General features: G+C 43.3%; 1 protein-coding gene across 1 annotated transcript; it reads right to left on the reverse strand.

Annotated features, from left to right (window-relative positions):
• Positions 1 to 515: 515 nt before the first annotated feature.
• TNFSF8 (TNF superfamily member 8) lies at positions 516 to 43,676 on the reverse strand. Its single transcript, XM_054998091.1, has 4 exons — positions 43,366 to 43,676; positions 26,630 to 26,675; positions 11,199 to 11,261; positions 516 to 1,662 (listed from the first exon to the last, which is right to left on the reverse strand). The coding sequence occupies exons 1-4, from the start codon at positions 43,558 to 43,560 to the stop codon at positions 1,223 to 1,225; spliced, it is 744 nt and encodes a 247-aa protein (XP_054854066.1). The 5' UTR covers positions 43,561 to 43,676; the 3' UTR covers positions 516 to 1,222.
• Between the last annotated feature and the right edge of the window lie 28,413 nt (positions 43,677 to 72,089).

Below are 72,089 nucleotides of genomic sequence, written 5' to 3' on the forward strand. Positions count from 1 at the left end.
TAAAAACTGTGCCCAGGTCCTTTTAAAGACTACAAACTGAACATTGCAGTTTCCTGTGAGTTATGCCTGGGTATTGCTTGAAAGGTCCATGCTGGGAACTCAATTTACTGGATGCAAGGGTCTGGTTTGTATAGTTATTGGAGTGTGTGGAGAAAAGGGGCTTCTGCCTTCTCACTAGTACCCTGTCAATACACATGCAGCCCCCAATGGGCCATTTTGAGCTGGGAAAATATACAGTGGGGAAAGCAGAAGCCCCCTTTTCCTGCATACCCCAGTCACAATCCAAATAGCATCCCTCCACACTTGGGAATTGAGTTCCCCACAAAGAATCTGCAGCTGACATGTGACTAATTGACAGAAAATCAGGTCAGCGAATGGAGAAACAATCCATGGAAAACCATAGCATGTGGCCCTGATAGGACCAGTGGTGAGGGTCGGGCTGACTGTTTGAATGTCAGTTTTTTTCCTCAATTGAAAAAAAAAATACAAATATGCATATAATTTCCCCCAAACCATATGTATTTAATGCCAGAATTAATACAGCTGAGTATTGAAACTGTATATTTCGAAAACTGAAAGATGAAAAATACTAGTTTTATACAAAATTATAATAAAAGCAATACAAAATGATATCGTATTGATTTGCAAAATGCAGCAAATTGAATCTACCTATTTTCATTATTTTTATATCTTAAATTAGTGGGATTTGGGGGGAAAAATTGGCATCATGGCCTATCAGGAATATGACCTGGTAAGTGTTTCTTGCCGCTCTGGGCTGGGTTCATGGACATACAGTACAGTCTGCCAGCCAAGGTATTTGTTTGCCTGCAGACATGGCCAGAGGAGGTGGAAACGGGCAATACGTTGGTTGCATTTGGAGATGAAACAGGACAATAAAAGCAGGTCCCTCCACTTAAGTCGATGGCCCAAGAAATTGAACGGGGTGGGGATGGGGCAGGACAACCTTAAAGCATAGGGAACTACTTCTGGTTCTCTTCCCTTTCTGACTCTGCTTGTAATGCCAATCCATTCTCTCGTTGAATATATGTTTTGTAATTCCAGATTATGTTTGGTCTGGGATGCCTGCAGCAAAAGCCTAGTCTTTAAAAATAATGGCGACGGAAACAACTTCAACATAATAAGAACTGAGTATTTGGCTTTCCCTTAACAAGTGGGGCTGGATGTGGTGCACCTAAAACACAAGATGTTGGTTATCGTTTAGCTAACGACCATTCCAAACAACTGTATTGAACAAAGGGTGTCTCCAGTCTTCACGGTCGTACAAGAAGACTCCTAGAACATTGTTTGAGGAAAGAACAACTGTGTCCACGTATTTAAACGGTGTGACTTTCACTGCTATCCGATACCCCTTCTTCAGCTCCATCAGAAGTACCTGGAAGAGGTTGTGGTATGTCCCATTGGATGTCTTCTCACAGCTGCACAAAGTGAGCAGAGTTTGTTTCTTCGAAGTCTCATTCACAAGAATCTCTAGCTTTAGATCTGATGTCTTGTCTGGGCAGTTATTGATAAAAAAGTGTAAATGGCAATAGATGAAATACAGTCCGGGCTGTTGGATCACGAGGTTTCCGTCATTATACTCTATGTTGTGTAGAATGCCGTCTTTGATCCACCTCAGCTGTGACTGGTTGATTGGCTTTAAGACTGGGAGAGGCAGGGAAGAGAGAAAACTATTATCATTGAAAAGGATCTCAACAAGCTTATCCATGCCTTCCAAAATTTCCAAAAACAGACACACGCTTGAGCCATCCCTATTTTCATACCAAGGGCCCCTGCTTGAACCCCACAAATGAAGAGGGAGTGTGCCTGGCCCAAGGTTACCCCAGGGAGCTGAATGGCAATTTGAACCAAGTCATGTCCTAATGACCACTATGAGCAGAACCACAAGTGACAAAAGGCACAGATTGGACACTTGTCTGCTTCCCTCAAGTTTTGATGGGAAATGTAGGCGTCCTGGTCTTGCGGCTTGGCTCTCTGACTGCTGTCCAATGGACTTCTCAACTGTCACTTGTCCAGCATTCCACCAAGCTGCCTACATTTCCCATCAAAACTTGAGGGAAGCTGACAAGTGTCCAATCTGTGCCTTTTGTCACTTGTGGTTCTGCTCTATATTACACAGGAACTGTCATACATTAAGAGCAGAACGCTGCATTCCATATGATTAGCTTGTACGACATCTTTGCGGCCACCAGATTTGCATTCATTTTGCACAGACCACAGATAGAAAGGTGCATCACACTCTGTTCTGCAGTTTCAGTGGCAACTGTTTATAATGGCATGACCTGAATTGCATAGACAGTTGTTTGATGGATCATTCAGAACAGATTTAGCTTCATTTAGCACCCCCTGGGATTCACTATCATGAAATTCTTGGGGAGAAGGGCGGGGATGTGTTGGCTCTACTGTAAGCTTCCCTTAGTCCTTGACAGTTCTGGGATGTTGTTCTGCGTTTCATTCCTCCATCCTCCCATCATGCAGCAAGTGCAATTTGCCATACCATAAAATATCTGACTGTCTGTCTTGGTTCAAGCACATGTATGAGCGCATGGATATTGCCATTTTGCGTTTTCAATCAATGCACATTTGCATATTGGAAAAGGAATGGGAGGGAGGTACAAATGAACTAGAGGGCCTGCGAATTTGTGGCTAATGACACCTAAGCAGAAATATTAATGGTGAAACCATGGAGGACCTCTAATGCATCAGTTTGACATCGCTGACAAGGCCAGGTCATTTGGAAATCCAAAGATGAGTGAGAAAATAGGATGAGGAGAATTTCAGAAACATCTTACAGAAGCACACAAAATATGAGATCTCAATCATAGTCAAGTTCATGAAAGGGTTATAAAGAATATTGCAGTTACATCAAGAAGCATAAAACATTGAACATGGATATATGCTGAAAATACTCTGCAACTCATTAACTCTCATAACCCCATTTGCAGGACTTACAGACGTAAATCCAAAGTCTACGCAAACAAGTGTAAATAAAACCCTGCAATTATATCTGGAAGTATATCTAATTGATAAGGCATTCAGGAAATCAACTCAGATCCTATTGGTTATCATGTCTAATCAGACTATAGGCATCACCCATCTATGTAATTTCTAGAGAATTTGCATTAGAGGGTGAAGAAAATTAGAATTGCATCAGGGAGTATAAACAATTGGTGAAGCATATCTCCCTAAAAGTGAGTCAAATCCTGAAGTGTATTTGCATTAATAATACGGTGCCTATTATGCTCACATAGAATATTTAATTTGTAGAGCCTTTGTAATAATTATTTCCATGCTCATGCAAGCAGTTCTACTGAGCCCATCCATATAGCAGTTGAAAAAATTGAAAAGAAAACTTTGTTTTTATTGCTCTGGATCTTTTTCCTTAGGGATCCTTCCAAAATCCTAATCTAAATTTCTCTTGGATTTTGGACTACCAAATTAACTATTTTTGCATACAAAGCAGAACTATTGCTTTAAGAATCCTCCATTCTTATTGCCAAATCTCGCACAAAGCTCTGTGCATTTGCTATAGCATTTCTGTTCCTTCCATGCATTCTCACTCCCTCCGGATTACTGATGTGCATGTGTGCATTGATAGAACATCACCCCACAAAGCCATTTTAATTCAATTGTTTAGGATTTTTGTGAGTGGTCTTTTAAAGTAACTTAGAAAGTAAAAGTTTTTTAATGAACTGAAGGAATAGACAACAAATTGCATATGGTCTATTTCAGGATTTTTTTTTAGCAATTCTCCTAGGTAAAGTGGAAATGAAGAGGTGTGGCATACAGCAAATAGCAAAATTGAGCAGTAGGGGTGTGCACCCCCAAAAGATCCAGGTTTCCTGCTTCTGGTTTACCCAGAGCAGGAAAAAAATCTGGGTAAATCTGAAACGTGAATCAGCAAGCTGCTTCGGGTTCAGGTATTTAAGCAGATTCGGGTTTATTAAGAAAGATTTGGCCATTGTTTCCAATGGGAAACACTGCTCCTGACTATCCGGAGCATTTTCTTCCCTAATTGCACCAAATTTTCAGGGGACCCTCTCCCCACCTCCTCTCACAGCCACCCAAGTTTCAGGGAGATTGGACTGGGGGGGGCAAGTTATGGTCCCCCAAACAAGGTCCCCCCCAGCCACCTATCTCTTTTGTTTCCTATGTGAAAAAACATGGGGAAGGTTCCCAGGAGGCTGGGGGTGGCATTTTGGAAGCAAAATGCACCAAACCTTCAGGGGACCCTCTCCCAACCCTCCTCTCATGGCCACCCAAGTTTCATTAAAAACATCACATCAATGTTTAATCACCATCTACAGTCCTAGATTAAATCAACCCCCACCATCACACCAGAGAATCAAAAACACACCAAAAACACAACCAAAAACACACCAAAAATAATTTTTGAAAATTTTATTTCTCAGATTTCTGCCCCACCCTCCCCACAAGTGAGCTGAGGGTGGCTTACAGCACACAACAACAGGATACAACAACATTACACCCTCGCCTAACAGAACTGAAATGTCTCAACAGGAACTGCACCATATTAACTGCATTAACTAACCTTATTAAGCAGGCCCACAGAGTGAAGCACCTATTCACAAATGGAGTTTATTCTTAAAAACTAACTGCCTGCCTACTCTGAAAACTTGCTTTTTTTGTAGCTCTGTTCCTGGAGATGGACACAGAAATGTCTTTTCAAGGCCCTATTTAGTTTCGTGGCACTACACTAGCAAACAGCTGAATTCCTCTTCAGGAATCAAGCTGGCCTTGAACCCCAAAGATCTATAGGGAAGCCTATAACAGGAAGCCTTCTTCTACACATGCCAGCTCTGGTTCCAAGGGAGCCAGAGATGGGCAGGAATACCCTAGTTAAAAGCACAAACGGACCTCCTATTTATCAACACTACTTGAGAACCTGAACTCTTGCTAATTCCTACGCAAGAAGAAGAGGCCTTGAATCCCTAGCTAACAATTTAATTCAGTGGGCAAAAGTATAAAGAGACCTACAACTGTGGTTGTTGTGGATTTTCTGGGCTGTATTGCCATGGTCTTCCTGACGTTTCGCCAGCAGCTGTGACTGGCATCTTCAGAGGTGTAGCACCGAAAGACAGGGATCTCTCAGTGTCAAACTGTGTAGGAGATGTTTGCAGGTGATTTATATCTACTCATGTCCAACTACTTTGTCAGATTGCACAGGGAAGCCATTGAAATTCACAAGTATAAGCAAAACTTCAACAGGAAAGAAGAGACTTTAAGAATGAACAGAGCATGGTTTCCAGTTCTGAAAAACACCAGGCTAACAAAAGACTCTACAACCCACAATAGCCCTGCAGAGAAGACTAGCATATCAAGCACCAATCCATATGCAAAAGGACCTCCTCAGGATACAGTGAAGCATTAGCACTCCATTAGCATTCCACACCCTGGGAAATCCTTACAGGATGACACAACCCAACCCACCTTTCTGAGTAGATATAAATCACCTGCAAACATCTCCTCCACAGTTTGACACTGAGAGATCCCTGTCTTTCGGTGCTACACCTCTGAAGATGCCAGTCACAGCTGCTGGCGAAACGTCAGGAACTACAATGCCAAGACCATGGCAATACAGCCTGGAAAATCCACAACAACCATCATTCTCTGGCCGTGAAAGCGTTTGACAATACATCGAAAATGCATTTGTTGGAATCGCTGTCCAGTAGGCCCTAAACTGTTTGCAGCCTGAGAATACTGCAATGAGCAAAGCTGAATTTCTTGGTTTCAGCCTGCTCTAACAGCTCTTAAAGGCACCACATTTCCGTGCGCAATAAACTTGGCCACCCTATTGAAGGTGCATTTTTAAAACCACGGTGAGTCACTCAGAGCAGCCCTATTCAATTACATACACACAACTTCACCTTGTTTTATCTGCAGTTGCAGCACAACAGGGAGTCAAGGGTTGGTCGGCAACCTGTTCCTCATTTTTCTTTTCATTTGAGTAAGAACAATCACACTGTTTGTGCTCTCTATAAATTCATCTGTACTACAGGCTGTCCTCGGGATCAATCCCTTGCAACTCTACATAAAAGGGGCTTGGGTAGCAGTTGTTGGGAGAGGTCCTTTCTCTGTCAGAGACCTCAGAGAGTCACTGCCAGTTGGAACAAATACCAAGAAGGCTTGATATAAGGCAGATTCGTTCGTCCGAAAAACATAACCGTGTTAGAACTGACCAAATGGACGCTGGCTCACAAAAGCTTCTGCCCCAATAAATCTGTTAGACTTCCAATTGCCACAAGACTGGTTTGTCTGCCTCAGGCTACCTCTCTGACCTTTTGCCTAAGGGTGCACTGAAAAAGTTAAATCCAAATGCCTCACCCATGCCCCCCCCCAAACTGCTTACATGGCTGATGGGGTTGCCCCTGGAATTTACGGGCCCCAAGCAGCTGCCTAGCTTACCTTTAACTACCAAAAACTTTTTAAAAGCCTCTTTTTTAGAACACTCTCAGAAACCTCCCCAAATATGCAAGCCCCCCTCTCCAGTCAACAGCACCCAGCAACGCAATGCAGTAAACAGGAAGCAAATGAATCAGTGGACCCCCAGAAGCAAAACTGTACCAAAGAAGCCCACACACAGCAAAGCCAGCACCAAATTCCTCACAGCAGCAGTAAAAGAAGTGTTCTCTCCTCTCAGTTGCCCAACAAAGCTGGATTAAAATGCAGCAACAGGAGAATCAAGGCACAGAACAAGGTCAAAACTCATCCCCCTCTCTCCAGCCCCCACACAGCAATGATTACACAGAAGCAATATTTAAGAAGCAATAATCAAACAGAAGATTTACCCACAATTTCCCCCTTCTTCAAGCCACCAAGGCTAGAGAATCAACCACCACCCTCTCCCCCCAAATAGAAACAAAAAGTGAGTCAGTGAAAGTGACTCACCAAATAGAAACAAAAAGTGAGTCTCAAACCTGTTGCAGACAGTCCAGTCTAGGTCCACCAGGTAGCCAGTCCAGTCTAGGTAGCCCAGTAAAATCCAGTTGGTCCAGCAGCAGCAGCAGCAGCAGGTCACTCAGCAGCAGGAGCAATCGCGCAGCAGCAGCACAGCCAGCCCAGAGAGTGGCAAGCACATGGCTTAAGCAGGGCAAGTTTGCCAATTTATGGCTTAAGTTGCAGAAGCCCCCAATTGAAACCAGCCGCTCACTGCAGCAGCATTTAAAACAAATTCAAAAAAACAATATCCTCCCAGAGAATCACAATGTACTCCCGGAGAATCACCAATAGGGAAATGAAGAGCTGCTGGCTGCTGTGGTGATTGGCTTGTTATGTCAGCCAATCTCAAGTCCCTTCCCTGATGCCCCCCCTCTCCCCCTCCTGCTCCTGAACACAAGGGAGGGAAGAGGGAATGGAAGAGCCGTTTAAAGCCTTTTTCCTTGCCATGGCAAGCAGAAAAGGCTACACAGAGCAACCCGAATCAACCTGAATTGCTTTAGGTTGGTCTGCTTCAGGTTTCCAGAATTGGGGCAGCTCTGCTGGGGCCAATTCAGGAAACACAGGTCAACCTGAATCAGGATTGATCTGTGTTTGCTTCAGGTTGCTGAAACCCGAAGCGCACATCCCTATTGAGCAGTCCTGACAGTTCGAGCAGTCCCTCAGTGGAACAGGCTTCCTCTGGATGTGGTGGGCTCTCCTTCTTTGAAGGTTATTAAGTAGAAGCTAGATAGCCATCTGACAGCAATGCTTATTCTGTGAACTTAGGCAGATCATGAGAGGGAGGACAAGAAGGGCTACATCAGTGCTTAGTTTTCATGGCCCCTTCTTACATGCCCAGAGTAAGGTTGATCACCACTTTGAGGTCAGGTAGCAATTTCCCCCAGGCCTGATGATGTTTTGCCATCTTCTGAGCATGGTCTGAGCATGGAGTAAGGGTTACTGGGTGTGTGTGGAGGGGAGGTATTTGTGAATTTCCTGCATTTTGCAGGGGGTTGGACTAGATGACCCCTAGAGATACCTTCCAACCCTATGATTCGATGATTCAAAGTTCCAAAATAACAAAGAATGGTATCAGGGAAATCTCTTCATCCCTACATTTTCCAGGACAGACTCCACCCATGGAGATTCTTCCAGGCAGTTGCCAGAAGGGACATAAGAGGCTACATAGGCAGCACTGCTTTAAGTAGAATGATACCTTTCTAAAACCACTGAGCTCAATGACCTCGAATGAGTACAACTCTGGGTAGGACTAGAGATGGGCACAAACCAAAATACGAACCAAAGTTCATGATGAACCGGGCCGGTTCATGGTTCACGAACCAGTGGTTCGTCAGAGCTCATTTCTGATGAACCACCACGAACTTTCGGCTGGTTTGTTTGGTTTATTTTTTGGTTCGTCGCTGCAGGCAGCCTGGCACCGATCAATCAATTTCCTAGGCAACAGGAGATGAACTTCCTGTAGACCTTCTGCTGACCCTGAAGTGGCCTTCTGCTGGCTCGGAAGTGACCTTCTGCTGACCCGGAAGTGATAATTTGCTGACTTGGATGTGATGTTTTCATGAACCAAACGAACCGGTTTGTGAACCAGGGAAGGTTTGTGAAAGTTTATGGTTCATGAAATGCGACGAACCATGAACCACATGGTTCATTTTTTTTCTGGTTCATGCCCATCTCTAGTTAGGACTGTATTGTCAATCTTCTTGTTGATTCAGCAATTTGTCACATGACAAGTTCACATAGTGAGGCCAACTTCCAAATGTTCCAACCATGATTGAAGTTCACCACGTCTAATGCGTTTCCAGAGTGAGATCACTGGTCCATCTGTCACAGTATTCTCTTCTCTGACTGGCAGCTCTTCTAGGTCTTAGGCAAACAAGGCCAAATGCTTGCAACCTGAAATTTTTTAACTAGTCATGGCAGAGATTGAACCTAAGACTTTTTGCATGCTCTGCCATCAAACTAAAATTCACTTAACTATAATAAAAATAATAACTGCACTTATATACTGCTCTTCTAGACAGATTAGTGCCTCATCCAGAGCAGTGAACAAGTTAGTGTTATTATTATTCCCACAATGCAGCTGGGGAACTGGGGCTGAGAGGAGTGGCTTACCCAAGGCCACCTACTGAGCTCATGGCAGTAGTGGGATTTGAACCAGTAGAGTGCTGATTTGCAGCCCAAAACAGAGCTCCCGCTTTGCCTGCAGAAGGTGTCAGGTCCAATTAGTTAAAGAAACTGAGCTAGGAGGTAATGCTCTTCTTTTCCTGAGACCCTAGAGAGCTGCTGCTGGTCACAGCAAATAATAGTGAGCTAGATATGTAAGCAGTCGGCCCGGCCTCCGCCATCTTTAATAGCCATTTTAACATGGCTGCCTGTGATATTAAATGGCGCCAGGTCTCTGGATTTAAAATGGCAGTTTGTATTGCAGCCAGAGGACCTCCAGTGAACAGCTGCTGAGTCCCGCCCGGGAGACCCAGGCATGAATGGAATGCCACATAGGAATGTGGGGTGATCAGTGGTGATTGGATTTGTAGTCTCCCCAGCCCCTTAGGAATCCAGCGCAACAAAGGTCTCGCAGAGTCATCCCCACTTGGCATATTCCTTTCCCTTCTTCCATGATGAGATCTCCTGTCCTTGATTGAGGAGCTAATCAAACGACATTTATAAGTATTTACAGTGTTCCTGGGAAGGTACATTCCCCCAACTAAATTCATCAGTTTAGCTCCAGTGGACTTCATTAACAAACTATTCCTTTGTGTAGCGCTAGAACAAATTTTGCATTTGCTTTCACACACCCTAGCAGCTACCAATCAAGGCAATAAAAAACTTTTGTCAGTTCCAGGAACTGACCGTTGGAGTCTTTGTTCTAACAGCTAGGTGGGTTCTACCACCTCAGGGCACATTTTACCTATAAAGGTAGGGCCCTGGCCCATTCAAATTGTGCACGCTTCCTGGCTGCTCCCTTAGGGTCACTTCCTTCTCTTTCTGTACATGCTTACCAGATCCAAAGCGCTGTTCCCTTGAGGTTTTCCCTAAGTCTCTTGCTCTCTTGGCCGAGAACGCTGGCATTTGAAGTGCTCCCTCCGTGGACTTTCCTGCTCTTCAGATAGGTAATTATCACCTTGCAATCCCTCAAATCTATTCCACCTTCACCACTGCTTTCCTTAGGCCTCTTGTGTGTTTGCATGTGTATGCATTTACCCTTTGAATAAAAGTTACCTTTTAATTGAGAACACCGTTTTCCTGTGTGTATATCCTTGGGAAAGGACTCCATAAATTATTGGTGATAAGATCCCGCGGTTACTGGCCTCTCGCATAGCTGACTTCCTTGCTTGCTAATTCCCCCCCCAAATTCTATTTACTCTCAAGGAGACCAATTCAGGTAACAGATGGACCAAAGGCCTGACTTGGTATAAGGCAAGCTGCATACGCTGAAGTTACAACTTTTTACCATGCCCAAAGGATGACTAAATAAATCACATCACAAGGTTGGATCTCTTTCCACATGTGGAGAACTGTTTGATTGTGGGACAAAGTAAGCCTTATCCCCACAATACAGCTGGGGAACTGGAACTGAGAGGAATGGTTTACCCAGGGCCATGTGGTAAGTTCATGGCAGTAGCAACTAGTGAGATTTGAAGCAGCAGAGTACTGCAACACAGTTCAGTTACTTAACCACTATACTACAAGTGGGTTCTCGAAAGGACTCCCCTTATTAAAAAAAGACTGTCTAGATTAACCCCAGGATGGTCACTTGGAATCCTATTTGGACCTTAGTAGAGTGAGTTGTGAATAAAATGGCTGAGGGCCAAGGGATCACGTCTCATATTGTTTGAATGCTGTTGGCAACACTTTCTTTTGTCCTGGGTCTCAACCCAGATCTTTCCAGGGCATCCCCAAATAGCTTGTCTCTCTAAAAGTGCTAAACTAGGATGATATTTTTAGAGTGTAAATCTGCTGGCCATGCCCTTAGTCAAGGCAAGCAACGTACGCTGAAGTTATAACTTTTCACCATGCCCAAAGAATGACTAAGCAAATCACATTAGATAGTGCAGAGAAAGCTCAAGTCCCCAGCACATGTGGCTCAGAAGTTCATGGGACAGACAAGAAGGATGACAGAATGGAAAGAACTACAGGTATTCAACAAAGATGAACTGGAGCTTTAACCAACAAGACATTGCAAATCCATTTTTTTTAATGTCTTAAATGCCCGCACTGACCTTGAAGATATGCAGCAGCTTTCATAGACGACATATTCGGTGGGTGTCTTGTGGCAGCTTCTGCTGAAATTGTCCATGCAAAAAAAATCGTATTAGATTGAAAGCTCCTCAGGGCAGGAGCCATCTTCATGCTGTCACTCTGTAAAGGCACTGAACTCATCAAGAGCATCATACATAGAAAGGTTCTAGCCTAGCTTACAGTACTGTCCATTCCTCCATCTCATTACATCTCATACTGCTGCACATGTAGAATATATATTTCAGTGACTCATAACGAGTCACCACCACCACGGCAAGATTAGATGACCATTACCCCTCCCTTCTTCTTCTTAGCTGAGCATTACCCTGCTGGCACATCCAGAGATTTCCCTTCTCTTTCCTTTTCCCGAGACCCAAGAGAACTATTGCTGGTCAGAATAACAACTACTGGGCTAGATGGACCAGCATCCGGAATTTTAGAACATCCCCTTCTGGTTTCCTCTTAGTGATGCTGCAGACAAAATTTGCTAATGATGGGCTTGTCATATGTTTTGTGCTCATAATGCTCCTTTTGTGTTAGGAACTGGACATCATCCTTAACCTGTTGTTCACTGAAGATGTAGCTACATTGTATGTGTTTGCTGGCACGGTGTAGGGCATAGATAGTGCAGGAAACAAGACATAACATTAATTGCTCAAGAAAGGCCACCTCTTTTCGTGGGGGGTTTATCCCATGTTTCCGATTTATTTGGTTTTGGTTGTTGCTTCAGTGTCTGAAAACTGGGCAGAAGAGATTTCAAGCAGGTGTTTTGCTTTTGCATCTGCACACATGCAATATTTATTAATCAGACCCGGAAGTGGAGGCTGATAGCAGCTGTTGATGCATGCTCAGACTTTGATCTCTCTCTTTCTCTCTCTCTCATACATTTTATTAAGACCCACCCAAATGACATAAAGCATTGTGTAGCTTTAAAGTTTTATAAACCTTTTTGAGTCTCATGTGAGCTCTCAAACAAGAGAAATCAGAGCCCTCTACTGGCCCCAAGCTGAAACTTCAAGCTTCACCTGGAACAATAAATACGGAAGATATATCACAACTTTCAACAGATCACAAACCATGCTTGTAAGTTACAGCCTAGCTTGTCATCAAGGAAGTAACTGATTTATATATCATAAAACTTCAAACGCATCTTTCTGACCAAGGGAGCTCAACAAAAATTGCTTTGTTGTGCACTGCATAAAGAGGAGCCACTTGGAATGTTTTATGTGAAAGAGCGGTACTCCAGTCAGCCAGTAATCCTTACTCCTGACCAGAAGCCATGCACTAGAAATTGAGCGAAAGTCGCTGCCAAGTTCTTCCTAAGAAGGAACTTGGCTTAGTTCAAGAAATAGACTGTAGCTCATTGGTGGAGCATATGAAGAAGGGATGTTTTGGCTGTGGCAACCCATGGGGAGGTTTGCTGGAGGGCTACCAGCTGCCTGTGCTGAACGGGGATCCTGTTCACTGGAGGATGCCAGGAAATGGCACACAAAGGCACTGGTACAGAAACATGAGCATCAGGAGTTATCTACAGTACAGTTACCGGGGTTCCATCATCAACCAACAGTCAACTGCTGCCAGGCCATTATAAGCTCAATGTCCGCTTAAAGGACCACAAATAGGAGGAAACATCTTTTCTGCCTGGGACAGTGGAGAATGGCTGCCAGTCAAATTAGGTCTTCCTGAGCAGACTGTGGAGTTCAGCAACATTCCTAATTTCAGGTAGATTTGGGAGACTTGGTCTCCTTTTATGACAATGCAATTTCCCGCACTTTTCCAAAAAGTCACCAAAAAAATGTAAGCTGAAGAGCCTGCTACTGCTTTGAAACTGGAGATGTGTGGAGTTAAGGAGGAAAGCTACCAGTGTTCAGTGAGTAGGCTGTCCCATTTAACATTTTGCTGTGTTAAATCCTGATGTCAAATGTTTTGGAAGAGGTTATAGGCATATCTGGAGTTTTTCCCCAAGTGAGAAAAAATTACATTGATGCACTACTCTTTGAGAAAGAAGGGGGGCATCAAATGGAGATTAACCTCCTAGGCAATCTAACAGAGGCTGCTATCCCATTTCAATTATCTTTATAGCATCTGCCCTGTTTTCAGCCACTGAAGCAACAACCAAAGCCAAATAAATAGGAAACATACATGTAAAGAGGTGGCCTTTCTTGAGCAATTAATGTTATGTCTTGTTTTCCGCACTATCTGTTCCCTACACCATGCCAGCAAACACATACCAGGTAGATCCATCTTCAGTGAACATTCAATTATCCCACAGCGTATTAATCTCAATTAGGGACTGGTGGATTGTTTCCAATTTGTGCCTTGAGGATTGATAGCTGAATAATGAATATGTGTGCATGTATGAATCAAATTGCCTTTAAGTACCAGTTGCCGTTTAGTTAATAGCACCTAGCGCTCAGTAAAATCTGATAGAAATATGGAACAAAGATTTATTGGTTGGCTCTAATAGTACTGATTCTACTCAGCAAAGCAGGCCTGTCATGAAAGGCTTTGTTAATTTGATGGCATAATCTTTTCATTTCTGTATTTCAGCTTCTATTCACTGGCAAAATATCCTCACCACCAAGGCAAGAGTTTGCACACTGAATATAGGTCTAGTTATTCCCCCTCTGTACATTTTAACAGAAGACATTAATGCACAGAAGACAGCTTAACCTAGGTTTTGGGTTGACCATTATTTCCATATGGTGGCTGTCCATATCATTGCCATTATTGTGATTTCCAGGATGGCTAGTTTTTGAGCCAATATGCATGTAGAAATTGCTATGGCATTTATAAACATTGTGGCAGTGCTGATATATACAAATGACATTTCTCCGTGAACGCAAATAGACACTGTGACTGCTCTTTGATTGTTCATCTTTGAGCAGGTAATTGTCTGTTTGCATATGGTTGGCAGGGCCGGATTGGGGGGGGCAGGGGGGGTAGTCTGCCCCTGGCGCCGCCAGGGAGGGGGCGCCGAGAGCAGCTGCCAGCTGCCAGGAGTGCATGGGTGGCAGCATGGGCAGCCTTCCAACCCCCCATGCTGCCTTTCGCCTGCCCTGCAGGACAGGTGGCGGTCAGCTTGCCGCACGTCCCCTGTCCTGCAGGGCAGGCAGAAGGCAGCATGCGGGGCTGCGAGGCTGCCCGCACCATTCGCCTCTGCACAGGACAGGGGGCAGCCAGCCGCACCCTGTCCTGTGGGGAGGCGAATGGTGTGGGCGGTTTCCCAGCCCCACATGCTGCCTCCACTGGCACACCACGCAGGCGGCACGCTCCTCCCTGCGTGATGATGTCACAGAAGTGACATCATCACGCAGCACCGGGAATGCGCGTGTAGTGAGGGGTCAGACTAGGGTTGCCCTGGGCACCAGCAACCCTAGATCTGGCCCTGATGGTTGGCAGCCAGCAAAATAATGGCATGGATCTAGTCAAGTTTTTCATTCAATCTTGCCCAATTGGCCTCTGTTGGAGCCCCTGTCACTCATGACTTTTGTCCATACAGCTGCCATAATCCCCAGGCTTGCCTTTTTGGTGGTCAAAGATGACTCCTTCCTACCCTTTGCATTAATAGAAAAGCTAGTTGAATCCAGCCACAATTTTCAATTAGATACCAAAATTTTCCTCATTCAAATTTCTTTCCAGATTTTGGAGTTCCAGATTAACTTGTCTCTTGTATATGCATGCATTGACAGAATATTGTACAAGAGCAATTTTGATGTGATTGTACACCGGCCTGATTTGGTATTTTATGAATGCACAGAGATCCACACATGTACATCAAAGGCCAACAAAGAGGATGAAATCATAACTTCAATCACATCATTTTTTGAACCATTTTATCAATGCACATGTATGTGTTGGTAACAGAGGAAGAGGGAAATACAAATTAAATAAAGGAACTGAAAGAGGTTATAATTCTAGAATTTATTTTTAAAATGTTCCTGGTTGAATCAGATTTCAGGAGAATCAGAGCACAAGGGTAGTGAAATTTCAGATCAAGAAAGAATTGGAACAAGGAAAATTTCTTTGTCCCTATTTAATAGTTCAGCTAGTAGAACAGCCTTCTGAAAAAACTTGGCTTTGAAAGCCAGTAAATGCCAGCTAATACCAAATTCTGGTTCTGATTAGAGATGGGCATGAACAGAAAAAAAATGAACATGATGTTCGTTGTTCGTTGCCATCCACGAACAGGGACTCACGAACAACCACAAACATGGCCCTGTTCATGAACATGTTCATGGTTGGCTGTTCGTGGGGGCCAGCAGGCTCTCCTCCATGTTGGAATAGGCGACTCAGCCTGCCTTTGGACACTGGGGGGCGCTGCATGTCTCTTTTGAATGTAATGTATAAGTCTAGCAATCTGCCACTCTCTTGTCTAAGGTGGGAACGCCTACTGACTCCTCCTCTCTTGCCTCTGTGCTTCTTGGGAGATTTCACACCTTCCCTCATGCTCTTCCAAGAGAAAGATGTAAAGCCACCATGCTCCTCATGGAGCCCTTCTCTTTGTCCACAAGCCCTGCACCTACAGCCTCGCTGCCTATATTTTCAGGCCGTGGTATTAGCTTAGAGAATGTAACTCTATAGATAGGTTCTTTCCCTTGATATTACCAGAAGATATTGCTATGGAGAAATCTGCTACAATAAACTGTAAGTTCTATCTTTCTATGAATTTTGTCTGAGGATTAATTAATGCACGTTTGAGAGGGTTTAAACGCTTCTGACTAAAATTACTCTGCTATATGTTACTCTGCTAAGTTACTAAACTAAAATATATAAAATACCATAAATCTCTAACAGGGTTAATGGTAGCCCAGTCTTGAATAAGTTCCTCAGGGCCAAAGAAAAGCCCATAGCTGAATCTAGAAGTAAAGAGTTTCAAACTGCAAAGTTTTTTCCTTGACTGCTGGTCTAACAGCCAGGCAGAACAAAAGGACTTAATTAGCACGTGAATGCCCTCACAGGCAACCTCATGAGGAACAAAGAAAGAAATTAGGTGAAAAGTCTAACAGCTTTTTCCCTACCCTCAAGCGTGCACAGAAAAAGCAGAGAAACCTCCTTTTAAAACGTTTTGGCTAACTTGAGCCAGGAAACTAAAAGTTAAAGAGGGAAAAGTAAAGTTTTCTAGAGAAGTACTTTGAGATTTCTTGAAAATGTCAGACCAGTTACTACAAATTGATTTATTCAGACAGCTATTTTCGACTAAAATGGAAGATAATGGAGATGTGAATGCTCATATTGAATCTTTGTTGAATCAAATAGATAAACTAGCTACTGTTGGTCAGATTCTAGATGAAGATTTGAAAATTGCTCTGGTTTTAAGCTCACTACCAAAGAGTTATTCCAGTTTAGCAAAGTCTCTTACTGAAAAAGGGGCTACATTGGAGGAAGTACTAGATCAGATAAGATCACAGTACAATGAACAGAGATCTTATCCTCAGGAAAAGAAATGCAAGACTGACTCATGTTACATGGTCAGAGAGGTCAGACCCAGAGGGGCAGGACCTAGGCAAATTGATTACTGGCAAAGAGCCAATCCTAGAGAAAGGCAGACTCCTCCCTTCTGCCACAAATGCAATAAGCCCGGTCACCTCCAGAGGGAGTGTTTTAGCAACAGAAGCTACAGCCACAAGGGCAGAAACAATTATGCTGCTGCAAGCAGGAACCAACAGGCAGAGAGAAACAGAGAAGATTTTTCAACAGCAAGAGCTAGTAATTTTAGAGGTTTTCCTCAAACAAGGGCTGATAGTAATTATCATGTGTCTCATATTGCTCGAATAAATGATAGCCCACAGTGCCCTTGGGTCCTCGACAGTGGCGCCTCAGCGCACATGGTTTCAGATATTAATCTGTTTTATGAATTAGATACCAGTGCATCTAAGAACGTTATGATGGCTAACGGGACGAATGTGGAAATTAGTGGGAAAGGCTCCATTATGCTTCATAGCAATAATGATTTCTCTAAAAAGATAATTAAAGTAGAAGAAGTTTTATACATTCCTGATTTAAAGGCAAACCTACTAAGCGTACCTGTACTATCACAAAAAGGATTTTCTATACACTTTGAGAATAACAAATGTACAGTTTCTCGCGAAGGAGAGATATATTCCACAGGTAGTCTCAGAAATGGAGTCTTTGAACTGGACTGCCAAGGAGAAAAGGCCTACAAGGCAACAACAGCTACCACAAAAGGAGAACCAATTGAACTTTGGCATAGAAGATTTGCACATCGCGATATGCAAGCCATAAAGGAGCTGCAGTCTAAGGACTTGGTAACAGGTATTAATATAAGTGCATGTGGCAATGATGATGAATTATGTGTTTGTTGTATAAAGGGAAAGGCAACTCGACCTTCAATTCCCAAACAAAGCCAAAGGTGCTCAAGGCAACCACTTGAACTAATCCATACTGATTTATGTGGTCCTATTAAACCAGCATCAACAGGAAATAACCTTTATATATTGTCTTTCATTGATGACTTCTCGAGATATACAGTGTGCTATTTGCTGAAAGAAAAATCGCAGACTGAGCAGAAACTGCGTGATTATGTTTCCATGGTGTCTAACAAGTTCAACAGGAAACCTCAAGCCTTTCAAAGCGACAATGGCGGTGAGTACGTTTCCCATGCTACACAGAGATTTCTCAGGGAAAATGGAATCCAACATAGATTCACTGTTCCCTATAACCCCGAACAGAATGGGGTCGCCGAGCGCAAAAATCGTTCTATCATGAATATGGTCAGATGTATGTTAATAGATTCAGGACTTCCCTACAGACACTGGGGAGAAGCGGCCATGACTGCAATCTACTTACAAAACAGATTGCCCACTAAAGCTACAAACAAAACTCCTTATGAGTTATGGCATAATAGGAAGCCAAGCATAGAACATCTTAGAGTATTTGGATGCAAAGCATATGCGCATATACCAGAGGAAAAGAGATCCAAACTAGAACCCAGAGCCTTAGAAGGCATCTTTGTAGGATATGCTCCAGGATGTAAGGGATATAGGATTTTTAACCCAGAAACTAACAGTGTTACTACAAGCAGAGTTGTGCAATTTGATGAGCGACAAAGGAGCAACCAGAATGCTGCTACACGTGACCCTTCAGAGGGAGAGAATGATGACAGCCAGCTGCTGCTGTATCGGCCAGATGACATCGCTACGCAAATGCGACCAGATATCCAACCCGGTGATGAGGCAATGGGTGCAGCCACTGAGCAGATGCAACCAGAAGCCCGACCAGGTGAGAGAATAAAGGCGGAAATTCCCAGGCCAGTAGATGTGCCTGAGGAGCCAGAGCCCACTGCGGAGGCAGAGGTGACTCAGGACCTTAGGCGCTCTCAGCGCGTCAACAGAGGAGTTCCAGCCGAGAGACTGACCTACCTTGCAAGGTCATCGCCACCACAAGAACCAACTTCATGGGCCGAAGCTCAACAAATGCCTGAACCAGAAGCAAAGAAATGGAAGGAAGCAGCACAAGAAGAAATAGATGCTCTGCACAAGAATAAAACATGAACTCTCACAAAACTACCTAAGGGTAAGAATGTTATTGGATGTAAATGGGTTTTTAAAGCTAAGAAAAATGAGAATGGTGCAGTTGAGAGATACAAAGCTAGATTAGTAGCCAAAGGATATTCTCAGATTTATGGAACTGATTATGATCAAACTTTTGCACCAGTTGTAAAATATTCCACAATCAGGATGCTCTTAAGCATAGCAGCTTCTAGAAACATGCAAACAGAACACCTGGATATAAAGACTGCATTTTTACATGGTGAAATTGAGGAAGAATTGTATATGAGTCAACCTCCAGGGTTCATAGATGAACAGAATAAACACTTAGTATGCAAACTTCAGAAAGGACTTTATGGTCTTAAGCAAGCTGCCAAATCTTGGAATGATAAACTGACCAAAATGTTACTTGATCTAGATTTTAAACGAGGCAAAGCTGACCTCTGTCTTTACAGTAGATACAAGAATGAGAGATGGACTTTTATTTTGTCTTATGTTGATGATCTTATCCTTTGTTATGAAAATTCAAGTGATTGTGCTGAAATTATATCGCATCTAAACAAGGAAGTTGAAATGAAACGCTTGGGCAATGCTAATTTTTATTTGGGGATCCAGATCGAGAGAGAACCAGATGGCAGTTACCTTCTCAGCCAAAGACAAAAGATACTAGAACTACTGGAAAGTTTTGGACTAGAAAATGCCAATCCAATGCCTACACCAATGGAAGTAGGTTTTCTAAAAGAAAAGGAACCAAATGAGCCTCTACCAGAGAACAATGGGTACAGAACTGCCATAGGCAAGCTTCTTTACCTAGCAATGACAACAAGACCTGACATTGCAACAGCTGTAGGTATTCTATCCAGGAGGGTAAGTAAACCCACTGTGAATGATTGGACCGGAGTAAAAAGAGTAATGAGATATTTAAAGGGTACTGCAGATTCTAAACTAAGGCTGCCAGCTAGTAAAAATCCCACACTATTGGGATATGCTGATGCAGATTGGGCTAAAGATAATTCAGACTGGAAATCCACTACTGGTTATGTGTTTTTCTATGGGAATGGACCTGTAACTTGGGCCAGTCGTAAACAAGAAATTGTGGCCCTTTCGTCCACTGAAGCAGAACTTGTGTCAGCTTCAGAAGCATGCAAAGATTTACAAATGCTTTTAATGTTACTTAAAGATTTTGGCATTACAGAACCTTTACCAGTTAACATGCTAGAAGATAACCAGAGTTGTATAGCCCTTTCTCTTTTAGAAGGAAATACTCCGCGCACAAGACATATTGGGACACGACAGCAGTTCGTGAAGGAACTTCAAGCACAAGGAATTGTGAAGCTGCACTACTGTCCCACTGAAGAAATGACAGCGGACATCTTTACCAAGCCGCTGCCCAGAGACAAGTACCAAGGTCTACGAAGTGACCTGAACGTTGTGAATGCTGACGACACTCTGAGTCGAGAGGGAGTGTTGGAATAGGCGACTCAGCCTGCCTTTGGACACTGGGGGGCGCTGCATGTCTCTTTTGAATGTAATGTATAAGTCTAGCAATCTGCCACTCTCTTGTCTAAGGTGGGAACGCCTACTGACTCCTCCTCTCTTGCCTCTGTGCCTCTTGGGAGATTTCACACCTTCCCTCATGCTCTTCCAAGAGAAAGATGTAAAGCCACCATGCTCCTCATGGAGCCCTTCTCTTTGTCCACAAACCCTCTTCCAGCCTCGCTGCCTATATTTTCAGGCCGTGGTATTAGCTTAGAGAATGTAACTCTATAGATAGGTTCTTTCCCTTGATATTACCAGAAGATATTGCTATGGAGAAATCTGCTACAATAAACTGTAAGTTCTATCTTTCTATGAATTTTGTCTGAGGATTAATTAATGCACGTTTGTGAGGGTTTAAACGCTTCTGACTAAATTACTCTGCTATGTTACTCTGCTAAGTTACTAAACTAAATATATAAAATACCATAAATCTCTAACACTCCAGCCATCATCCAAGTCAAGATCCCCACTGCACCACTCCCAGAGACCTGACCTGAGCAGGCACCAGGAAAGGTACCAATAATAAATAATAGCTTGGCCCAGAGTCTTGCAGCAGCCCTGGAACTTGAAGGGTAGATCCCTATTCCACCACACACAAAGAAAATTCAAGCTCCAATGCACTCTCTCTATCAAAATGCCAACAGCAACTGTCTCTTTCCCTCTCCACTGCCTGCAAAGTCAGAGCTGGGAGCCCCCTCCCCCCTGCTCTTTGCTCCCTTGTTGTAACAAATTTGGAGCTCCACACTTGAAGGGAAGACCTGCCTATCAAGCTAAATTGGGCTTAGATTGGGGTTTCAGACAATCCCTACCTAAGTTGCCAAGGGAATTGATTGCAGGTGCCAGACTGTCTGGCTTGACGAAAAGCAAGGAACGAGGCTTGTAATGACCACCTGTTCGTTTAGAATGGGGCCTCACAAAAAGCTTGTTCGCAAACTGCAGATTGGGTGCCCGTGCCTTTTTTTTGTTCGTATTGCTGTTCGTGCCCATCTCTAGTTCTGATCCTCCAGGATTTACCTTGGGTTTGCCGCCAAGAAGATTGTTACAAACATAAGGAAGAGTCTTGTTGGATCAACCCAAGGACCCTCTAGAGTGGCCAGCCAGATGCTTCTGAGAAGCCGAGAGCAGATTACGAACCTAACATTCCTCTCCCACAATTTGCCTTTCAGCCACTGGTATTCAGAGGTATACTGAGTCTGAATCTGGAGGTTCCATTTAGCTATTATTTCTAACTTGCCGTTTATTAACAGGCATGCCTTTATACATTCATCTATAAGCAAATCAACATAGACTAAAGAGCTATTCTCTGGTTTCTCCATGCTCAAAACTGAGGGCCATTCTTGTTGCCGACTGCATTCACAAAATTCAGTGGTGGAACCGACATTCAGTCCTTGGCATCTTGTGTAACAGCTATTGACAAATGACCTTTCTCTGCCTAAGGCCCTAGAGAAGTGCTGCCACCTAGTGTAGATAAATAGAAGTATCAGTGGTCTGACTTGGTATACGGCAGCTCAATATGTTCACCCTGTAAACGTGGGCAGAGCACCTGCTTTTCAGGATGAATGACCTGGATCTAATTCCTAGCATAGCCTCCTAAAGAATATGTTAGAATATGCTATCCCAGAGCTGAGGCTGGCCAAAATGCACAATTCTAGGCTAGATAAACTAATACCCTGTGTCCACATAAGGCAGTGTTGTATAGCTTGTATCGAAGGCATCACGATCTAGCATTGGAGAACGTGCTTTCCATGGTAAGGATCCACATTCAATCCCTGGCATCATGTGTTAAAGAATCCCATACAGAAGGAGTCCTTGGAGAGATTTTGCCATTCAGAATAGACGATGATGAACCAAATGGACTAGATCTGACCCAGCATGGGATAACTTCACATATTGACTGAGAAGTCTGCAAAGACCACATTGAAATGATAAAAAGAAGAAAACACAGACCTTCCAATTAATACATGAAGATTGAGACAGAGCTTGGTGCTGTGGTCCCTCTCCCTTTCTATTTACATTAAGCGAACTTTTCTGAATGTGTAAAAAGAGTTTAAATAGGTCAAATAGGTAGTTGTGAGGGGCACCTCTTGTGGCACCCCTTACCCCAGCTCAACTACTCTGGTTGCCTGGTTGCCAGTGGCTCCATGTACACATGCGCCAACTAGCTGGCCAGCCAGTAGCTCAAGGCTGGTCAGCTGGTGGCTCCAGGTGCATGTATACCTACCAGCTGGCACCTGCTGGCTGGTCAACAACTTGGGGCTTGCATGTTGGCCTGTGATTCAGGCTGACCCTGACCATAACTTAGTGGTGTGACATATGCTTTGCAGGAATAAACTAGCAGGCTCATTCCATAGCATCTCCAGTTAAAGGATCTCAGGGAGCAGGTCCTCTGCCTGAGATAATGGGGAGCCAGCTAAAGTGGACTACAGGGAGCTGCATATGTATGGGCCATCAAGTTGCTTCTAACTTATGGAGACCCTATGAATCAACAAACTCCAAAATGTCCTATCATTAACAGACTCGCTCAGATCTTGCAAACTGGAGGATGTGGCTTCTTTTATGGAGTCAAGCCATCTCGTTTTGGTTCTTTTTTTACTGCCTTTCCCTTTCCAAGCATTATTGTCTTTTCCAGTGAGTATTAGCTTCTCATGATAGTAGGGCCAGGCAGGCCCTACTATCTTTTCGCTGGGCCTGCAAGACAGAGTTGTTCCACCAGGCATATGGCTGAGGCTGGGCCTCCGCCGGCCTGGAAAAAAAGGGGTGTATAAATCTTAACCCTCCCTGTGAAGAATGTCCACCATCCTGTTTTAAATGTGTTGTTTTTAATGAATATGATTTTAAATTGTATTTCTAATACCTTGTTATCCACCCTGAGCCTACTCGCGGGGAGGGCGTAATACAAATTTGAAATAAATAAAAAATGGTGGGACTAAAATACAATAGCCTCAGTTTTGTCATTTTAGCTTCTAGGGAGAATTCAGGCTTGATTTGATCTAGAACCCACTTACGGGTCTTTTTGGTCATCCACGAAACCCACAAAACTCTCCTCTGACACCACATTTCAAATGAAATCTTTCTTCCTGTCGGCTTTCTTCATTATCCAAATTTCACATCCATACATAGTGATGGGGAACACGATAATATGAATGATCTTCATCTCGGTCCCTAGCAATACATTCTTATCCTTAAGGATCTTTTCTAGTTCCTTCATGGCTTCCCTTCCAAGTCTCAATCTCCTGATTTCTTGGTTTACATCTCTCTTTTAGTTGATGAATGAGCCAAGGAACAGAAAATTTTCAACAATTTCAATTTCTTTGTTGTCAATTTTACACTTGAGTCATTTTTTGGTAGTCATTACTTTTGTCATCGTAATTTTTTTTTTTTTTTTGCATTCAGCTGTAATCCTGCTTTGGCACTTGCCCCTTTAACCTTCATCAATAGCTGTTTCAAGTCTTCACTATTTTCTGCCAGTAATGTGGGGTCATCTGCATATCTCAAATTGTTAATGTTCCTTCCACTAGTTTTCATTCCATCTTCATATAAATCAAATCCAGCTAAATGGACCAATACAGAGCACTAGTGCACCGATACTCTGACAGTATGTTCAACACAGAGAAGGGAGTAAATAAACCAGAGCTGTCCTGTTGTACTTTTTAGCGTAATAATGGTTTGAACATGATCACAGATAAGTTAGCACATGGCAGTTGATTGAAATCTCCATTTTTAAAAATACACATTTATACAGTAAAAGCGGTAATAGCTTGGATATCTTGCTATATAAAAAGCAAGCTGTATTGGCGATGACTCACTTTTTATCCTCACGTATGCACACTCTGGCCTGTGTGAGGATAAAGAGTCATCACCAATATGGCTTGCTTAGGAGGGAGCAGGGAAGCCAGTGTGCCAGCCTGTCCCTCCCATGGCTCCATAGTGGCCCTGAGGCCTGAAGGGAAGTCTGAAGGGAGGGGAGAGGCAACGAGCGCTGCGGCTGTAGCTGCTCAGAGAGAACTGCGTCCGAGGCCCGGGGGGGGGGGGGGGGAGATTTAATTTGAACTGTAATTTGTATTTTGTAAGATCAACCATTCCATCATTACTTTATTAAGGTTTAATTTTTAATTATGGCAGTATGAAGGGAAAGCATTGAAGTGTAGTGTTTAGTGTTTGTATGTTGCCTTCCCCTTTTTTCCACCCCCTCCTTCCCTTTCTCTTTTTTTCCCTCCCCTTGTACTATTGTAGTTTTTTGTAGTTTACTGTTTTAGATGTTAAAAATAAAAATTAAAAAAAAACACAAAACATAGTGGTCCTGAGAAGGCCTGGTGTAGCCCGGCGCTACTGCCCAGCATGCCGGTGGGGAGGGCTGAGCTCCTGTGCCAGCTTACTCTGTCGCTGCAGCAGCCTCCTTGGGGCCTCCAGAGGGTTGTGCACCAATGGATGCCGAGGGACCGGGGAGGTCTGCCATGCCAGCCTGGCCCTCAGCACACCCTGAGCAGGCCAGAGTGACACGATGGGCTGTGGAGTGCTCCTGCACTCCGCACAGGCCTAATTTCTGCCTGTTTGAGGCTGAATTGGGCTGTTGTGGAGCGCAGGAATGCTGCCAGGGTTGTGCAATGGGCTCTGAAGTGCTCCTGTGCTCTGTACTGGCCTGATTTCTGCCCTTTGGAGGCCAAAATCAGCCTTCTGTGGAGTGCAAGAACACTGCTGGGGTGGTGCATGCCCTCACAAGGCCCCTCTAGAGCCCGTAGTATTGTTAAACACAACAGGGTTTGTTGCAAATTTCATTATCTTATGTTAGTACTTATGAGTGGTGATACACAGACGTGTACATTTTCAGTTCTTTATGGGTTCTTTTAAGATTTGAGGAGTCCTGCTTTGTCCTTTCCAAAGCTCTTTTTCTAAAAGTGAACTTTTAGGTGATGTTCTTTGAGCTAGTATTATGTCAATTGTATGCTTGTTTGTTTAAACCTGTATATTTTTAGCTGCACAATTCACAAAAAGACATTTAGTTTTTTTAAAAAAACATGATATAAAATGAGTTCCTCTATGGGTAGTATGAAAAAAGGTCCTATTTCCCAGGTTCGTGGATGAGCTGACATCCTGTTCTGTTTTGCTTTCTCTCCCTATTGGAAAGTAGACAAAGGAATGTTAATCTCGCCCTTGAAAATCAATGAGTATGCTAGGAGCCAGTGGATATTATATTTTCATGCCATTGTTTTTCTTTTTAAAGAAATCAATCCAGTTCAAGGCACCAACTGTTTGCAATTGATCAGCTTTCAACTGGATTAACTTCATTTTAAACAGTAGTTATTTTGTTCATACAGACAAACAAATATCTTCCCCTTCCCTTCAGCTAGAAGAGGTCATCTCCTCTAAGATGGTACAGATACTTAACAGAATCATTGGAATGGGGGCTTACTCTGAACAATTAACAATTATGAGCCCATAAATTTAAACAAAGACCTGGTCTGCCAGAATTTGCAACAATACTATTCTAGATCATGAGGGCTTTTTTCTGGGAAAAGAGGTGGTGGAACTCAGTGGGTTGCAAGCACAGGGGGCAACTCTTGGTGGGAGGTAGTGCCCCTGGTACCACATGCATGTGCGCAAAGTGCATGCATGCTCCTAGGAACAGGGGGAGTTTTTTTAAGTTTAAATCACCCTCGGCGAAAATGGTCACATGGCTGGTGGCCCTGCCTCCTCCTGATCTCCAGACAGAGAGGAGTTTAGATTGCCCTCCGTGCCCATGTGACCATTTTCAAGAGGTACCAGAACTCCATTCCACTGCATTCCAGCTGAAAAAAGCCCTGTCGATCACAAAGGGGACACTTGGTTATGAACCCCAGAGGGAACACACCCAGAGAGGGACAAAAATAATGCCCTGCATCATAAAAGAAAGCAGCATAGAAAGAAAGCAGCATAGAAAGAAAGAAAGAAAGAAAGAAAGAAAGAAAGAAAGAAAGAAAGAAAGAAAGAAAGAAAGAAAGAAAGAAAGAAAGAAAGAAAGAAAGAAAGAAAGAAAGGATTTTTTCAAAAAGGCAACAGAAATATAGGAGGAAAAAAACAGGTCAATAGAATTACAATTGAAATATGCTTTGTCTTGAACTTTAATAAGCAATCAAACCTGTTTGGTTCTGATTTCTCTGAACAATGGTAGAAAATAAACCATTCACAGTTCAAGAAGAACAGCAGAATCTATTTTGTATCCCAGCTTATGGGGCCTTTGGTAGAGGAGGTAACTTCTTGCACAGCATTCAAAAATTTGTAGAGAAGCAAGAAATAATTTTTAGGCCAAAATTCAATGTTTCCACTTCCCAAATTACACATGCAAACACCATTCCATTTTGCTTTTCCAATTAAGATGATCTTACCTTCTTTCTGTTGGTTACGATGTCCTTCACATTGTGGACAGGATCCCTTCAAGAGAATGCAAAAAAAGATAGTTAGATTATTACTATTCCATATTTTTACTTATATACATTGATTACTGGTGGGTAGTGGCTATTGGCTTTCATCCTCCCCCTTCTCAGAGGGATCTGCATGGAACTCTCCACTGATAAAAATTATAAACAAATATGGTAGTGGAGACTGCCATCAAGACATAGCTGATTTATGATAATCCCTGGTTGGTTTTGCATGGTAAGATCAGGCATGCCTGAACTATCCAGGTTAGGGCATAAGCAAATATAAAAAGAGACTAAACAGAATATATTTTCTCTTCTCTACCTTAGGTTCAGTATATTGGAAATGGGATGGAATGGAAATGTAACCAAAAGGCCCATTCTCTGAAGTAAGCATGCAGCCAATTGTCATTTAGGAGCCAATGGGGTTAATTTCCTTTTGCGTCTGTTTTGTCGTTACTGTGGTTGCATGATATTTTGTTTGTGGATTTCCCAGAAGCATCTGGCTGTCAACTGTATGGAATGGGATGCTGGTCTAGTGGGAGTCTAACTCTGCAAAGTTCTTCTTATGTTCTTATAGAGGATATTTATGCATTGGTACAGTAGGACTGAAGATGGAAGTAAGTGAAGCTTTCTCCTGCTCTTCTTCCCAGGTACACCTGCATGCAGCCTGGGCAATGTTCAATTAGAATGTTGTATTACACAATCAATAAACAGGCTTTCTGTGCAAGGCCCGGACTTCAGACTACGTAATCGTTTCTCATCTCTCAAAAATGCAAATATAACACAGAGGAAAATGAAGCACCCTGTAAAGTCCCTTCTTGGGCCCTCTTGCCATTTTCTCCATTCCTGACAAAGCCAGTCACATAGTAATTTGGGATTGTTATAATCGTCGGTCTTCCCTTTGAGCCAATTTGGCAAAATATCACTGAAACCTCGTCAATAATGAATCATGGTTCTATGCAGAAATCATGCAATCTGCTCATTCCTTGAGGGCTGATGTCACAGAAGTTTGAAATCAATTGTCTGGACAACCTAATTGGAAGAGGTGGGGTGGGGACCAGTGTCAATTACTATTTGTCTGTATGTGCATTTTCAATAGTGATATCCATTTACTCAGACAGCGTTCAAAAACACTAGACAAATTCACATACACACACACAGAAAGAGAGAGAGAGAACAGGCTGCTTCTTCTTTACTGTCTCAGGTCTGTCTAAAAACTGTCACTTTAGATCATTTGCTTTTTTTTAGACTGGATTAAGGCATGCTGAGGCTCTAAGCTATGCAAGAGGCCCCATAGCATCACCAAAAATGGCAATTTAGTAATTTTTAGTAATTTTTTAAAAAACTTAGAAGCTCCTTATAATCTGAGGGCGATATCAATTCAGGTGCAACTCATCATTTAAGAGTGATGGTCTAGCATTCTCCCAAAACTCTAATGCTTAACTGTAGAGTTTGGGGTAAATGCTAGACTGTCACCCCTTCATAGAGACATCACTTCTGAGTCACACCAGAAATGGTCATTGCTTCACTAATAACAGTAATTCCTTCTACCCAGCTGTATGGAAGTTAGACCTAATGTGCAGGGTTCCAACAAAGATAGTTTAGTGTGGTGCAACATACTAAGTATTTGCAAGTCCAGGCCTAGCTAGAAAAGGCTTTCTGTGTTAATTAACATGAGCAAGCAATCTCTGACTCTTTAGCAAATGGCCTTGAAGACCAGTCTCAGAGAGTTCCAGCAGCTGGCTTCCTTGTCTGGTGTGATAGCCAACTAGTTGCTGTGCCTGGTGACTTGCTCAGAGGGTTAGAAAAGAAGACTTTTGAATATACATTGGAGAAAGGAGGGATAGAGGAGACTGAAGAACACCTCTGGGCCTCCATTTGGCAAGTCTCTATGCTGTACTACATGAAAAGGTCTACATGCTACCGAATGTGTATGCCGAAAAATGATTGGGTCCATTACAGATGCTTAAGCAAGCTAGCTCTTAAAGTTTTAGACAGTCAGAATTTATTTTAGCAACAGCTGGGTTATTCGTTTTTTTGTACCTGTTGCTTGATTTCTTGTTTGAGTGCTTAATCCTCTTGCAAATACTCCCTAAAATCAACCATCTGGATTTGTTGACCGAGCAGTGAGTATACCCCAAAGATAAACTCGGGGTGGTTAGAGAGCCAGTGCCTCAGTGAAGCCAGAGCTCTCAGCCTAAAATTCAAGGGGTCAAGCTCCCTTCCTGCCTGAGTGTCAGAGTGGCCTGAAGTGGGAGGCTGGGGGGCTTGCATCCATAGACCAGTCCACCATGTGGCAGTGGGGGAAGAGGGCTGTTGGTGGGAGGTTTCAACATGCGTTGAGATTAGGGGTGTGCAATTCAGGTTTATGATTCAGGATAAATACCCGAATCTGACCCAATTTGTAAAGATTCAGGATTTCCAAATCTGGCCCAGCATGCTGGCCCCAATTCAGAAATGCTGAATCAGAGCTTCCTGAAGCAATTTGGGTTGGTTTGGGAAGCATCGGAAATTCCAAAGCGGGAAAACTGAATCTTCCTCTCCCTGCACACCCCTAGTTGAGATACAAATTTGCACCCCATCCCTAAAGCCTCTTGCTTTAAGTTTGCAGCATCTGCATTTTGTAAACAGAGACTAACAGCATTCACCTAAGCTTTGCAGATATTTTTGCCCAAACATTGAGTGCAAGGAAGTCCCTGCTTTGAATACCATCTCATCCATAAACCCAATAACCGACTTTAGGCAATTAACTCTCTCACAGCTTTAACACGCTCCTCCTGCTCCACAACCTGGGGAAAATAACACTTCTTTACCTTATAATAGCTTTAAATACTGCCTAATGTATTAGACACACTACATGCCAGGTATTATGGTGGAGGAGAAGCCTCTCACACCATTGGTTGATCTTGCGTGGTGGCATAGAGTGGTCAGATGTTTGGTCCAACTTCAAGGGAAGAGGATATTGTGAGATTAGCTGGGATTAGCATCTCATGTTGGGCTGGCTGAGCCCAGAGCAGTAGTCTGGGAAGCTACAAGGTGGAACACAGAGTCAAGGAGAGTGAAAGAAGATGCTGTTCCTTCAAGGGAGAGTTGCTGGATGGTATGCCTTGAGAAATAAGGTATAAGAAATGGAGGTGAGAAGGGACTAACCAGAAAGAGGATTCTGAAGAAATTCCTCAGCACTTATGGACAAAAGGGTCTGTTTATTTTTGATAAATACTGGGAATGGTAGGGAGCTGGTTTGTTAAGCCTAGACACAGTCTAGACACTGATGGGGAATTTTTGCTCATTGTTCTTGTCTTGTTGCTGCAGCAGTGAGACTTGGCCAAAAATCATGAAAGGAGTCAAAATTCCACATCTAATTTGCTCTAACTGGCCAAGTTTTTTTGTTCTGGGCTTATAGTTATTAACTGTTCAAGGCACAACAGCCCAGTCTTTCTCTTACCTCCTTGTGCTCTGTTGGGAAGTGGTTTAATTCAGCAAAGCAATTCTTATTTTATAATCCTGAGGAGTTAGCTATGTTAGTCTCTAGTTGCAAAATATTAAAAAATCCAGTAGCAACTTTTAAAACTCACCAGCTGTATTGTAGCATAAGCTTTTGAGAATCACAGCTCTCCTCGTCAGATTTGCATCTCACGAAGAGAGCTGTGGTTCTCAAAAGTTTATGCTACAATAAAGTTAGTCTTAAATGTGCTACTGGACTCTTTATTATTTTATAATGTACATCGCTCAATAAACCCATAGCCTACACCCCTAGTAGGGCTTCTCGTTCTCCTGCTTGTCTCTTGCCTCCTCCCAACAGGGCAATGGTGGGAAAATGGGGTGGGATGGGGGTTCAGTGCTGGTTTAACCATAGAGTTTTGGGTGAATCCTGGAGCATTACTGCCACATTATAACATTACCTTCAACCAGAAGTGATGTCATACATTAGCACAATGCTGAATCCCTCCCGCTGAATTCTCCCACAGGGGTGACAGCTGGAGTTGGCAACTCTAGTCCTTTCACCTGAATGCCATGGCAATTGTGTTTCAGTCAGGTGAAGTGCTCAGCAGTTGAAGTGTCTAAACAGATATTGGGGAAAGCCCTTCTCTGCTGGAATCCCTGGACAGTCACTCCTGCTGGTCAGAGTAGAGGGAGGTCGGACTTAAAATAAGACCGCATAATATTTGGGGGGGGGGGGTGGATAGTGGTGTCTGGTGAATGGGAGGGGGGCAGAGCTCAATAGCAAAGCAATAGATCTGCATGCTGAATGTTCTAGTTCCGCCTTTGCCATCGTCATTTCAAACATCACATATAGCCGGAAACACCTTTCTCTGCCTGAGGCCCAAGAGATCTATAGATATAAATAGTGTGTGAATATAAACCAACTTCATGTGATTGACATGGTTTTTAGGGAGGGCCGGGTGGCTCAACGGGTAAAGCACAGACTGGATTGGATCCAACCAGCTTTTCTGCTGGTGAAAAAAGAAGGTAGTATGCTCTCTGCAGTGGCATAGCATGGGGCGGGGGGGAGGGAGCAGAGGGGCAGTTGCCCTGAGCGCATAATTTTTAGAAGGCGCTGCACCACAGATGCCTGTGCTGCATCTGCAGGAGGCCACCTGTGCCCCCTGGCCACCTGATGTGCTGACAGGGCATCAGGTGGCCCTTCTGCAGCAGCTGCTGGCCAAGGAGTGCACTGAGCTGGCAGCAGTGGCGCAGCTGGCTGTGCCATAGGACTGCTAGGTAAGGGGTGGGGAGGCAAGTGGACCTGAATTGGGGAGCACTCCAGGGGGGGGCAGCCGCACCTTGTGCAATGATGTCACTTCCTGGAAGTGATGTCATCATGTGGTCCAAGGAGCATGTGCACATGTAGTAACAGTGGTGCCACCTGCTCTGGGTGCTGCTAACGCACACTATGCTGTTGCCTCTTTGACCACATAAGACCACTGAGAATCATGGAACCTGCATGTAATAAGCCATGTGTGGGCTGTAGTATGGAAGGGAATTGGGTGAGACTGAGTGAAAAAGCTGGCTGGATCCAACCCACATAGAAGTTTCTAAATTCATTCCTAATCATTGCAATTTAAGAACTGGAAGTAGCAGACATTCAGAAAGATAATATCAGAGCAGCCAATGCTGATTCAACATGGAGGTATGATCTGGTGTGGTGTAAGGCAGCTTCATACATTCGATTTTGGCCAATTTGTATTCTGTTGATCTCACTAAGAGGTAGGTTATTGTTTGACCTAGTATCAAATATTCCTTCTGTGTAGAATATTCAAGCCCTGAACTTAGATCTTTGCTTTCTTTAACTTGTCACACAATCAAGAAAATATCAGCTCTGCTGTGGCATGCCATGAAATTGAATTGCAAGATGCGTCTTCTGTTCCTGCTTCTAAAGAATCAATTTTTGGGAATGAAAAAAATCATCAAGACATTTATATTAGAATGAAATAATCACACCCCCAAATTTCATCTATAGAGGAGCAGGAGGGAGGGCTTGGAGCTGATGGATTTTTAGTGTGATTTTCAAGGAAATGACAGGCATTAAATGCATCTCATTTCCCTCCCTAGATACCACTTAATGGAGCTCTATAGGAGATAATGTGCACAGCTGATTTCAACATGATTGCGGTGGACACTCAATAAAATACATTTGTTTCCCAGATTCCTTACTTTCCTGGCTTACTAAGGCAAGGAGGGGAAAGCTATTAATGCAGGTATTTGAAATGGGATGGGTTGCCCTCTACAGTCCTACTGAGATGAAGTGGTACAACAGCTCTGGAAATGGAGAATAGTTCATTATAAGCGAGAAGTGTCACATTTACAAAGAGCTGAAGGAGTCAAAGATGAATGGGCTCAATCATCACTTGACACCTTCCCTCCATTAGAGAAAATGGATGTTCATTTGGAATGCAAGTGATCACAATCTGATATGAACATGTCCTGGTTGCTAGCCACAAAAGGGTAATTAAACTGAATTACCTTCAACTTCAGGTAACCAACCAAATAGCTACACCCTAATGACATTTTTTAGCAGCACTGCTATGTCCATGACTACATATTGCAATTACTTTCCATTTTCCCAAACCATCTTTCCCCAGGACACCAAAGAGTAGGGAAAAGGAGGCAAGGGGAGAACTTGACTTAAATATGTATCTGACAGGGCCCTTGACCAACCAAATACTTAGTCCATGTTTTCGCTGAATAGGAGAGTCCATTGGCATTCTTGTGCACAGCACGTATTTTCTCCTATCGTTACTTTGACTTGGAAGGCTTGGGGTGACATTATTGCTGCATCATATTTGCCTTAGCTACTCTGCACACGAGCTATGTCAGCAGCATAAAACTTGAATTGGGGAGGAGACAGAAGACCCAGGATTTCCCAGCCTCAGTAATTAACAACCCATTCGATCAGAAAATGGCAGAGATAGAGACTGAAAATTCCCACCCTCCCAAACAGGGTTGCAACAGAGATCAGCAATGAAGAATCAGAACATCTCTATAAATGATAGAAAGTTACAATCTCTAAGATTTCTTAAGTAGTAATTAAATCAAGCAGTTGAGGGAGGACTCGACATACCTTTTTACAAAAGTGGCAAGAGAAGGAAACCCTGCCCTTCTCATGTTAATTCATTGCGCTAACCACTTAGCTGGCTGAAGAATTTCACCCCTCCCACTCTAGTCTGCTGCTGAGAATTGTACTTGCCTCTGCGAATGGGAGCCTTTTTACAAACTGTAAAGAAAATGGAAAGGAGAATCCCTTGAGTGAGGTATCCTTGAGAATATAATCCTCATGGGTAGGATTTAAAAAAAAGAAAGACGCCATAATGGGAATGCCATCCATATCCATTTACTTTGAATATGTACTAATGATATTAAATAATCAAACAACATTTTAAGTTAATCAAACTGAATCCAACCAAAATACAATTTCTGGGCACATCCCTATTCAAGAACATCTTTTTGAGATGGAAAAAAAAGAATATCGAGAAGGTATCGTTCCACCTTCCAGTTGATCTTGTTGTCTATCCAAAACGGCCTGCAAAATAACAAGGATTTATGCCACTTCTTCCAATTGATTAAAATCCAGGAAAAAAAAGAGCCAACAGCTGCTTATGTTCTTCAAAGTTCAGTTTAGGGGTTTGATGCTCTCCTTCGTAACCTGGCACGCTGTGCATTACGCGCTCCATGAAAACAGAGAATTTCCAAAGTTCCTCTAATAGTAGGCAGGGATTATCGGCAAATATGGGAGAAACAGGGGCTTCTGGCCATCTCTCTCTTCCTACTTCAGCAACTAAGGTTGGAAATACATGTTATGAAGTACCCAGGAACACTGAAGTAAACCTCATTTCATGTGTTCCCCTCTCACTTCTTATGCACTTGCTTGCACAGTCACACTTCCATTTGCTCAGCATGGGTACACTCACGCATTTAATACCAGTTCCTCCTTGATTGCTAAAAGAGCCAGTTTGGAGCAGTGGATAAGAGCATGGGACTCTAATCTGGAGAACCGGGTTTGATTCCCCACTCCTCCACTTGAAGCCAGCTGGGTGACCTTGGGTCAGTCACAGCCTCTAGGAGCTCTCTCAGCCCCATGGGGTGATTATTGTTGTGGGGATAAAAGTATGCGATATTGTTGTGAGGTTTACAAAGTATATTGTTTACATACTTTATAAACCGCTCTGAGTGGGTGTTAAGTTGTCCTGAAGGGAGGTATATAAATCAAATGTTATTATCATTATCATTATCATTAGTAGTAGCAGTGTCCCATTTATTATGAGGTACCAGTGTTTTATATATTTTCCTTCTGATCACTATGTGGTTTGATACTGATGCAAACTGTTGCATTACGTTTCTGTAAAGAAATAGCTCTGGCTCTTTCTTTGCTACCCCTGTAGGTAATCTTTGACAAGGAAATTCTCTGTTTTGATCTGCCAAAATCCCAGTTCCCCCCACCTCCCACATCCGTTCATTGAAATGCAGATACTGACACTTTCTCACACCTTAAATAATTGCAAATTGGCAAGTCAAAGGAGCCTCAGTACTTGTTTTTGCAGCAAAAACAGAGCTAAATTGGTGCTCTCTCTGCCCTCCGGACTCACTTGCAGATGCAATCACACAACGGGAGCTTCAGTGTAAGTGGCATACATGTGCGCTGAGCAAGACACAGTCTGCATGTGAATTGAGGACCACACATAAAACCTTGCACTTGAGCATCCCCGAGTACTTAGTAATGTGTATTTCCTCTCCTTCTCCCAGCCCTCTCAACTCCTAGGGACAAGTAAGCGGCTACGGGAGACAGAAGATAAACAATTAGTAATTGTTTAAGCAAATTTCTTCCATTTCCATTTATCTGATTCATTCTGAACTGCATTTACATTTTCCTTAATACCAGTATACGGGGAAGAATTCCTAAAATTAATTATAGAGCTGTCACCATAATTAGTACTTCCCTGGGACTCAGTACGAGCTTCAGCACATTGCAATGCTGACAAGCTCAGCCGACAAGCACTGCAGTAACTTGGATATATCATCTGAGCCAAAAAAAGGCCCCCGCCAGTCTCTTTCCCCTCTCCCGTTCAACTTACTTTTCTGTCTGCTGAATCATGCGGATTTGAAGATGGTGAGGCAAGCTGACTGTCCAGCTGACAAAGGGAAGGTCTCCTCTTTCTGAATCTGGGACGTTCTCCATATAAAATTTCTGCTCTGCTGGGAAGTTATTTTACAAAATGGCCATGTTTTTACAGAAAGGGTTCGGGTGACACTGATTTGGAACCAGGTTCCACCCTGGAAACTATTTTTAATGACAGGGCTGAGATCAGGAAAATAACCGTCCCCCAGAGATAGGCCGGGCGTCTTTTCCTCTTCACTGATTCATCATAGCCAATACCCACAGCTGGGAAAGGTTTTCCATGACAGATTGCAATTTCCAGCTCAGTTTGAACCACTCTCCCTTTCTGATCAGAAATGAAACCTAACATTCCAATTAAATCATAGGCAAGACTCTCAGTGGTAAGTGTCCAGTATTGTCCCTGAGGCCCAGTCCCTGGGCTGCTCAGTCAACTTAAGAAGTTGCCTTATACCAGGAGTTCTTAACCTGGAGGCCATGGACCCAAGAGATTTCGAGGGGTCCATGAACTTGGATGGCCTATGAGAGCCTGATCTTGTCAGATCTCAGAAGCTAAGCAGGGTTGGCCTTGGTTAATAATTGGATGGGAGACTTCCAAGGAAGACCTGGGTTGCAGAGGCAGGCAATGGCAATGGCAAACCATCTCTGTAAGTCTCTTACCATGAAAACTCAGCTAGGGGTTGCCAAAAGTCAGCTATGACTTGAAGGCATTCTCCACCACTAATTTCAGTATAATTGGTTCCCTTTGTAATCCTATGTATTTTATTTTATGCATTTAAAAACCTTATTCTGAGAAGGGGTCCCGAGTAGAGACGGGCACAAACTGAAATGTGAACTGAAGTTCGTCACGAACCGGGCTGGTTTGTGGAAGCCTGTTTTTTTACGAACTTCCATGAACTGGTCTGCAGGCTCATTTGGTTCGTTTTCCGGTTCCTTTTCCTTTGAAACTGCCCCACCAGCTTTTTCACCTGATAGGAAGGGGGAGGGGGTTCCCTCTTCCCTCTCCCATTGGGTGAAAAAGCTGTCATGGCAGTTTCAAAGGCTTGCAAGTGACAAGAAATGTGTCGATCTCAAACTTCTTGTCCCTCTGGCTTTTTTACCAGATGGGAGGGGGGAGAGAGTTCCCTCCTCTCCCTCCCTTAGGGGGAAAAACAGTGGGGTAGGGAGTTTGAAAATGGCAGGAGAAGGGGCATTTTCATTTTCAAACACCCGGCACCGGCTTCAACTGATGCATTGGGTGAAGCCCGTGAGGGGCGTTTGAAAGCTCCCCTTCTCCTGCCACTTGCTTGTGTCAGGAGAAGGGGAGCTGACAGTTTCAAATGTCCTGCCACCAGTTTCACCCAATGCATCAGGTGAAGCTGGCAGTGGGTCATGTGAAAACTCCCCTTCTGCTGCTGCTCACTTGCAGCAGGAGAAGGGGACCTTTCAGTTTCAAACACTCTGTTGCCGGCTTCACCCAGTGGCAGGGCATTTGAAAACACCCCTTCTCCTGCTGCTCACTTGCTGCAAGTGGTAAGAAAAATGTCCCACCACCTGGAGGTTGGCAATGGGAAGACGAAACATGAACCACAACCAGTTTGTGAACTGGGGCAAGTTCGTGGTTCGTGAAAAGCAACAAACCACAAATCTCGGTTCGTTGCATTTTCCTGATTTGTGGCCTATCTCTAGACCTTAGGCTTCACCAGACTTCCAAAGGGGTCCATAGCTCAAAAAAGGTTAAGAACCCCTGACTTATACAAATTCAGAAAACTGGATCCCCCCCCTAAGTATTGTCTTTCGGTTGCAGTTATTCATTTCAGGCAGAGAAAGGCCATTCTCAACACTTGCTGCTTGGAACTTTTTAAACTGGAAATGTGCAGGATTGAACCTAGAGCTTTTGCCCACAAAGCAATTGCTGTTTTGCAGAGCCATCAGTGGACAAGACAGCACCGCTAGGCATATTTATGGAGACAAGACAGAATATCAATGTAACAGGCAGTATAATTTATACCAATATATATGACCTCTAATGGCTGCAACCCTTAAGTGACGCTGTTAGGCTTCTCTTGCCCTCTTCTCTGCCCCCTGGGTGGATTATGACTAGACATGGGCACGAACAGCATTACGAACAGAAAAAAACCACAAACAGCCCAATCTGCTGTTCGCGAGCAAGCTGTTCATGAGGCCCCATCCTAAATGAACAGGTGGTCATTAAAAGCCTTGTTTGTTGCCTTCGGTAGCCTTGGGCAAGCTAGACAGTCTGGTGCCTGCTGCAATCAATTCCCTTGGCAACCGGAGGCAGGGAGGGACTGAACTCTGTCTGAACTCCTTCTGGCTTTCCTTCTGGCTTTAACCCTTCAAAGCACTTCCAGCAGAGAGTCCCGTTTTTGCCACTGTGAAGAGAAAATGACAGCCAACGGGAAGTCCTGTGGATCATGCCTTTCCCGGGGTGCAATCTCTCTGAAACTTGGGGGGTCTTCAGAGGACAGTGAGAACTATGTCCCCTGCAAATTTGGTGGGTATTGTACATTGGGAAGGTCAGTTTGTGGGATGTTTAAAGGGCCCTGCCCCTTGCACGTGGTAGGAAAGGGCCCTTTAAACTATCTGCTGGCAGGCAGCAGGGGGGAATCCCCCCCTGCCACCTGCTTGCTGATAGTTTAAAGGGATCTTTAAAGGGCCAGGTAAGTGGGTTTGAGGGGAGGGGGAGCTAAGTGGGGGTGGGGTGGGGGGTTCTGGCCCCCATGAACAATGAACAACGAACATGTCCAGGAACAGTCCATGTTCATCCATGTTCATTTTTCGTTGTTCATGGATGGCACTGGACGACGAACAGGGTGTTCGGGTTTTTTTTTTTCCATTCGTGCCCATGTCTAATTACGACTTGTTGAGATGGAATTTCATATAAAGTTAGAATTTGGCACCAGTTCAGAAATGTTTGATTCTTAGATCACAAATTCTTTCAAAACAGGCCTTCTGAGGAATGCTTTTAAAAATGCAAGACTGCTTCTCATTGACAAATTCCTGCGCAACATTGTTAAGCAATAACATGCTAAATTCAACACTTGGATTTCAGTCTGAAGCTTCAAAATGTAACTGTAGCAGTAGCTAGTATTATTGGGGAGTTGGAGGCATTTGGCTTGAAGAAAATATAACCAGTTTTGCTTCCAAATTTTAGCTAGGAAAAAAATGCTTATCTGTCTAGACATCTGTCATCTGTTTGAGCTCGGAGACTTGGTTGATTTTATTGCTGATGGTATCACTTTGATGTATTTCTGCGTTTCTGATTTATTAGCTCTATTTCTGATTTCATGCATTTGCTTGGGGGTTTGTGATGTTGTACTGTCACGGCTTTGTATTGGCTGTTGCTCTTCTATGGTGAAAAGTAGAGCCAGTGCAGTGGTATAATGGTCTTGGGCCTGAATCCCACACAAAATCTCTGCTGACAGAAACAATTTTTGTCAGCAAAGCAGCTCTTCTCCACCTTCCCCCCCATCCTGCTGCAATCCAAAGTGCCTTCCCAATGTTGTTCCTGGAGAAGCCCCCAAAAGACCCTCCCCTCCAAGAACAGCATGAGAGCCAAACTAGACAAGATGCCTGACATGTGGAGGACACGTGTTGGTTTCCTGTAAGTTCCCATGGGTAGTGTAGTGAGAAAGAACCTCTGCTAGGGAGAAGAGAGAGAGAATCTCTCTTCTACTCAATGCATGTAGGGGAGCAAGGGGAGAATGCTGGTGGCGTCAAGAGGGAGCCAAGAGTGCTGGTGGTGGTCAGAGAGTGCTGAGTGCGCTGGCAGCAGTGAGAAGAAGTGCATTCCCCTTGCTCCCCTAAATGCGCTCGGCAGCTGGTGGAAGCTAAGTGCACCAGTGGTGGTGAGAGGGAGCTAAGCGGACTAGACGAGACGCCTAGAGAAAGAACCTCTGCCAAGGAGAAGAGGGATTGAGCCAGTCGAGAAGGCTTCCCACCTTCGATGGAGTTCCGCTGACCTTTGCTGGTTCACTTAAGAGCTTAGGGGTTTTACCAGATCCAGCATTACTGCTGGAGAAGCAAGATAATGCGGCGGGGTGGTGGTGGTGAGGGGAAGCTTCTTTCCAACTTCAAGACTGGAGGATGGCCCTCTACCTCGACTGCATCAATCTAGCCACCTAGATCCATGCCACAGTAACATCAAAATTAGGCTTCCAATGCAATCTACACGGGTCTGCCCTTGAAGTCAACGTGGAAACTCCAGTTAGTACAGAATGCCAGAACTGGGTTAATGAGAGCGAGATGGGACATGCGCATCACACCCATTCTGCAGTTACTCCACTGCAGTACGTCAGCTACAGGGTTCAGTCCGAGGTACTGACTATGAAGGTATTGACTATCATGTACAAAGCCCTGCATGGCCTTGGACCCTCATATCTGCAGCACGTTTCCTATGTTACATCATGACAGCTAAGCTCGTCTGTTCAGGGCATTTTGCAGGTGCCCCTCTGCAAACAGGCAAGATCAACAACTACCCGTACACATGCTTTCTCTGTTGTGTCCCCCACTTTGTGGAATGGCCTGCTGGAGGAGATCAGGAAGGCACCCCCCCCCCAAGTCCTATCATTCTTCAAATTATGTAAAATGTTAATAATAATATAATAATAATAACATTTGATTTATAGACCGCCCTTCAGGGCAACTTAACATCCACTTAGAGCGGTTTACAAAGTATGTTGTTATTATCCACACAACAATCACCCTGGGAGGTGGGTGGGGCTGAGAGAGCTCCGAGAAGCTGTGACTGACCCAAGGTCACCCAGCAGGCTTCAAGTGGAGGAGTGGGGAATCAAACCTGGTTATCCGGATTAGAGTTCCACTGCACTTAACCACTACACCAAACTAGCTCTCACCCTGGAAGGGATGTTGTTGCATTGGTGTGGGACGGTGCGTGCACGAGGAACACAAAGAAAATGTTGCTGTTCAGGAGTGTTTCATAAAGTTAATATGGCAATACTATAAAAGAATAGTTCAGGAAGGTGATTTAAAAATGGAAAAGGATTGTGAATTTTATCAATATGTATAGGATAGCTTATCAGTTTGCTATGTGGACTACCCTTTTGTCATATCATTGTTTTCTACTGAGCTAATTCCATTTTTCTTCATTATATCCATACTCTGTATCATGCATAATATGTTCATTCAGATTTCAGTAATCCTGGGCCTGGTATATTGCTCTCTCAATGTTTCCTCATAATTATATTAACCAACATGGTGCTTATTAGATGTCTCTTCATAAAGATGGATATCGATTTGCACTGGGTAATCCATTTTGAATCTTAGTCAGAAAGGTGGACTGAAAGAAAGAAAGAAAGAAAGAAAGAAAGAAAGAAAGAAAGAAAGAAAGAAAGAAAGAAAGAAAGAAAGAAAGAAAGAAAGAAAGAAAGAAAGAAAGAAAGAAAGAAAGAAAGAAAGAAGTGAAGCACCATCTTTAGGGACTCATGGAATGTGTAATGACTGCCTGCCCAAGTTACAGGCGCTGCTCATCATGAATTAGAGATTCTTACAAATTTTTTGTGTGAATTCCTCCCTTAGTTTTGGATTTCCAAATTATCCAGTTTTGTTTCCAAAGTGAAAATGTTGTTTTAAGACTTCTCTACTTTTTTTTTTTACTGCCCAAAGTTTGTACTGGGCAGTTTTCAAAAGCTTTCTGTTTTCAAAAGCTTTCCATTCCTTCATGTCATTCTGTAACATTAGTGATATGTTTGCATGAATTGACAAAAAACACTAAAAAATTAAGTATGATTTATCAAGGTATCTTTCTGTACTCTTTTATCAATGCATGTGAGCATCAGTGAAATATAGCACAAGAAATCTTGATGCAAGCATATGTACATGTGTATGGCTACAGTAAGATTGCTTTTTTGTAGTGTATAATAATGCATACTTAGCCATCAGTAAAACAGAAGTGAGGAAAATACACAAATGGAAAGAAAGCTGCAACAAACTTATGTGCTTAAATTCCAAAATTAATTTTAGAAATTCTCCACATTGTGTTAGAATCAAAGAGGACTGTGCTGTCCATATAGACACACAATGCATCTCCCAACAACTACTTCAGTATACAAATTGTCCATACATTCATACAAATTGTTCATGCACATCTGTCCATTGTCATGGCAGCCATTTTGCTTGTATTATGTATCTAAATAACTTCTCCTCTATTTCAGGGGTTAAGGATACTATATATAATTATTGAAATTAACAACTTTGCAACAACAATGTGAGATAGACCTTGCTGGGAATTATATCACATATTCTACCACATTCATTTGTACTTAACGTTAGATAAAATTTGCCAGATGTAGAGGAACTAACATTCCTTGGGATAGACCACCTATGTGAGCTCTTGGAGACTTTCCCAAGATCATTGTGAGAACTAAGACTGCTTTAAGATCAGAAGACTGCTTTAAATGTTACAAAAATTCCTGTGGTCCTGTAGAAATTAGTACAGAACCTGTTTCTCTCTCACTGACAGTGCAATCCTGAGGAGAGTTACTCCAGTCTAAGCCCATTGATTTCAATGGGCTTAGAGTGGAGTAACTCTTCTTAGGATTGCAATGTGAATGTCCTAACTGTTATTCATTATTGTACTTTACTCAGTGAATGTCCTAGCTGTTGATTATATTTTATATTTTATATATTTTATTTTCAGTTACATTGTGTAATCTGCCTTGGATCTCAGTGAGAAAAGTGGACTACAAACAAACAGACAGACAGACAGACAGACAGACAGACAGACAGACAGACAGACAAAGTAGGCCTTGCATGGGACAATCATACATGTATAGATAGTATGCTCTACTAGACATAGTTTTGGAAGCTCTGGAAGCTCTAACTGATCACATCTAGGAGCCAAATATGCATGTGGTCCTCACACGTGACAGTCTCTGTACAGGTTGCTTGTTAATTTGCTGCACCCAAGAACATACAAAGAGCCCCGTGGGATCAGACCAAAGATTCATCTAATCCAATATCCTGAACTGGATGAATCTTTAGTCTGATCCCACAGACATCTATTAATCTCCTCCTAACAACACTTTCCTTTACATTTCAACAATAGCTAGCTAGATGCTTCTAGGGAGCTCACAAAACCAGGACACAGGAACCAAAACCTCTCCTGTTGCCTTGAAGTAAGAGGTGTTCAGAGGTATACTGCTTTGAACACTGAGGTTTGATTTAGCCATCATAATTAATAGCCCCTGATAAACTTCTATGGATTTCTGTAATCCCATTTCAAAGCTATCCATCATGGGTCCATTAATAAATCTTCTAGCACTGGTTTCTGTACATTATATTTGTGTTATGAGCATTTTCTTTTTCTGTTCCAAATCTACTGCCTGTTACTTTCATTGTATGCCCCCCCCCCAATAACAGGTAACTTCTCACATCTGGAAATTTCTAACAGTGCAAACCTAAACAGAGTTTCTCCAGTCTAAGCCTATTGAAACCAGTGGGTTTAGACATGAGTAACTCTGCTTAGGGTTTTCTATTTTAATGTATACTGTTCTGAACATGGAGGTTCTAGTTCTCCATCATGACTAATAGTCTTGAAAGGATGTCTGCTCCATGAATTTGTCTAAGCCCTTTCCAAGGCCATCAAAACCAGTGGCCACCACGACATCTTGAAGCAGCAAATTCCATAACATTAATTCTTCGCTGTGTTTTTGTTTGTTCTGACCCTTTTGTCTGCCCATCACTCCAACTGGGTGAGCCTGAGTTCTTGCATTAGAGGAAGAAAAGGTCTCTCTTGCCACTTTCTCTACTCCATGGTATACAGAGAATAACACCATCAATCTGCAGGATGCTTTAGAAAAGAATATAATCAAAAGACATGACTCAGGGAGCATGCTTTGTCAACTTTGCCAGTTCTGTCTTTGTAGGCACTTGGCAATATTTGAAGCAGTGAGGATAGATCTGAAATGCATCTCTGTCTCAACCATCTACGCTCTGCAGTACACCAGCTTGGAACACAGCTCAGCTTTTATAAATCAGTGAAAGCAAAGCTTGATTCTCTGCATTCAACAATACTTTCTTAAGGAAACGGCAGTGATTACAAAGCCAGGTAGAAAAGGAGGATGTAACTTACCATCCTTTGAAATACCAAGACCATGATGGTTCCCAATGCCAGAAGAAGACAGACAGCAAGAGACACAGTGATGAAATAGGAGGTTTGGACTGGAGTTCTAAATTTCCTGGTGATGTTTTCATCAGTCATGTCTCTGGCTACTTCCTGAGGACCATCCACTGGCAAGAAAGGCATTTGCTGAGTCTTGGAGCTCATCTCTTTATAAAGTCCTCAGTGTTTCACCCCATATCTTCCTTTGATCCCCTTTGATCTTACATCTCCGTTCCTGATAGGATCCCCTTGCATCCTGGCTCATGTGACCTGGAAAAAATAGCTTCATCGTTTGTCATATGAATAATAATAAGATGAAGAAGGAGTTCTGGAGGCGTAAGGCAAGCAGGTTGACTACAGCTTTGAAAAAGAGAAGGTACTTGTGTTGTGTGCTCCAGGAGACTGATACCACCAAGAATGAGGCTGAAGGAGCCCATCAATGATGGCCAGTGTTGTATGGCAACCGGTGGCCAAAAATCAGCTCCTTTCTCTCTGCTCAGCTAGTCTCTGGGAACAAAACTCACAGCACAAACCACCCCTTGCTGGTGACTTCCTGTTTCATGAATTCACATCTAATTTCCTTTATTTATGAGCAGAGGCAGTGATGCAACGACACCGAAGGAGTTCCCCTTTCTTCTCTGGAACTCTGGATTCCCAGCTTGTTGATTCGCATTTTCCCCATATTTGAGTAGATTCCTTCCCCTCTACCAAGGAATCAGATGCGATGGTAAATAATATTATGTTTGAATGATAATCAAATTACAGATCGCAAACAACATTCTCAGACAATAAAAATAAGTGCTCACTTTAAAACAAGCATTCAAACCTGTTCAGAATAGTATGTCTTCGTACCTGCCTACTCTTGAGCTGCCCCTTAAGAACTATTAATTGCTTGTGTGTGAAAAGGCACAACTCCCCAACAAAGTTTCAGTGTCTCTATGGGCTCTGCCATGGAAAAGAACTCTAAAAACATGTGCTTTAATCCATCTCTGGGGGTTCCTTGACTGTACCATGTTGCTTGCCTGAGTCCCAAAACTACAGGGAGTGGCAAAACTGTGTGCTTCGGTTACCTTGTTTGTGTGCTTTGGTTACCTTGTATTTTGGCTGGGTTGGCTTACTCATTTTATTGATTTCAGTCTAAGTCCTGCCAAAGGGATGGTGGGGAAAATCTGAGTGGACCTTGGAACTTTCTGTGGAAGAAGCAGAAGAAAATTTAGGGACTTTCGAGCTCATGGACACTATGTTGGTATGAGTTGCTATTTTAGGATCACTATGGGGGCGTTTATATTATCCTTGGGCTCCTATCATGCATAATAAGAACCACGATAAATATGCATGCAAACAACTTACAAGATGAACCCCAGTTCTTCTTACCACAAGCTATAGACATAGCGGGGTGGGGAGGAAGAGTGGACAGCCCGAGACTCAATCCCAGCACGAACCATGAGCAAAAACACATAACCAATAGAAAATTTCTTAGTCATCAGGAACCAGAACACACCGGGTTGCATCCAAATTATGGAAAGGTCAAAACGTTATCTTTCTATGAGCAAAAGGACATCTTTGGTTCTAATCCCAGATTAAATCTAATCTAATCTGAAACCAACCCAAAATATGGAATTCCAAAATCCAGGCAGAAATTTAGACTAATAGAAGTTTGGAATAGAGATGGGTACAAACCAGAAAAAAATGAACCATGTGGTTCGTGGTTCATCATGTTTCACGAATCACAAACTTTCACAAACTTGCCCTGGTTCACGAACCAGTTTGTTTGGTTTGGGAAACATCACTTCCAGGCCAGCAAATCACCATTTCTGGGTCAGCAGAAGGTCACTTCCGGGTCAGCAGAAGATCTGCAGAAAGCCTAACTACCGTTGCCTAGGAAACTGATTGATTGGCACCAGGCTGTCTGCATGACGAACCAAAAAGTGAACCAAACAAACAGCCCCAAAGTTCATGGTAGTTCATCAGAAATGGGCTCTGGTTCATGAACCACAAACTGGCCTGGTTCATGATGAATTTTGGTTCGTATTTTGGTTCATGCCCATCTCTAGTTTGGAAACATCCCCATCCCTTCTGCAAACCAACATAAACACCCTCATTCCTCTTCAGCCCCTATTGGTCTCAAGAATCAAGCACAGTTGTGGCCAAAAGTGGCTTCCACACTGCCATCTTCTCTATCCTGTCTATAACATCTGTACGGATTTACCATGTGGCACTGGCAGCATCTACTTTTGAGTCTCCATGGCCACTGTAGTGTATGGAGACTCACAACACTGTGATCTCGGTGGCAACCATAGTAGACATTCTGGCACTCCATCAGACCATGAGAAGGAGTACCATGCAGGCCCTGGAAGCCCTTATTTGGGCACATGAGAGCCCCACCTCCTTCACTTACACTATTGGAGCAAATCAGATGCCAGGGGTCATTGTCCAATAAGTGATTAATTGAAAAGAACTATTTTTTCTCTTCTCCTGAATATGCAGCCTCAGACATTGCTAGGCCTTGCCAATACACTTTGGAATGTTACTCTTCTAGGACTGTTCCTCCCTCTCCCCAATATATGTGGCCTGACCATTAAACCACGTTGTTTCATATAACCAGTAAGGGTATGTGTGAAAACCCTATATCCAGCTAGATTCCATGCAGACTTTCCTTTTTTTGCCATGTCTCCACTCTTGTCTTGCTAACCAAAGAGGCTGAAAGGAAAACCTTGGATGTATGAACAACACCATGGCCAATATCAAAAAAGCAAAATCATATTAAATTACAAAATCTTTAATCAAATTCCCAATATTAAAAACTGTTTATTAAATATCTATTCACTTTGGTTGCACATGAGTACCTTCTCCTAGTTCTTCCAGAACAGTTACATTTATTCACATAGGGATGTTTCACATTTACAGGCATCTTTCAAATGACAGAGTACTAACATATACATTTACATCATAAAATACATGTAAACCACAGTTTTTAATATTGAAATTTGATTAAAGAGTTTGTTACTTAATACATATTTAGCTTTTTTGATACTGGCCTTGGTATTCCTATATCCAAGGTTTTTCTTTTCTTTTAAATCTCTTTGGTTGCCTTTTGGGCAGTTGTTTTGAAATTCTTCCCCTTTTTTGTCTCCTCTCTTGTTCTGACCAATGGAATAATGCTGTTCCTGTGCTTCAAATAAGCTACATTTCTCACCCTCACCCCCACCCCCCACCTTGACACGCATACCAGATTCTCCTGTCTAGTTTGTACAGCACTGTATTCTGCAGGCAAAAAGGAGTTTCTTGCGCTCACGCCTCCAACCACTTGACAACTCCCCTTGACTTGCTGTTTTCTATTGGAGGGCCAGAGAGGAGAGAAATGATCAGAGTGCAAGAATAACATTACTCTGGGCCAGAATCTCATTTTACATTACAGTGTACTCAGTGGAAAAGTCTTTTGTATGCTGTGCATGTGCAGAGTGTCAGGCAGAAGGACCATCTGAGAGCATCCATTGGTACGAAGCTGAGAATGTCAGGTCTTGCCAGGTACTTCTCCTAAACACTTTACTGCATCACTCCAGTGTATGAGTTAAAAATGTTTGTTAGAGTAAATACCAGTATCAAGATGCTGTAACAAGGGAATTGACTGGAATGCCTAAAGGTGGGAAAGTCAGATCAGGTATAGGTTAGTGTCTCCTCCCCCCACACCCAGTAGGAAGAAGAGGCAGTTAGGAGTTTTGGCATGCAACGCCTGGGAAGAAGGGAGGGGGGAGAAGAGGAGCTCAGTTCAGTCTGTGTAGTAAATCCAAGGTCATATTCCTAGGCTTCTGCAGGAACTTGTAACCAAAACACCTTGCCTGGAAGATAAGTAGTTAGCAACAAGACTACACATCTCTGGTTCTACTCTGCACTTATTCAGTGGCACTGAAGCAAAATACATATGATGCATGGCAGATATGTTGAAAGCCTAGCTGACAGGAGTGCACAACAAGCTTCAGACACACACAACTCACATCTTACAGCACAGCAACAAAATGTAGCAATCACATACTTCAGCTCAACAAGACACCTTGTGCTATTTCCCCACTCCCAACATGTCTGATTTTGTTCTATCTCACTTGGTTTAGCAAAATTCTGTCTCTGTTTTGTGTCTGTACTCTTGATTCTGCTGTCTTTGTAGCTCTGTCCTCCTGCACCCCAAAATCTGCCTGGCACATTGTCTTTCTAGTGTCAGGTAGAGATGTAAAATTTTGGGAAAATTTTGGGAAAATTTGAAACCATGTGAAAAAAACACATTTTTAAAAAATGATATTTTGACAATTGAAAATATGTGCAATACTTTCAATGAAATCCTAAGTAGAGTTATTGGAGTATTTTTACTTTCTTATCAATACTGAACCCTCATTATTCCATACTGTAGATTGTCTTACCCATCCCCCCCATGTTATACATTTTAAGTGAGTAAAATCTTGCCTTCAGAAACATTTCATTATTCCAAAAAGAGAACAAAGAAGTTGTCATAGGAGTTCTTTTCAGCACTAGCCAAATTCGTCAAAATTGGGGAAAAGTGAAAGTTTTTCCTCATAGACTTTCTATTTTTTCCCGTGGGCCTTTGCATCTGTAGTTTCAGCTAAACATTCCAGGCCTTTTACTTTATAGTCTCATAGCTATTTGACTGGCGCATTTTTTACAGTTTTAGGGCCTGCCTTTGTCTTTTCTTCATTATTTTAGACTGTTTTTAGATTCTGTTGTTTTTAAGACTAGCTTCATCAGAATTTTTTTTAAAAAATTATATTTGTATTGTTTTGGAACCAGCCTCAGGCATCTTTATAGGCAAATAATCTATGAGGTTATGCGTTTATCAAGGAAGTAAATAACATTCATCACCACCCCTAGACATTTCTCCTCACAGTAAATCTCAGTCCAAAAACTTCTTTCACTTGGGTAGAATTCCAGACTCAGCTGTCTGCTTCAGCTGAAGAATAGGGGAGATAAGAGAGAACATCAAATTTAAATTGCTAACTGAAAACTAGACAAAATAAAAGGAATAGAAGGAAACAGAAGACAAACCGTCATAGCTGGGCACTGCAGGATGGCAGGTGATTTACTACCATCCCAGCATGGCCAGACGACCCTTGCCACCCAGGGCGAAGCCTGCAATGACCTGCCTGGGCCTGTACCTTTCGGCTTCACCCCAGATCCCTCAAGGGGACCCTGAAAGAGGCCGAATGAGCTGCCAAGTCTACACCACTCACCCCAATTGATCTGGCCCAATGCCTCAAAACTGCCTAAATTTGTGACAAGCCAGCCTCATTGCTGCTGGCCCCCTGGGGAATGGTGGGAAGGAAAAACAGTCTGTCGCCTCCACTGCCACCCCAAAGAATGGTGGAGATCACATGGGCTGCAAGAGAGAAGCACGGCCACACTGCACCCCAGCCATGGCTCTTTGCCTCTGCTCCCAGCTTTGCCCCCAGCTGCAACTTTGCCCGCTGGTAAGTTGGCAAGCTCCTTTTCCTATAGACACTAAAGCATCCTCACTAAAGTATGGCTGCATCATGATTGTTATTGTTTATTATGGATATAGTCCCATCAATAAGTGTGATGCTTTATGATGTACAAGAAGTTTTCTTCCCCCTAAGTCCCTTAGTTCTAAAATGTTATGCTTGGGACATGACAAAAAGATGACATGAATGATTCTGCACACATTGGATAATGCACTTCCAATCCTCTTTATAGATCATTTGGAACGGATTTTTTTGTGTGCGGAACAAAAAATCCACCTCAGACGATTGATAAAGTGCATTGAAAGTGCATTATCCAATGTGTGCAGAATCAGCTATGGTTATGTACATGCACCAATCCAACCATCTCCTATAGAGCTGCTTATATAGTTCCTTACTGATTTATCTGGCAAGCTCACACATTCCTACAACCTCATGCAACACTAGCCATGCAGAAGTGGTTTCCAGTGGCTAATGTATGATTTCATGAACGTCTCTGTTGGGTCTTCGATGTCCTCAGCACCCATGCCCCAGTTGCACAGCTCCCAGACAGGCGGCAGAGGTGCTGTCTTTGGAGCCCACCTCTGATCTCACAGGGCAGACAAAAGGGGTTGCTTGGGGCAGCAAAATGTTTTGAGATGCCTCTTGCCTTGACCTGCCAACAGGGTTGTTGTGGGGATAAAAAGGAGAACCTGAAATCTATGGAATAGGGGTGGGATAACAATAATCGATGGGCAGTACACTACCTGCCAGAACATTTGTATCAATAGCAGATGCCAAGTGAATGCATTTCTTTAAAGCCCGCAGGAAATGATTTCTCTTCATTCATAAAGATAGTAGGCTCTTGATTCATATTAGATTTCTATGGCTCCATTTCTTTGCCACTATGAAGTTCATTCTGTATTGCATTCCACTTTTGCTTAATTGAACTTTGACTAAAAGTTCAAAAATTAATTTTGTAATTGGCACATGTGCCTATTCCTTTGCATCATTCTCCTACTCCACATTGTTGATGTGTATATGAACACAGCAAAAAAATTATATGTGCACATGTAATTGTATCAAGATTCCTTTTCCCTGTGGTGGTGGTGATTTATCAGTGTACACAAGCACACATGAGCATCCGTGAACAGCACAACCAATTATGTAATTGCTTCAAAATTGCTTTTTTACAGTTTTTTATTAATGTGCACTTGCACATCAGTAAGGTATGAGGGGAGACATACAAATGGACCGGTGAAACTGAATGCTGCATTACATGGCATATGCACACCAGTCTGTGCAAAAGCTGGAAATCCTAATGAAACAATAGAAAAAACTTAATGTATTTGTTGCTCTGTGGGAACAAAACCATTCAGAATTCTGGTGAGAAATTCAGATGAGAATTTTGGAAGCATCCTTAAGGGTGTGTGTGTGTTTGTGTGTGTCAGTTTCTTGTTGATATCAGACAATAGAGCATTGTAGTGATTTGCAGGGGATAGAGTACATAGTCTAGGATCTAACACCAGGTTATCCTAGCTGATCAGCAACTATAGGTAAAAACTTAAAATTGTAATGTATTTTAACAGTTCCCTAATGGTTTCAGCTTGCAAGAATAACACACACACACACACACACACACACACACACACACACACACACACACACACACACACAAATATATCTCCAGGAAGGTGCTTGGCTTTGGAAAAGCAGACGACATTCCTCTAATGTTGTTATCCTCACAATGGCTTACAAAGAGCATGGCTGTGCATCTCTTCCGGAAGCAAACACCCAAAATATTACCCCCTCCCCAAACTGGATAAAGTACTCCCACATTTTTCCAAAGCTTAAAATGTGATATTTGCATTAATCAAATAATTGAAAACATTTATTAGCTGCCTTTCTCCCTTACGAAGCTCAAGGCAACTTACAATGTAAACAAATACATCATAAGAATACATACGCAGAGCCTAATTTAAGTCACAAGAAAAAACAACAACAACAAAGCAGATTAAACTAATGAAATACCTAAAAGCCACCCAACTCCCTCAACCACTCAACAGTCCTTTAGCTTTCCTGATTTATTTCTGTGGACAAAGGAACAATCCCGTGTGACCCCCTGAAGTGGTATCCCCTTTTCCCCCTTCAGTGACCCTGCTGGCAGCAGTCCTGCCCCCACAAGAGTCCTGATTTTAACCTAGAATCTCAGGGAGAGATGATACCACAAGTCTGTGCAGGAAACAGCTGACTCAGGGGCTTGCTTCTGCAAAGAGGTTCAGGTATCAGGCAGGAGTCCTCCTGGTGAGGTCTTTGGCTGTAATAGCTGGATCATCCACTGCTCTTTTCTCACCAGGCAAATTGTCTCTTGACTCTCTTAGCTCTCCTTCTGTTTTGCATCACTCACCACCTGATCCCCTTAAATGAGGATGTCGGGGATTGAACCTGGGGCCTTCTGTATATCAAGCAGGTGCTCTGCTACTGAGCCACAGCCCCACTTCACCCACGCCTGTATCTTCGTGTCAATAAATGGCTGTTATTTTGAACACACCCGTATTTGCTTTGAACCTGAGTTAATACACTATTCCTGATTTGCACATGAACTTTAACAACAACAACAAATTATCTGGATGAAATCATGTATAATCACATCAAAGTTGCTTTGTTGGAATATTTAATTAAGGAACACATGTGCATCAGCAGTGTAGAGGGGTAAAGTCGCCAACGAACTGAAGGAACTGGAAACAAACAAAATGGTCATGATCCAGTTCCATTACACAAAATTTCAGAAAGTCTCTTAATTAAATCAGAATTAGAGATGTGTGAATTGGAACACAGAAAGAAAGTCTGAAACAAATAAAAGAGTGGAACAGAATAAATCTGCCCGGCCCTATCTAAGAAAAATCTGAGGTTTGGGGAAGTTAAATTCTGTACCCCTTTCCTCATCCTGATATGCATACCAACATATGAACAGTGAAAAAAAAATCAAATGATAAAAACAGTGACACCCACCCTAAAAGACAAAAGGACAGAGGAAAGAACAGGTTGGTTTACTTTAAAAAAAAACATATAAGGAAGACAACAGAAAATCAACAGACAGAGAGAGGAGGTGGGTGTTATGAAAGAAATAAAAAAGAAACCTCAAGATAACAAAACTTCAGGTTTGGAATTTAGAGAAATCAGCCTCGGCATTTTGGTAGTGATAGATAAAGATCTGTCAAATGGTGTTCTGTGTTGAGTCGTGCCCTTTTGTGACTGCAAGCAGAAGTTTCCTTTATGTCATTTCCACGAGGGTGCTGAAGGTTCATTCATATGTGTTTCTGTGCAAGCATGTACAGCATGGATTGGTCAGATTGTCAGGCACGTATCTTGTTGCAGGAACCCCTAAAGATCTGGAGATAAGAGGCACGGTGTGAACTCTTCCTCTGGAAACTAATCCCTGCCCCTCACTGGTGGTGAGCCACCATAGCTAGCTCTCTAGAATGAGATAATGAGAATGAGACCCGAACTTCATGCAGGAAACTCTTTCTCCTGAATTTAGAGGTGATTAGTAAGAACTGTATATTTTCCATTGCCCAAGAGGCAGAGCCAGCTCCCCCCTCCTCCCGGTAAAATTAAAGCAGGTTACTATCCATTCAAGTTTTTTCAGTGTTGTCTTAACAATGTAAACCCAGCAATAGTCGATTGCTTGGGGGATGGGGTGGGGTTAGAGTTTTTGGCTAGAATATAGGAAATAGGACTGCCAACCTTCAGGTGGGCCTGGAGTTCTCCTGGAACTACAACTGGTCTCCAGGCTACAGAGATTCACTCCCCTGAAGGAAATGGAGGCTTTGGAGGGAGGACTTTATGAGAACATATCCCTATTGACCTCTCTCCCTGTACTCCACCTCCATCAGACACCACCCTCAAATCTTGAGGAATTTCCCAAACAAGATTTGGCAATCCTAGTAGCAAAGCCCGGTTCAGATCCCAGTTTACCATTAAGTTTAACTGGGAACATTTGTAAAATTAATTTCAAAGTTGAAACATATAGATTGCTGTAGATTTCAGTTCATTGCGCCCCTTTTTTCTTTTGCATTACCTGTGTGCCTCTGTGCACTGATCAAACACTACAGAAAAGCAATCTTAATGCAATGGTGTGCATCAGGAATGGATCACTTTTGTCCCATGTTTTATATGCATAACACTCATATAGACTGGTAAAACACACAGAAGATGTTTAATGCAATAGTGTCACAAAAAGATTTCTTTTCTTTTTGCACCATTTTATCAATGTACATGTGTGCATCATGGAGTGGGGAGGTGCAAACAAATTGAAGGCACTGAAAACTGAAGCCAACTACTCATATACAGCACTATACAAAATTTAGAAATAAAGAATTGAACCGTGAATGATTCTTAATGCTACAGAAACCTGAGCTAGTAATTTGGAACTCCAAAATATAGGAGAGAATTGAAATTCAGACAGGGAGAATTTTAGAAGCATCCCTGAGAGAGGTTCAGGTCAGGGAAGAAGCAGACACAGCAATGAATGAATGAGATCAAACTTACAGCCTGCAGTTCAAGGAGTAGCAAGCCTGGACACGAGTGTGTGTGTGTGGGGGGGGGGGGGGCAGGAGCATGCACTAGAGTCGGGGTATGCCCGTGGAGAGGGACCCTGTACTCAGCTATATACACCATGGCCAAGCACATTCTATGTCTGCTTGTCATTATATAACCAATGAACTGCATGGCTTGCTCTGTGTTAAGCACTTTTTTCCTTATTCATGGGGAAATTTGCAACCTTAGTGTTCATTCAAAAAAAGGGTGTATGTGGGAGTGACTGTCATAGCTGCGATACCATCAAATAATCAAACATCTCAAGATTAGCAAACCCATATTATCACAGGGTTCGTTTTTAGCAACAAAAGAGGAAAAAAATGCTTGAACTTCAAAGTAAAATGTTTCACGTATTCCATATTTTTCACTAACCTCCTACGATGTTCTAGAACTTTCTAGAATCTCTGGGAACCTTTCAACTTTTGAATCATATTTTAAACCTTCTTCTACTCTGAGACAGCATAAATCCCTTTTATCCTCGCAAACAATCCTGAAAAGTGGGTTAGGCTTTGAGAGAAATTAGCCCAAAGTTACCCAGTAAGCTTCTTGGAAGAGGTGGTATCTAGACCCAGATCTTCGTTTTACACATCACAACGGTAGCAAAATTTTCATCAAATTTAGGATGTGCCGAGACAGTCCCAAGGGTATATACATTGGTATATACATTTTGAGAGTGTTGTCATAAACCATTGGGCGTCACTTATAAAAATGTTAAGCGATAAAAATAGCTTACTCCTCTGCTATTTTAAACGTGCATTCCAGATTTAAAGGGCACAGATATATGGACTAGGACAAGCCCAGACTTGTTCTGCCTGATAGCTTGGGCCAGAGAACCATGCCCAAAGCAGATTTTGCTCTATATTAATTTCACTTTTGAGTTACTTATAAAACCGTGAGGTGGGATCCCACATGTTCCACTAACAGAGATACTTTCCTCCAGTGGAAGGAGCTTGCATCTAGGATGGCTGTCCCCAGTGGGTACTAGCTAGGGATCCCAACCTCCAGGTGGGGCCTGGAGAGCTCCCAGAATTGCAGTTGATTTCCCGATCACAAAGATCAGTTCCCCTGGAGAAAACAGCTGCTTTGGAGGGTGGTCTCTATGGCATTCTACCCTGTTGAAGTTCCTTCCCTTCTCAAACTCTGCCCTCCCAAGGCTCTGCTCTCCACATCTCCAGGAATTTCCCATCCCAGAGCTGGCAACTGAGAGTTGACTATAGTGGGCATCCTCCTGGTGTCCTCTTATATTGCCTCCTGGTGCATCAAGTGCTGATGGAGGAACTAGGACAGGGAAGGGGATGAGCACTGGTGCCATGCGGGCACACTTATGTTAGTTCTGTTAAAGAAACCAGAAGTGACATGATGGATGCTTGTCTGCCGTATCATTCCCCCCACCTCCCCGGAAGTGATGTAAGCATGCTGGTACAATGCTGGCACACCAGGTCCTCCCCCCCCTAATTCCTCCCAGGTGTTGCCAACTGCAGCTTGGAAAGCCTACCAGGAGCACTTTGCACAGTTGTAGCAGTGCCCTGGCATAAATCTTGTTGGCAATTGTTTCCTTTTGTCATTTCCCTTTCTGTAACACAACTCTAAGAAGTCCTCTGTTCCCATGGTTTTTTAAAAAAGTCTTTTCCTGCCATTCCATTCACATTCTGATTATTCTAGTATCCCACCTCCCTCTCTAATATACTTTACTTGAAAGATTTCATTTTCTTCTTAAAGGGCCATATTTGGGTCTGTCTTGAGGCCTATTTGGCTCGAGAGCCCTAAGGTGCAGACCCCCTGGAATAGACTGTTGAAAAGACTTGTCAGTTTGGTGTTAGCAGAGGTTCTGAACACTGGATCACACTGCAAAGATAGTAAGAGAGAGAGAGAGAGAGAGAGAGAGAGAGAGAGAGAGAGAGAGAGAGAGAGAGAGAGAGAGAGAGAGAGAGAGAGATGGATTGTTGGTTGGCTACAGCTTTTGGGCTGTGAATCATCCAGATTCTGTGTGTTATTAATTAGGGCAAGTACGAGAAGTCAGGATGAGCTGTAGTTTCTCATCTCTACGGGCTCATCTTGAGAATCCCTGTTTTGATTTTACTTCACTTACAGCAGCTCTTCTTGAAGGACCCACCCAGTGGAGCAGCCACGCCTCAACTTGCCCCATCCACCCGATCCATGTGGTTTACTTCGGTGAAAAGGGGCATTTGGCAGCCACCCAGCATGAGGGGATCGATACGGCTGGGCTTAGAGCCTGGAGATCTCCTGGAATTACAGCTGACCCTGACCAGTTCCCCTTAAATTGGCAGGTCAAGACTGGCAAATGATGGGAGGGTTGGGCATGGGATATACTAGGGAGGCGAGCAGTGCCAGTCATGTCACAAGGTCATTTCCGGGTAAAATCTGGACATGATGTAGGGTAGCTCTAGGAAAATGATTTCTAGAGATGCCGTATGTCATGTCTGAGTTTCACCTGGAAATGATGCAGCAACATAACTGATGTGGCTTTTTTGGAGCCAGTTTAGTGTAGTGGTTAAGAGCACAGGACTCCAATCTGGAGAACCGGGTTTGATTCCCCTCTCCTCCACTTGAAGCCAGCTGGTTGACCTTGGGTCAGTCATAGCTTCTCGGAGCTCTCTCAGTCCCACCCACCTCATAGGGTGATTATTGTTGTGGGGATAATAATAATATACTTTGTAAACTGCTCTGAGTGGGCATTAAGTTGTCCTGAAGGGTGGTATATATCCCACTGAAGTCCCTTCCCTTCCCAAATGCTGCCCTTTCCAGGTTCCACTCCCCAAATCTCCAGGAATTTCCTAATCCATAGTTGGCATCCCTAGTTGTGCAGAGGGCCTAAGATTGCCAATTGCTTGGCGAAAAATTACCCTGTCACTTTAATGGATTCTTAGACAATATTTATCAGGTCATGTTATTTACTTCCATGCTGTGAAAAGCTTCATCTTAACCTTCAGCTTACAATCTGGATGTGACAAAGGGTAGCTCTACTAATCACTGGAAACTCTATGGTTAAATCATAGAGTTTCTGGCAATTCCTAGAGCTGCCCTTTATCACTTCTGGGTTGTACCCAGAATTAATGTAGTGACAGTCAATTGGCAGGAAGCCATAGTGGGAGGCCTGGTAAGCCTAGCATGAGGTATAGATGAGGTAAATAAATAAAAGAGATGTGGGATAGCTGCCCTTAGTTTTAAACAATGATAAAAATGTCACAGGGTGGAAGTAACTGGGGAAGGTAAGAAAAAGTAGCAGTAATTGGAGAGGAAGTAGGGATGCCAGTCTCCAGGCAGTCCCTTCCTTTGCCCGCTGATCACCAGGAGACAGGCCTGGGAAATGAGAGAGGGGGTCACTCTGAGGTGCCCCATGATGATGTCACTTCTGGTATGACCTTGAAGTGACAGTGTAGCACTGGGTCGATTCTTTAGGATTCGGCTCCATTCTGATGCCGTCACTTCTTGGTCACCAGAAATAAGTCATAGACACCCCCACAACATTTGCTAGTTGTCAAGGGGGACTTGGCAACCCTAGGAGGTGGTGGTGGTGGATTAAGGAGTTGCAGTGGAGGGGCCTCCAGTTTCATATCATTGCCGGAGCTTGCCATCTTTCTCACCACTATTGCACAGTTATAAAGGCTCTTTTTCATATGATATGTGATGTATTCAATTGCTCTGCAGTAGCCCACTGATTCCTGGCAGAAAGGAAACCTAAGCATATGGAAGTCACCATGCCTCTAGTGTGGGTTTCCCCAGTTTATCACCAATTAGGTTTTTCTTTAAAGTCTTAGAGTCTTCAGGAAAGCTTGTTTGCTCTTGGGCATCCCCTATTGCCACTGAAGGTATGATGGAGTTTGTCAGTGTGCTAGGAAAATGCAGATCACTTGAAGAAAGGCTTGCATGGTCGGTAAAAAAAGAAGATGAAGAAGAAGAGGAGGAGGACAAGCTTCTAGCATTTTTCCCCCATTGCCAGACAAGTTGTCATGATTATATTTATGGAAGGGTGGAAGATACAAGCAGTATTGATGAATTTCAGAAGCACATTGGCCAGTTGGCCAGGTGGGAAGTACACAATAAAATGTAAGCAGGTTGCTTCCTGTGGTTACTAGGGATCTTCCCAAGTGACTCCATATTGTAAAAGAGAGAGAGAGAGAGAGAGAGAGAGAGAGAAGAGAGAGAGAGAAGGGTATAGAAGGGAAGGGGTGAATGAAGCTGCAGTGTGCACTTCTGAGGCAGACTGGTGTTATCTTCAAAGAATTAACTTCACAAGATGAGCCTCCATGAAGTCCACATGTAGGTTACAAAGGAAACAGTCTTTCCCAGGAGTACTTGAAGTCAAATCACACATTATATAAGAGTTTCATGTCTGCTCCTCCCAACTTTCTTTTAACGAAAAGCAGCTTGGAGAAGAACCTACCAATGTAATCAAAGCAGCATTAGAAGTGGGGAGGGGTTAGACCACAGTTGCCAACCTTCAGGTGGATGCTAAAATTTCCCCAGAATTACAACTGATCTCCAGACTTCAGGCATCAGTTCCCCTGGAGAAAATGGCAGCTTCCGAGGGTTGACTTTTGGGAGTCACATCCTACTCCAAACTCTGCTCCCAAATCTCTAGGAATTTCCCGACTCAGAGTTGGCTATCCTAGATTAATTCCTTCACTGTGACTGATTTCCAGGTCAAAACTTCTCCCTATACTGTTGGTTGCAGGGGAGAACAACAGGGAGAGATTGCAACAGGCAGATTGCAACATGGAGAGATTGCTAGACGTGACGGGGCTTTCTCTACCAATTTGTTTTGTAAGCTACCAAGCTAAAAAACTTTAGGGAGAAAAAATAAGAGGACCCATTCTTTAAATGGTTAGAAGCCTGTTAAATGACAGACACAGGAAGGAATGGGATGAATTCTCATGAAAACTACATACAAGTCCTCTTCGACTGTTCTGTTAGCGTCAGGAGTGGGCTGGCCATTAAGTTACCAGGAAAATTCCTGGTGGGATGGTGTGAAGGAAGGCTGTCTCTCTTTGAGTTCCCCTGGCAGAAGCTCCTTCACACCATTTCCCCCTCCTTTGTCAGGCTGGCCATGTTGACAGCCCTGACTCAATCCTCCCCCACCTGAGTCAAGCCCTGGAGCAGGGGCTGTTGTTCTGCAGAGGTTCTGTCTAGGCCTGTGAGGGTACAGTGGGGATGGAGGGTGGGTGAGAACATGCTGTTGCTTGAGATGGTGCAAGACAGCATGACCCAAGCTACTGTAGCTTAGTGGTTAAGTGGTTGGGCTGAAAATCAGCACTCTGATGGTTCAGCTGCCACTACTGCCATGAGCTCTGCAGTTAAGCTTGCCAGATGGGGTCTGAAATAATACTGGGCCCCAGAGAGGCATGGGGGTGGCACTACTGAAAGTGATGTCATCATGCTGCTCCACTTCTAAGCATCTGGGTTAGCTGGCCACTCCTGTCGGCATCCTGCAGCAGCAGGAGGCCAGGCACCCAGCTGACTGGCCAGTCCCGAGTGTTGCTGCACTGCACTGCTGCAGGAGGTTGGGCCTCTGGGCTGGCTGGCCAGTCCCAGCCGGTGCCATGCAGCTGTCGGAGGCTGGGTGGGTGGGCTGATCAGATGTCCCATATTTGGGGAATGTTACCCCCAGACAGTCCTCAAACATACCGGACTGTCTGAGTGAATACTGGACACCTGGCAACCTTATCCACAGGGCCCCCCAGCTCCCCAGCTATTATGGGGATAATAACAAGTTTGGTCACTCCTCTGAGTGGCACTAATCTGTCCAGAAGCATGGTATATAATCACACGGTTGTTGTTGTTGTTATTACCCAAGCAGGAACCACAATGTCCAGATTTTCCAGGATACTGCTGGCAGTGGCTTGCCATCTTGCAGCCAGCCCCTGTTCCCATTGGGTCCCAGTGGGCCTGAACAGTGACACCCCACCTTCACGTCCATTTGAGTATAGCATCCTAACAAAGGGCACTCTGTTTGCCAAGATGACCCAGGCTGCTGAGTGGGCTAGGGATGGAGGCAAGCCCTTTCCAGAAGCAAAAGCCTCCATCCTGTCCCTAGCACTCTCAGAACTAAGGTGGGGCAAGGCCCTTTACAAGGCTGTTTTGTCCTTTGAGGGAGGATTCATGGGGCCTGTCCTGACAGCAACCACTGGGCAACTTGCTACCATTCTACATGATTCACCTAGGCTCAGCTGCTTACTACTGTTCAACAGCAGCCACCCCAGGAAAACCAGCATATAATGCTAACAATAATGATAACGATAGCATTTGATTGATATACCACCCTTCAGGATGACTTAACACCCACTCAGAGTGGTTTACAAAGTATGTTACTATTATTCCCACAACAACAAACATCCTGTGAGGTGGGTGGGGGTGAGAGAGCTCCTAGAGCCCAAGGTCACCCAGAGGGCTTTAAGTGGAGGAGTGGGGAATCAAATCTGGTTCTCCAGATTAGAGTCCCGTGCTCTTAACCACTACACCAAACTGACTCTCAGTTGTGGTTAAGAGTTTTCGGGCTAAGATCTGGGAGATCCAGGTTCAAATCCACATTCAGTCATGGAAGCAAACTGGGTGACCTTGGCTTAGTTACATATTCTCAGCCTAACCTCCTTCATAGCATTGTTATGAGGATACAATGGAGGATAGGAGAATGCTGCAAGCTGCTTTGGTTATCTATTGTGGGAAAAGATGGGGTATGAATGAAATAAATATAATAAATATAACTAAAGAAGTGGGGCAGGTAAAGGTGGATGGGTGGATGGAAGGAGTAAAGGAAGCATGGAAATGTGAAGAAATGAATGTTGCCAGGAAAGGAGAAAGAGGGAAAAAAGGAAAAAGGTGCAGAGGGCTACCAAGCCCCCAGTAGGGGTAGGAGATCCCTTCCTTGAGCTCGTATTACCTGCCACCACTCAAAACCATAGTAGACAAAATAAAGTTTTATCATAGAGTTTCTGGTGATTCCTAGAGCTATCCACCACCACTTACAGGTTTTCTCAGGAGTGACATTGTCTCTCTCATGATACGACCGCCCACATCCCCATTCCTCATCCTCTCACTGGTGAGCCTGGCAACTGGGGAAGGAGAGGTGCCCCTCACCCCCGCAAGTCCATGTGGGTTTCCAGCTGAGCAGAGGGAAGGAATTAGGGAAAGCTGAAGATGAAAGAAATGTATGTTGGCCAGTGGGTGGGAAGGACAGAAAGAAGCAGGAAAAGGGGGAAAGGGTATAAGGGATTTCAGGAAAGAGAAAACAGAGAGGGAGGGTAAATGACACCCCCCCCCCCAACAAATCCTTGTGGGGTCTCCACTTATTCTTTACTATTTTAAATGCTGATAGTTCTCTGTACCACTTAGATCCCTCCCATTCTAACACACTATTTAAAGCAGGCACCATGGTAAGGGAGGTGGGCAGTTGCTAAACTGTACATTCCCCAGAAATGAACAAGTGTGGCAAGCTGTCCCCATGGTAACCAGACCTTGCGTAGCAGTCGATGGGGACACAAGGCAGAGCATTAGAGTGGCAACACGGTAGGGAAACTGAGAGTACTGGCCCTTGGTGGGTAATTCATAAAAAGACAGGTTGGCAGTGTACCAAAGGAACAGTAAGAGAGAACAATCTCTCTGAGGGGAAGGCCGAGACTTGGGATGGTCGCTGAGCGCTGATGCCTTGGAGGGCTGAACAAAACAGTGTTTGTGTGAGTCAGTAGCCTTTTCTGCCACAATTCTTATTTTTAGTTTGCTTTTCCCTTATGAGAAAAGAACCTGTGTACATTTTTTGCACCGTCTTTTCTTACCTCATACCAATTTTATTCTCCATTAAAATGCATGCATTTAAAACATTACCTTGGTGCTAGGAGAGTGTCAGTGGTGTATTACTACACACATGGCCTTAAATAACCCCCCAAAGACTCATCGACATTAGTAGCCAAAAGGAGGCAATGGCAACACGAGGAATAAAAAAAACCCCAAACCCAAATGGACACATCTTAATTAGATGGGTCCCGTCAGAATATTCAGATCACCACTTCACAGGGGAGCTGTTAACAGCCAAAATACATGCGGGGCAATAGGTCCAGGAGATACAGCATCTCTGGATAGATCTTCTTTATTTTTAATTCAAATGCAGCCAGGGGTGGAGAGTTTTTCCCCATTTTCCTGACCAGCCCTGACAACCCTGACTGCTTTCCTGCTTGCACAGGGGAAAACAGGATCCACGTTATCTTTTCCCTGATGGGTAGGAAAGCTGCTGAGGGAACATAGGATTTTGATGGGGGGGGGCGGTAGGGCCGGTGCTACCCCTAGGCCAACTTGGCGGCTGCCTAGGTGCAGACCTCAGAGGGGCGCAGAACTCACCTGAAGGGCACAGTTTTATATAGATTAGTTTCTAGAAAAAATGCAACTGACAATTTATATTTTGTATTTTAAGATTAATACAATAGTGCCATAGAATGTAATTAATTATAAAGTCTTATAAACATATGACCCACATCTTTTCCACACCGTGACACTGAGAGATCTCTGTCTTTTGGTGCTACACCTCTGAAGATGCCAGCCACAGCTGCTGGCAAAACGTCAGGAACTACAATGCCAAGACCACGGCAATACAGCCCGGAAAACCCACAACAACCATCTTATAAACATTTTCTATATACTGCACCCATATCACTTGCAAAAGTCCCATTGATACCAGCTACTGTGGTCTGCCTTGTGGGGTTATAAGTCGGCAAACAGGGCTAATGGGCAGGCAGCAGTGGGGGAGAAAACCTATTCAGCACACACACACACCCATGGGGTAGGGGAAATTGTCCTTTCAACAGACAATCAAGCTGTTCAAAAGCACACCCTGGCATTTTTAACAAGACATTTCCCAATAGGTAAAACAAATACCCAGAAAACGTCACCATAAAGGGGCTAGTTGGCATAATCATTATGTTGAAAAAAAATGCTAGCGATTTGTATATATTGTTCTTTGAATAACAGCAGTATGGTATGGCTTTGGGTATGAACTCATTAAGTCTCAAAAAAGGCAAACTTTATTAATTATATCATCCTGCTTTGAGATAATGTTGCCAGTCATTGCTGCATCTCAAAATAGTCTAGGACACTCAAAGTTATCCCAGAAGACTCAGAGCCAAGCTACAAGTGACTTTTTTCAGGCGTAGAACACTTGATCATTTTCACAAGTTTTCCTGGGAACTGAAGTCCCAGTGTCCTTCCCCTCTCTGTTAGAATCACTGCCTGAAGAGCCAGAGAAAGCCGGCAGCAGCAGCAGCTTTTGCAAATCCAGAGCAGCTCCCCGGGAGCAAGACGCCCAGGGAGAAAGCTGCAGCTGCCCGCCCCCAAAGATCATTGAGAGCAGGCTTGTGACTGGAGGAACGATTTGCAAAAGCTGCTGCTGCTGCCGGCTTTCTCTGGCTCTTCAGGCAGCGATTCTAACAGAGAGGGGAAGGAAACTGGGACTTCAGTTCCCAGGAAAACTTGCGAAAATGATCAATTGTTCTACGTGTGAAAAAGTCACTTGTAGCTTGACTCTCAATCAACTTGAGAGGAACAAGCCTTACTGAAACTACTCCTTCTTAGCTCTCCAAAGAGCTGGTTAAAAGAAGAAAGCAAACAAAATAAGTAACTGCAGAGAAAAAGTATCTCCTTATTAAGTACAACATGATTCTTCCTCCCATTTTCTCACAGCAAGCATGAGAAGGGGGTGAAGGCACTCTGTTGTGCCAGCCAGGAAAAAAGGCTGCAAGAAGATACTTTTCAGCACCTCCAGGAAGCAAAGCAAGAAGGGAGAAGGAAAACTAAGGGGGAAAGACAGGAAACTTCCTCCAGAGCTAAGAAAAGAAACCACTTCATATGGCAAACTGTACTCCAGCGTGGAAAATACTAAAATCTCCACAGCTATTCTGCTATGTCTGGGAAAAAATGGGCAGAAGGACAGCTTCATGGCTGCAATAAAAGGGAAGAAAGTAGGGAATTTCTGCTGTAGCAATGTGCAGAGCATACTTGCTGCAGAGGACCAAGTGCAGGGAAAAATATCTCTGCACTAAGAACTTTGCAACTGCTCCCATACCTTTCCCATAAGCTATATGAATGCCCTACTTATAAGTTAGCAATAATAACCCCTGGCAGGGGTCATTTCCTAGAAAAAGAACTGCAGGTACTCATTAGCATATCTCATTAGCATATGCCACACACCCTGACATCACCAGAAGTGTGTCAGAAGGCACCATCCACCCCTCAGGCCCCTTTCACCAAAAATCTCCAGGTATTTCCTTAAAGTAGAATGAACTCAAAGCAGCTTACCCTCCTCTGCAGAGCCAGCCCTGCTTGCTTACAAGCATGCACACATTCACTCTCTCACACAAGTCACAAATGAAAATAAAGCAGCAGAATGAATTCAAAGCAGCTTACCATCCTCTGAAGTCCAGCCCCACCTGGCTTTCACTCACTCATTCATTTTCTCTCTCCCTCTCTCCCATCAATCACAAATGAAAATAAAGCAAGCGGCAGAGCAGAATGAATTCTAAGCAGCTTATGTTCCTTTGGAGCCCAGCCCCACTTGGCTTGCACTCATTCACTCATTTTCTCTCCCCCCCCACCGCCCTCTCTCACGAGTCATAAATGAAAATAAAGCAAGCAGCAGAGCAGAATGAATTCAAAGCAGCTTATGTTCCTTTGGAGCCCAGCTTCATTCTCATGCAACATGCTCTGCCTAAACCCAAATGTCTCCTGGTCTCGCTTGGCTTGGACTAAGTGGGTTTGTGCCACTAACTACAGTCCTGGCTTATCCCTGGACTGATCTTAAGCTTATTTATAAAATATAGTCATTTTTCTAGGGAGCTATAGCTGATAAAAAAATGACCATCTGGAACTCACTTCCGCAAACGAAAGGCAGAAAGAGCTAAGGAGCAAGCAAAGTAAGAAGGGTTCTTCCAGACACTTCCAGTGTCAATTTCAAGTGGTGAATGCAGTTTCTCAAAGCTCAAACTTACAAAAAACGTACATATACTCAACAATGTTGCTGTAAGAGACTAGTTGTTTTGGCAACTATATGACCTGAAGGAATTGGTGACAAAATTTGCAAAGGAAAAGGGATGCAAAATCATCGAACAATTAGTGCTTGAGTATTTAGACAGGATGGCTGTAAACAGGGCTTTTTTTCAGCTGGAACACGGTGGAACAGAGTTCCAGCACCTCTTGAAAATGGTCACATGGCCCCCTTTTCTAGCAGACCCAAAGTGATGTCATTGTGTGGTCCTGAGTTCCACCACTGAGTTCCACCACCTCTTTTCCCAGAAAAAAAGCCCTGGCTGTGTTTACTAAGACCCAGCATGGGTTTCTCAAGAACAAGTCATGTCAGACTAACCTTATCTCTTTTTTTTGAGAAAGTTACTACCTTGCTGGATCAGAGGAATGCTGTAGACATAGTTTATCTCAATTTCAGTAAAGATTTTGATAAGGTTCTACATAATATCCTTGTCAACAAGTTGGCAAAATGTGGTTTGGATCCTATTACAGTTAGGAAACATTCAAGAGACTTAAATTTTAACATCATCGTTTCACAAGATTATTCAAAATGATTCATGATTTGTGTTCTAAAACTGTTTTGTATTTGAGAAAGAAAATAAAAGAGTGTTGTATTACTTACTCTTGTATTTTTTTTTTAAAATAGCGATTTTAAGTTTTGTGCTTTTTGTTTTTCTTACAGTTCATCTGGTTTTGAAAATTGGGTAGCAGTGGGGTGGCGGTAGAGGGCACAAATAGCTTTGCCTAGGGCACAAAACAGCCTGGCGCCAGCCCTGGGGGAGAGGGAAGCCCTGAGAAGAAAGAGCACGTGCATTGTATACAAAAGACCTCAGGATTAGTCTCAGGCTATTGAATTAAACCTATCATGTATCAGCATTGATAAAGACTTCTGCCACATTTAGTGGGCGAAGACAATGCTAGGCTAGATGTGTGTGTTATGTGCTGTCAAGTCACCTCTGACCTATGCTGTCCCTATGAATGAAAGCTGTCCAAAACATCCTATCATTAACAGACTTGCTCAGATCCTGCAAACTGGAGTCCGTAACTTCCTTTATTGAGTGAAGCCATCTCGTTTTAGGTCTTCCTCTTTTCCTACTGCCTTCCACTTTTCCTAGCATTATTGACTTTTCCAGAGATTCTTTTCTTCTCATGATGTGACCAAAGTACAATAACCTCTGTTTTGTCATTTTAGCTTCTAGAGAGAATTCAGTCTTGATTTGATTTAGTACCCTCATTTGTCTTTACGGCTGTCCATGGTATCTGCAAAACTCTCCTCCAGCACCACATTTCAAATGAATCAATTTTCTTCCTGTCAGCTTTCTTCATTCTCCAACTTTAACATCCATACATAGTGATTGGGAATATCATAGTTTGGATTATCTTGATTTTGGTTCCCAGAGAGACATCTTTATCTTTAAGGATCCTCTCTAGCTCCCTCATAGCTGCTCTTCCAAGTCTTAATCTTCTTCTGATTTCTTCATTGCAGCCTCCCTTTGGGTTGATGATCTAGGCTAGATGGCCTCATGTTATGACTCAGTATAAAGCAACTTCAAAGCTGGAGGAATGCAGACTGTTCCAGGTTCCATCCTTGTTATTATCACCTAAAGCATCTCAGCTGGTAAGTGGGGGAAGACTTTGGCACCAGACATTGGACAGCTCCTGTAAACCAGAGGAGGTCTGAGTCAACAATATGAGAAAGTTTCATTAATAGGAAAGGATATGGCTCAGTTGTACAGCCTGCAGAAGGTCCCAGATTCAATTCTTACCATCTTCTATTAAAGGTTCTCGGGCAGCAGATATGGGAATGTTCTTGGAGGCCTTAGAGTTAATGTCAGCCAGAGTAGAAACAATAAATGGTGAGATGGATCAGTGGTCTGGTCTTATTCATTCAACGTAAATATGCAGAGTATACAAGCTTAAAGGCAGTCTTTTAAAAAAAAATCATGCATGAGATATGTTAGTAATCTAATGCTAGGAAATTATTTCCTGGCAACACCAGTTGCCTTGTGTTTAACTATTTCTCTGATTTGTTTAATTCATGACTCAAATCTGTGTGGCCCATATTAAGATCTACTGCACAAATGAGCCATCAGACTGGTTGTTGCAAGGATGTTGTACCCTAGGGACACAAAAGAGTGTCAGACTGCATGTTTTCCTTCAGACCCATTTTTTTGTTATTACTTTGTAAATAACACATTATGATGAGAAGCAGGTGGGTCTTTATGGGAAGTGTCCCCTAGACTTCCTGTTTCACAAGATGTCCCATCTCCTTGGGACAAAACCACAACAGTCTTACTTCCCCTTTTCTCCCCTTTTGCAGAAAGCTCATCAGTTTATTTTTTTGCAGCACCCTAGAATTCACTTTCACAGATAGCTCATGGCTAGAGATGGGCATAGACAGAAAAAAAAACCCAAACATGATGTTCAATATTCATTGCCATCCACAAACAGGGACTCACAAACAACCATGAACATGGCCCTGTTCACAAACATGTTCGTGGTTGGCTGTTCATGGGGGCCAGCAGGCTCTCCTCTAGCCATCATCCAAGTCAAGATCCCTACTGCACCTGACCTGACCTGAGCAGGCACCAGGAAAGGTATTAATAATAAATAATAGCTTAGTCTCAGAGCCAGGCAGCAGCCCTGGATCTTGAAGGGGTAGATCACTACCGCACCACTCCCAGAAACCTTACCTGAGCACGCAGCAGGAAAGGCACCAATAGTAAATAATAGCTTGGGCCCAGAGCCTGGCAGCAACCCTGGAAGGGGTAGATCCCTATCCCACCACACACAAAGAAAATTCAAGCTCCGATGCACTCTCTCTATCAAAATGCCAACAGCAACTGTCTCTCCCTCTCCACTGTCTGCAAACTAAGCCAGAGCTGGGAGCCTCACCCCCCCCTCGGTCTTTGTTCCCTTGTAACAAATTTGGAGCTCCACACTTGAAAGGAAAGACCTGCCTATCAAGCTAAATTGGGTTTTGATTGGGGTTCCCAGGGCAACAGCAGGAGTTCAGACAGAGTTCAGACAATCCCTGCCTAAATTGCCAAGGAAATGGATTGCAGGTGCCAGACTGTCTGGCTTAATGAACAGCAAGATGAACAACAACGAACGAGGCTTGCAACGTCCACCTGTTTGTTTAGAATGGGGCCTCACGAACAGCTCATTCACGAATAGCAGATTGGGCTATTCATGGGGGTTTTTTGGTTCGTATTGATGTTCGTGCCCATCACATGGCACAGTCCATACAGAGGTTTCTGTGTAAGTACTATGAACACTATGAAAACTCTCCTCAGTTGAATTTCTCCCAGGACTCTGTTGTGCCAGATTATTTGGTCTTGTTTCTGAAGTTGGACTAGGCATGAGGAGGAACCCTCCATGGCTTGAAGGTTATTATTTTTTTTGTTTCCAGTTCTGTTACAGAGAGTTTTGCATGTGCCATTTGAATGCTTTGACAAAATGCAGCAAGGAAACAATCTTAATATGCTTATATGTATTATTATTATTTTGGCACAAATATGGCATTTGGGGTTTCTTTGAATTTTTGTAATATTTGTGCCTATTTTCACATCCTGCATACCCTTATATTTTCTTTGTTAGGTTCCCCTTTCATTTGTTTCTGTATATAATTATTGTGCCAACAATAAATCATTAAAACATTAGTGAATGCAAAATAAAGCAACACTAAAACATCAACAAAAGCCAGGGACAATCGGTCTCAAAATAACCAATCTGGTAGGATATCTCAGACAAATAACAGAATCAGAAACCATATCTACAAAAGCATGGGAATTTTTTAAGAAGTTTTTGCCTGGCACGTGAAGAGAAACAGGCTTAATGTTCAGTGAAATTTCATTAGGTATTATTTCAACTTTCTCTTTGTTGCTAATGCAATCTAAAATCTGCTTTTTAAAATTTTTGTTCCTCTCCTGTTTAAATTGAACCTTTATTGTTAGGAGCTTTGGAGTTTCATCACATCAGCTCTTCTCCATAAAATGCACTCATTTTGTCAATGTTATTTATCCCTCAATAAACTGCATTATATACTGTACAAAGACATGTAGGGGGGCATCTCATTTCCCCGCCCTCACAATTTCCTCTTTCCCTTCCCTGAAAGCTCCCATAGCCACTCCCCTTTGCCTACTTCCTTCTCTCCTTCCCATCCACCAGCCAACGTATCTCTGTCTGCCTCCCTGACTTCAGCTTTCCCTCCTTCCTCCCCTGTAGGATTGCCAGCTCCAAGTTGGGAAATTCCTGGAGATCTGGTGGGTGAAACCTGGAGAAACCTGGAGAAAGTGGGGTTTGGGGAGGAAAATGACCTTGTCGTGGCATAATTCCATAGTGTCCACCCTCCAAAGTAGCCATTTTCTCCAGGTGAACTGATCTCTGTGGCTTGGAGACCAGTTGTAATTCCGGGAGATCTCCAGCCACTACCTGGAGGCTGGCAACCTTACTCCCCTAGCAGCCTTTACTCAGGAAAACTATGGCCCAATTTTGTGTCAGGGAACCTGCAGGGGCTTGTGTGTGTGTGTGTGGGGGGTCATGTTCCCTTGTATTCCCTTCCCCACACTATTTCCATGTTAGTGGCACCCCATATGCTCATCTTTTCTTGCTTCCTTCTTACTTTCCCACTTACAAGCCAACCAGCCTTTTATCTGGCCCTCATCTTCAGCTACATTGATTATTTATTTACTGCATGTAACCCGCCTTTCTTCATAGTGCGGAACCAAAGAACCATTATTCTCTTCCGTTTTATCCTCACAGCAACCCTGTGAGGGAGGTTAGACTGAGTATATGGAACTGGCTCGTGGTCATCCCATGAGCTTCCACAGCAGAATAAGGACATGAGCCTGCCCCCTTCAGATCCTAGTCTGAAACTCTAACCACTATGGATGCTGACTTTTGTGGAGAGGCTGCTGTTGAACAGTAGCAAGCAGCCAGGCCTGGGTGAGTCCTGCAAGTCAAGTGGTAGCAAGTTGCCCAGTGGCTGCTGCCAACTTCCCTCTGAATGTGGGGCACATCTTTTTCAAACATTTGTTGTGGGTTGAACAAGTTGGATTTTAAATAACTATTATTTTATATAAGGAACTATAGATCTGCAGAACTTCTGCCCTGGCCTATGCACATATATTGGAATGCACATGTAGTTTCCATATACATACATATCTGTAAAATAGATGCATCTGATGAAGAGAGCTGTGGCTCTCAAAAGCTTATGTTACAATAAAGTTGGTTAGTCTTAAAGGTGCTACTGGACTCTTTGCTATTTTGCTACTGCAGACTAACATGGCTAACTCCTCTGGATCTATACATATGTGTGACTCTCTTGGTGCCAGTTTCATTTTTTCCAGGGTTCCCAATCCTATGAGGACAGATGTAAATACATATATCTGAATACTAAAAACGGACTGCACAATTGGGCATCTGAAGCTGATCTTAACCTTTGGGTAGGGGCTGTTCCAGCACCTGGTCCTTTATAATTCTTTTGCTGCAAGCAGAAATTTAGCAATAAATCCTTGATCCTCAGGGTTGAGCAGAAAGCAGATAACCTAATAAAACCAACATTAAGCTGCAACTCAGTTTATAACCTGTCATTTTAGAAACTATTTCCGAGACATACAGCTGAATACTTTTAAAGTTAGATTCTTGTCACCACATCCTACATCTCAAGGTCAATCAATGAAAGCTGACTTGAAGAAAAAGGGATAATAATAAGCAACAGGCCAACAATGTTAAATATATAATAACTATACTAAATCCTAAGCACAACATCATGAATAGTTAACTACAAGGCAGAGGGCTTTTTTTTTGGTACAGTCATACCACTGAAAGCACCTTTTCATTGTAATATAAGAAGAGCTTTGCTGGATCACACCAAAAGTCCACCGAGCCTCCTACCTTTGCCAGCAAGATATACCTGAGAAGCCCCAAAGCAGACTATGGAAGCAACAGGTTATTGCTACTATACCTCCCCCAACTCACTGTTATTCAGAGGCATGTCGATCCAAACACAAAGATTCCATCTAGTTAGTACAGCCAATAGACTGATCCCAGACAGTGTCCATCTTGTGGCAGTGAGTTCCATAAATTAGTTCTGCACTGTGTGAAGAAGCACTTCCTTTTATGTGATGGGTGGAGAGATACTTTTTTTTGTGTACCAATTTTGAAGCAGAAAGGCACAGAAGAGAGAGAGAGAGAGAGAGAGAGAGAGAGAGAGAGAGAGAGAGAGAGAGAGAGAGAGATTCAAGGTAGCTGTTCTGGCAGTTATGAAATTCCAAAAGTGATATTTTCTAGAAAAGTGAAATCTTCCTTTCTGGATTGGCATTCAAATGGAGGTCTAAACAGGTATCAGATACCTTTCATGGAGTATTGGATCCAGTAGCGGATTACTATTAACAGAAAGGGGCAATTTTTGTCAGTGTTCCTCTCTCCCTGCAGGCCTTTGATTTCTCCCTCATGCTAAACTTAATCCAGTTAACTCCTTCTGCAGAGACTTCTTTCAATGAAGAAAGAGTTCCTCCAGCACAAAATGTTGTCTTCTGATCAAGAAATACTGCTTCAGAAGGAGAAAGCCAAAGACTTTATCCATCAAAAAGCTCTTTCTCCATTGATAAAGACTTAGTTAATGGGAATGGAAGATTGCAATGATTAATGAGACTAAGAGTTAGATTACAGTTAATTTGTCAAACTGATAACTTACACCTTGACTTTCCAGTAGCTTTAGGCAACTTCTGGATGTAACTCTTGTTGGCAAACCAAGCAGAAAGTTGGTCAGTAGATGTCTGATGATTCTATCACCTTATTATGGGTTGTTGCTATTTTTTACAATCTATTACAAGAAGGAACATAGTCTTCTTGCCATCCAGGCTTAACTATCTGGTTATTTTTTGTTCCACATGTTAAAAATATCTCTGGGATTAAGTACTGGTGGGCTGCTAAGCAGGGCTTTTTTTCTGGGAAAAGAGGTGGTGGAACTCAGTGGGTTGCCAGCACAGGGGGCAACTCCTAGCAGGAGGTGGTGCCACTGGTACCGCATGCACAAAGTACGCACACACTCCCAGGAACCCACAATGACGTCACTTTGGGTCAGCTGAAACAAGGGAGGGTTTAAAGTTTAAACCGCCCTCGGCAAAAATGGTCACATAGCTAGTGTGGAGTTTAGATCGCCCTCCGTGCCGCTCAGTGGGGCAGGGCCACCGGCCATGTGACCATTTTCAAGAGGTGCCAGAACTCCATTCCACCGCGTTCCAGCTGAAACAAAGCCCTGCTGCTAAGTATTAGTAGGCTGTTATTTTATTTTATTATTTGTTTTGCCAAAGTGCCTTGGGGCACGTAGGCGTTCTGATTTCAGAACAGGAACATTTTTTGTTCAGAAATCAGTTTTGCTCCATCTGAGATGGAAAGGTCAGTTCGGAAAAAAAATGTTTCATTTCTTCAGCTTAGAAAGCTAGCAGACCATGACCACAGCCAACCCCTGTCAGGTGCTCAGCAACAAAGACTGATTGGAGATAAGACATCAAATAATAAAGTAGCTTTCATCGAAGACCAACAACAGGCCTTGAGGATTTACACAAGAGAAAGTGGGAGGAAAGTAGACTATCATGATCATTA

This window comes from Eublepharis macularius, chromosome 14 (assembly GCF_028583425.1).
Source record: "Eublepharis macularius isolate TG4126 chromosome 14, MPM_Emac_v1.0, whole genome shotgun sequence".
NCBI lineage: Eukaryota > Metazoa > Chordata > Lepidosauria > Squamata > Eublepharidae > Eublepharis > Eublepharis macularius.

Bases quoted from the DNA above. Each gene is read 5' to 3' on its own strand.
- TNFSF8 (XM_054998091.1), bottom strand. From the start codon at position 43,560: ATGAGCTCCAAGACTCAGCAAATGCCTTTCTTGCCAGTGGATGGTCCT. The intron at 26,676-43,365 runs GTAAGTTACATC...ATTCTCTTGAAG, and splicing joins TCTTGGTATTTCAAAGGATG to GGATCCTGTCCACAATGTGA. The intron at 11,262-26,629 runs GTAAGATCATCT...GGACAATTTCAG, and splicing joins TCGTAACCAACAGAAAGAAG to CAGAAGCTGCCACAAGACAC.